This window comes from Salvelinus fontinalis, chromosome 1, assembly GCF_029448725.1.
Source record: "Salvelinus fontinalis isolate EN_2023a chromosome 1, ASM2944872v1, whole genome shotgun sequence".
NCBI lineage: Eukaryota > Metazoa > Chordata > Actinopteri > Salmoniformes > Salmonidae > Salvelinus > Salvelinus fontinalis.
This window is the reverse complement of record NC_074665.1, coordinates 56,246,997-56,319,085: the sequence shown is the minus strand read 5'-3', so window position 1 is coordinate 56,319,085 and position 72,089 is coordinate 56,246,997. Positions and strand designations below refer to the sequence as shown.

The window sequence follows — 72,089 nt, the reverse complement described above, 5'->3', positions numbered from 1 at the left end:
TCCAACCTGTATTTTTTAGCCAAGTTTAGGATTAGTTACTGATTAGATTAGGTGCCTCTCCCAAGATTTCTCCCGACATATTGTTGGCAGCTTGGCTACTTTTCTCATTGTATAACCACGATTTGTGCCGCTAAATATGCACATTTTCGAACAAACTCTATATGTATTGTGTAATATGATGTTATAGGACTGTCATCTGAAGAAGTTTGAGAAGGTTAGTGAAAAACTTAATATCTTTTGCTGGTTTATTCGTTATCGCTATTTTTGGCCTGAATCAATGCTGTTGTGTGGTTGGCTATTGTAGTAAGCTAATATAATACTATATTGTGTTTTCGCTGTAAAACACTTAAAAAATCTGAAATATTGGCTGGATTCACAAGATCTTTGTCTTTCATTTGCTGTACGCTGTGTATTTTTCATAAATGTTTTATGATGAGTATTTAGGTAATACACAATGGTCTCTGTAGTTATTCTAGTTGCTTTGGTGAGAGTTGTGATGGTGGCTGCAATGGTAAACTATGATTTATACCTGAAATATGCACATTTTTCTAACAAAACATATGTTACACAATAAATATGTTATCAGACTGTCATCTGATGAAGTTGTTTCTTGGTTAGTGGCTATTTATATCTTTATTTGGTTGAAATTGTGATAGCTACCTATGCAGGAAAAAAATGGTGGGAAAAAAAAGTTGTGTCTTTTGCTATCGTGGTTAGCTAATAGATTTACATATTGTGTCTTCCCTGTAAAACATTTTAAAAATCAGAAATGATGGCTGGATTCACAAGATGTGTATCTTTCATCTGGTGTCTTGGACTTGTGATTTAATGATATTTAGATGCTAGTATTTACTTGTGACGCTATGCTAGTCAGCTTTTTTACTGATGGGGGTGCTCCCGGATCCGGGATTGTGATGAAGTAGTTTGCTGAAAATAATTGCAGTTGACAGTGAGAGGATGTTTCTTTTTTTGCTGAGTTTGTATCACCCATTTTAGCATGGATATTACAATTGAGGGCTTCCACCATTTTAAAGTAGTCAATTGGGTGGGAATTCCTATGAGTTGGGTGCAATCAGCCAATGCAGAAGAATATTGAGATAGCCTCAATGGCGCTGCCCATGCTGTCACAGACGCTATAATGCACAGATACAAAGATGAGTCCTCTATTTATCTCAATGGCCTGTTGTTCACATGCGTATTTGCCCTCTCATTGTCTAGAATGGTCCCACCTGATTTCGCCTACTCCTGCCTGCCTTCCATTTTTGAGGACGTGTCTTTCCATTGTTAGAGCTGTCTCTTGACTATTTCGTCAATATAATAGGCCATCTCTGGAGGTAGCCAGAGGATATGATAGGGCTCCTAAAACATCAAGCCCAAAGTTAGGTAATGCCACCTTTTAGTCCCAAAGGAAATTATAACTGACACTGTAACCTCCCTCTGAAATCATGTCACTTGTATTCTAGTATGGTACAAAAGATAGACATCAATAATGATTTCTTTATATAGCCGTTCCAGGTCATTGAGAGTTAACAGTTAATTACAATAATGAGGTAAGAGAGCAGTCTTTAGAGAGAAATTTACCCGCCCACAGACGGATTACACAAATCCACTCGCTTGTTGCCTCTTTTGGAGATGTCAGGGCTTGGGATTTGACTTTGTGTTTGAGACTTTCTTTTACAGCGTTCAAGAGTCAAAGGTTCTCAAAAAAATAAACCAATCATTCAGAGGAAATAGAAACGTTACTGTAACAAAGTTTACTAAACTTTACAAGAAGCTGACAGGAAATACCTTCAGAATAACAAGCTCTACCAGGAACAACTTTCAGAAGGACAAACATCTTAAGGACGTAAGCAAATGTTGTTCAGATTTCAAAATGTTATAAAGACCATGTTGTTTCATATGTATGAAAACGATGAGGTTCTCAAACAATGCGGTTATATCCACACACACACACTACATGATCCAAGCCACAAACAATGCTCTAATCATGTGACCCAGTAAAAGGGAGATAGAGATAAACAGAGAGACAGTAAGAGAGAGAGAGAGAGAGAGAGAGAGAGAAACACAGAGAGAGAGAGAGAGAAAGAGAGAGAGAGACAGCATCCTGCTGTGACCTTAAACAGAAAAGGACACAAGCTGTTCACACAGGAGGAATAAGGCGCAAATTAAACAGGGATCTGCCAAGGTGAGAGATAATTATTGGCTATGTCAGACAACATCTGTTATTGCAGCATTCCAGAAGTCAGCTTCTCTGAGGACAAGCTGAAACCTCCTCCAGAGTTCATGACTGACAAAGGCCTCTGGCTGTTCCCACTGGAGATCACCCTCCTCAATTTCCATCATAATATAGAGCATCTGGCATGATACTGGAAGAGAGGAGAGATTAAGAGATGATACTCCACACATTTGTATTTGTGTGTGAGGGTGTATCAGACAGGTGTGTAGGGGTTCGTATAGGGCACGTGTCAAACTCATTCCACAGAGGGCTGAGTGTCTGCAGGTTTTCGCTCCACCCTTGTACTTGATTGATGAATTAAGGTCACTCATTAGTAAGGAACTCCCCTCACCTGGTTGTCTAGGTCTTAATTGAAAGGAAAAAAGAAAACCTGGAGACTCTCGGCCCTCCGTGGAATGAGTTCGACACCCCTGGTATAGCGGTTGGTATAGGGAGGACGGGCTCATAGTAAAGGCTGGAACAGCATCAATAGAATGGTATCAAGCACATCGAATGCATGGTTTCCATGTGTTTGATACCATTCCATTCACTCCATTCCAGACATTATTATTAGTTGTCCTCCCTTCCCCAGCCTCCTGTGGTGTGGTGTGTGTTAGCATATCTTATGCTCTTGTACATATTTGGAAGGAGTATATGTTGTTTACTTGTGAAATGGCGAAAGTTAATGAGCTACAGTTTTCAACATTTTCATGTTAGCAGTTTACCCATAAAGACTCACCCTGTAAACTTTTGGGATTTGTTGCTTACAGTCAGAGTGAACTCCCAGCCCTGAAGCATGGTAAAATGAGATAGGAAGCATGCATTTCATCGCCAAATAACTGCAAAAACTTGTTTCGTGGCAGCCTGTGCCTCAAGGTCAGGCAGAGTTCGTTGAAAAGTAAAAACAATCCAAGCTAAATCAACTATCTGAGGGTTACTGTTTTTGTTTCCTAAAGTTTTGCACATGGAGGACAAAATAAGAGCTGTGAACCCTCTTTGACAAAGCAGAAGCAGAGTGGGAGGATGAACTGCAAGAGCCCCCATGAACTTTCATATCCATCAGAGCAAATAAACACCTTGTGTCTCGGACGGGGATGTTTATGCTATGAAATCCTGTGTAGGGTTGATATACACTGTACTACCATGTGCCACATACCAGCAGAGGTTCAAAAGTTAATCTAAACCATGAACTCTGTCAGGGCACAGCAGGCAGTTCCACCCATGAGTCAAATAAAAGAGAGACAGAGAGGCTCGAAGCAGCATAAAACAACCCGGAAAGTGCTGCACGCCACATTCAAGGGCAATGACAGGTGAGAGGTGTCACAACTCCTGCCCCCTTCCTTCCTCCCTCCTGTCCTGTCCATCCCCCCTCATTGGTTCACTTTATGACCCTCTGACGCCCCTCATGCCCCCTTTAGGAGCAAAAATACAGTCACTGTGAATGAAACTCAAGCGTGGCTGTTTGATCAGTCCATTCAGTTGTGTGGCGTGTGTGTGCTTTAGGAGAAGAGGGTCTAGGACTACGCTATGGTGAGGGACACACATTCTTTCCTAGGTTGTGTTCATATGTGCGTCTGTGTGGTGTGTGTCTGTCTAGGATGGGCCAGGGAATCAAAACAGAGGGGTTATGACCCATATGTATTTGTTTAAAGATGAGATTTGTGTCACCTCCGGGCCCAAAACGCAGCCTAGCAGTGCAAACCAGCGGCAGGCATAACTGGTTCTGGAATGAAAACAAACCCTTTGCTGTTGTTACAGCTAATTTGCTAATGTTTATACCGGCTTATCAAAGAATACAGAGTGTTTAACTCGATCAGTGTACCCTACAGGTTTTCACATAACATGTTGTTCATTGCTGACCTCGTCCTATAACGTTTTAATAGGCCTTTTCATTTGCTTAAAATTGTTATGGTTTTTAAGAGGGTTTATGGTTTATTGCCTTTCACATAAGCTCTAGAGAGAGAGGAGGGGCCACATAAGTGAAGTTGTCTATTCTTAGTTCAGGCAGGGGTTACTTAAGCTTTGATCAACTTTTTACCAGAAGTCTTAGTCTACCAATTGTTTTTGTATATTTTGAAAGAAAACCCAGACTGCTTGCCTTTGAAAGCATTTAGTAGATACCACTGATGGTCTAAGTGCAATGACCTGAAACTGCCCCTGCATGTTCGCTGTTAGGATAAATATCCCTCTATTAGGAACAAGTGCCTTGAAAGCTGCATTGCTTTCTGGAGAGATCTCTACTCAGAGCTTTTAAGAAAAGGTGGTGTATTTGACTGGCAGGTAGACTCTTTAAGAAGCCTGCCTCATCCATCAGGTACACAGTATGATGGACAGTTATATTTAGCCGTTGTGGTATGTGAATCTGTGTCTATGAAGAGTGCTTCCAAAAACTCCTCTCTGTGAAAAGGTTCATTTGCTTTTCCTGGCAGGCGTAGGCAGCCTGATATAACAGCAAGAGGGGTATTTTAAACAGTCTGTTTCCCTCAGACAGCTGCCATGGTGGGAATTGAACTGCAGCACGCAGCAGCAGAGCTGCAAAGGGAGGGAGGATGACCAGGTCACACAGCGGGCACGGGGATACGCCTGGGACACTGCAGCGACGCTTCATTCACATACTGTAAATACAGACAGACAGTCTCTGGCACACATACACGTGTTAATGCACAGGGGGAAACCATGGACAGCCATGCACACATACGCTTTGTAGGGTTTGTTGTGGGCTGCTATGATAGATATAACGTACCTTAAATATTTCAATGATTTATAGGTCACTACGTGCAGTGTCTTTTTTATTCATACATTGACATTCCAAAAAGCTGGAGACTAAAAGCATTCACTCCAGTGGTTTGGTACATCCACTGCACTGTTTTCCAGCTTCTTCTGTTTCTCATTGCACCTAAATCTAGGTTAATACGCATCACCACAATCCATTAGAGGGAACCCCCATCTCCTCCAGATTCTGGCCACACATTCATCATCTGATTTCACTTGTTCCAAGGCCAAGCAGCAAGTCATCCATCATTGCCATGTGCTTGTTTCATTATCACCCATCTCTCCTTTTCACCCTCAGAAAACATCTAGCATGCTGTAAAGCTGAGAGAGAAAGAGAAACCAGCAGCTCAGTGAATAGTGAGCTACCTTCCATTATCATCTGTCAGAAAGGAGTAGCAGTACGTTCCAGACCCTTTTGAGGCTCTTGCCAAAAATCAGGAGAATGCACAATGTTGAACAGGTCATGTCACAGCAGGCATTGCACTTGGCTTTGGCCTTGTCGGTACAAATCTCATTTAGGTGTGAATCGACAGTCAGTGTCATACAGGTGTTTCTTATCTTTACTGAATCTGATAGATGAATTATACATTTAATGAGAAATGTTATCAGAAATGTCATGATGGCACAATATGTTTGCAAGCAGGGTGGTGTGAGCTGAAACTGGTGAAGTTGATTAATCACAAAAACAGAGCAAAGTCCAATAAGTTTCTCAGGGTCGAAATGAGAAGCAGGGGATGCATAACAGAAAAGAATCTTGGCAATACATTCCCAACACATAACAAAACTGAAAATATGGTATTTAAGAATATGAAAGAAGCCTTTTCTCACAGGTCAGACTTGACTTACTCTCATCATTGCTCTCTCCATCTGTGGAAAGTTCCCCAACCCCATTCCCTTCTTTCCAACCCCCACCTGCACATGTCCCTCCTTCCTTTCCTCCCCCTCTCTCAAGAGCGGAAAGGCCTCGGCCTCTGAGAGACTCACCGGCAGGATGCTCTATACACAGTGTAATTACAACCAGAAGCAGCGGCGAGTGTGAAAGCAGCAGATAACATCAGGTCACCCAGCGTGCAGGAGTTCACACAGAGCCCAGTGGAGTGGCAGCAGCTGAGTTATGGCTCCGTATTTTAACTGCTCCAGCCTGGTCCAGCCCTACGCTACATTCCCATTCACTGCCCACACCCACTGTGATGCAGCAGCAGGGAGCAGCATGGTGTAGGGTTAGAAACGTTAGTCACAGATTGCAATGTCATACATAGACAAAGAAAATGTTCAAGGATTTGGGGATAGAGATTTATGTTCATTGTAAGATAAGAACACAGCCGGACACGCACATACGCAACCACGCGCACATCCACACTGTCTAGTATAGTAGGTCTGTATCTATTTGCAGAACTCTGACAAATTCAAAATAACTTAAACTTGTCCTCTCTGGTAATGCTCAACCCCAATTGTCGTCTGTCCCCCTAGGTGGTTGGAGGTTGAAAAAGGTTGGGAGAAACGACGGCTATGGAGAGCAGTGACCCTGCACTGTTCCCTGTCAGACTTCTGGATTTATGGCCCATCACTGTGAAGGGGAACTGTTTGTTTAGACACCACAAATCCTTAAAATGTCCACTTCTGACACTTACTCACTGATGTCACAACAGTTATGAGTCAGAACTGTTATACACGTGTACCTGGGAATCTACTGTAATTATGTATTTGCCCTTTAACCTGTTGCCTGAGAAAAGATAGCAAGGAACCAGCAGAAAGTCCATACTGGATTATACTGGGTGCTAGATAGTTCAGTTGACCATAAAGCAAACAAAAAATCTGTGTGCTTCTAATAGCGTTTTACTTGAATAATTGTCTGAATAAGACTATTAATCTATTAACATAAATCAAACTTTTAACACTGTGATAAAATCTTAAGTAAACACATAAATCTGGACTGAGAGCACATTTACTGCTAGCAATCCACCCAATAGGCTACCACAAGTACAAATACACACACGTTCCCTGGCACACACTCTCACTCACGCACACTGCCCCAATCACGCACTCTCTCCTCTAGAGATGTGACAGAGTTGTTCCTTGAAAGTTCAGCAGTGGGTCAGTGTGGACATTACTCTCCTGGCCTCCCCCACACACTCACAGGCTCAGTGCTCACACACCCACTCAAACATAACCACACTCTCATTTCCCTCATGCCTCATCAACTTGACTGGAGGTAACTATAAATATCAAGATATCAGTGCCGTTGGAAAATGTTTTTTTGGGAGTGTTAAGTGAGGAATTGGAGGGTGGGGTTAGCTGGCCAGATCCTGAACTTTTGATTTGAGTGTGTATTGGAGGGTGTGTGAACAATATTCTGTGTTTCCCCGGTCTCCAGTGCCAGTCTTAATAAGCAAATGAGGTCACCTTGAGGCTTCAGACTTTCCTTTTTGTTATTTAGTTTATACAACCATTCAACTGAGTCATCTGACATGCCTTTCAATTGGCTTCTAATTAGACAGAGAATGGAAGTAACCTCACCCAGCCCCATGTTACACATCTTATCTACCTCAGGTGCATTGCCTTCAATCACCCATCCACAAAATATTCTGCAGCAAGAGCTTGTGTGACAAATCTACTGCATGCTGAAATATAATCTGGCAAGCTTGCTGTTCAGAGTGAAGAATTAGCAATTCCAGGACCTCAAATCAATGGTGGGTGAAAACCTACAGCTCAAAAATACAATACTGATGGTAGCAGACCACAAAATTTGATTTAAACTAGGCAAGTAAGTTATGACCAAATTCTTACTAACAATGACGGCCTACCGGGGAACAGTGAGTTAACTGCCTTGTTCATGGGCAGCACGTCATGTTTACCTCGTCAGCTTGGGGGTTCGATCGCTCTAACCACTAGACTACCTGCCGATAATTACTTTAAGTAGCATAAGCACTTCAGCTCGCATTAGGACGTAGAGTTACAAAATTGATGTGCATCCAAGCTATGTTTTGAGCTTGATATTAAGCTAACCCACATACTGTATAATTATACATACATTAATTCAAGACATTTTAATTTCAATTCAACACCTCATTTCCACAAACTTTTGTTGGAGATTGTTTATTTACTTCAACAGGGGATTTCTGTTCTGGCAAGCATAGTGTCAGAGGAATATAAATCAAAACAATGATTACGGTTAACTCACTCCAACTGTTTGTTGAACCGTTGGTACAGGCCAACTGCCATAATTATAAGTGATGGGGGAAAAAAACAACATTATGCGGTTACTTCTCAGTCTTTGATGAGAGCTTCTGGACGATATGGTTGATCTGGGCCTCTCCTGTCTGCGTCAATGGTGACAATCACCTCACTAGGGTAAAAGGCCAAACGTGACCTGAGTTAAGGCAGTGACCACTATAATTACTTATAACAGTATTAAGATATAAAACATTAAAATGTCGATGAACATTACAATGCACCCTGTTCTGGGGGGGGGGGGGAGACACACCAGACACCACTATTACCAAACATGACACGTGCAGTAATTCCATGTTCCACTGTCATTCTCATATTATACATCACAATATAATTATGCAAGCTACCATTCACAATTGGTGTTACTTGCCGTCATTAACTATTAATAACTCCAGAATCAACACAATATAAACCAATTACCTTGAATACTGTACAAATCGTCAACACTGTCCAATATAGATATTTATACATAATCTGTATTCACATTGTAACTAGCGTATGATCTGTCCAGCAGAACACATAGAAATTATATTTATATGGAAACTGAAACAAACCATTTAAACTTCAGGGACTTGATTTATAAACGTTGCGTACACACAAAATATGCATGCCCGTTTTCACACAAAAGTTGGTATTTATACAAACTGAACTTAACATGAGAAAGTGCTATCCTCCCGCAAACTTTAGACCATGCATACAGTTTCTAGTGGTTGAAGTCCTGCATTGCAAGAAAGCAAAAGTAGCCTAGTAGTAGCCTATGTGAAAATATGACGACACCTATTCATAACAAAAAACAGGTAGGCCTGGCTAAATAAGATTCTATCATTTTCCATTAGTGATAAAAGAAGAAAATATATATCAATGCATCATCACATTCTAAAATAATTTGAAATAAGGCATATATATTTTCTATTATTTATTTAATTTCCACAATCATTTCACCTTTGATGGTTTCGAAATAGCCTACAGGCCGACAAGTTAAGATGGGACGAATGGTAGTCTATCACTCATTTAAAATTGTACCCACTTCCCAGTAGTAAATAGATAAGCTATTTCAAGCTGCCTATTTTGCTCTATGCGATAAGAAGCGCAGTTTAACAGACGGTTCACAGGCTACGTCCGAGTACTGTAATGTGAAATGTGTAGTGTAGATATTTAATTTATAAAACATAATACATATCAACCATTGCAGAATAAATTCCTCACCTTCTCTGGCCATGATGAGTTTATATTCTTGCAGTAGACATACAACAAATTACCACACGCTTCTCTCATTTAACTGGGATTATTAGGTAGAGCAACATTTTAATAGCTTATGTATCCGACAGGGTGCGCGGTTTATAACATACAGTAGAATTTGACAGGTGAACAGACAGTTGATATTTTTGCGTTGACGTGTGTAAGCTGCCACTAAGGTCACTGTTTACATTTGACAGAGTAAACAATGTATCAGAATTCGCGGGCAGTGCAGGAAATTTAGGTTCGGGAAAAGGATAATTAAACGATCCGTTTACAGGTCCACAAAAACATGCAATTGTTTTTGTCTTTCAGAAAATGTCAAATACCCCAAATTTACTCCACCTGAAAAACACCCATCATTTACCTTTTAACGCCCTTGTCTGTATAGTTTGGAAGTATTGGAATTAGGCCAAGACGATATCTAAAAGAAATAGCAATACAAACATTTGGCCAATCCCTCCAAAGACATGTGATCAAGGTCACCATTACCAATTTGTAAGTCGCTCTGGATAAGAGCGTCTGCTAAATGACTTAAATGTAAATGTATTTCCTTTAGATATCGTCTTGGCCTAATTCCAATACTTCCAAACTATACAGAAAATAAGGGCGTTATTGTCCTCACAAAAGGTGAATGATGGGCGTTTTCAGGTGGAGAAAATGCTCGTTCAGTTTTATGACAGGTCTGATTTACAATGGGAAACCTGCATATGAATGGCGTGTGCCAAGTTAATAAACCTCAATATTTTTGTGCGTGCAGTTTTCAGAAATGGCGCATGCGGCTATTTAGTGTTAAATGTACGCAACAATTATAAATTAGGCCCCAATGACTACTTGGCAATGTAGAAGCTGAAAACTTTGGCAGTAATTGTAGTTCTCTTCCATTTGATACCACATGATTACTTGATCAATTCACTGCGGATAAACTGCGATTTTCACTGTAAAGTACAAAAAGTATCACACATACAAAGAGAGAAACAAAATAACACGAAAACATTGTAAACATATGCCGTTCCCTGTAGAAATGGACCACCATCCATCACGGCATGACCCGTCCTTGCTTCACCATGGAAACAGAGCACATCGGGTCCCTTGTGAGAAAGCACTTGTGTGTGGACAGGCTTCGAGAGTCTCTCCTGTCGGATTGCCTCTGACTTCTCTTGTTCAAAGAGTGAGTCACTGATTGTGGTTGGTTTTCGATTGGTCCTCTTCAAACAAGTGTGTCTGTATAACGGAACACAAACCAATCAACCCAAGATACAGAATGTAAAGCAGGAATTACATTTAAGATCATTGTAAACTTGCATTTGGATAGGGGGCGTAACTAGTCTCACCTGACCATCCTTCTCAATCCCGTCTCAACTATTGGAAGTCTGGAGAACATCAATACTGGATTTTCATTTGAATGGGAGCGCTGGCATTCAGAACTTGAATTTGCCCTCAGGAGAGACATTTCCTTGTTTTTCATTTATTTTAATTTTTTTATATTTTCCTACAGTGTCAGACATAGGCTTGCTAGCTTGTTTTAAAAATCAGTCACAAACTCCGTTTGGAGCACCACCGATGCAAAACATGTGATGGGTTGCCACAATCAAACCATTCACTAGTTATATTCCACCCCTTTATATTTTCTTCCTGAGGAGAACGTCACCAGGCTTTCGAACTACAGTACAAGTAAAATTTGACACACCCACTCATTCAAGGGTTTTTATTTTTAACATTTTCTACATTGTAGAATAATAGTGAAGACATGAAAACTATGAAACATGGAATCATGTAGTAACCAAAAAAAAGTATTAAATTAAAATACATTTTATATTTGAGATTCTTCAAAGTCCCCACCCAAATGTCAAGAACTTTTAAACGTTTCTTCAAGTGCAGTCGTAAAAAACGTCAAGCGCTATGATGAAACTGGCTCTCATAAGGACCGCCACAGGAAAGGAAGACCCCGAGTTACCTCTGTTGCAGAGGATAAGTTCATTAGTTACCAGCCTCAGAAATGGCTGCCCAAATAAATGATTCACAGAGTTGAAGTAACAGCAACTGTTCAGAGGAGACTGCATGAAATCAGGCCTTCCTGGTCAAATTGCTGCAAAGAAACCACTACTAAAAGGACACCAATAAGAGACTTGCTCGGGCCAAGAAACACGAGCAATGGACATTAGACCGGTGGAAATCTTTCCTTTGGTCTGATGAGTCCAAATTTTAGATTTTTGGTTCCAACCGCTGTATCTTTGTGAGACGCAGAGTAGGTAAACGGATGATCTCTGAATGGATAGTTCCCACCAGAGTGGAGGAAAAGCAGCCAACAAGCCCTCAGCATATGTGGGAACTCCTTCAAGACTGTTGGAAAAGCATTCCAGGTGAAGCTGATTGAGAGAATGCCAAGAGTGTGCAAAGCTGTCAAAGCAACGGGTGGCTCCCTGGAAGAATCTCAAATATATTTAGATATGTTTAACAATTTTGTTTGGTTACTACATGATTCCATGTGTTCTGCCATAGTTTTGATGTCTTCACTATTAGTCTACAATGTAGAAAATAGTCAAAGAAAAACCCTTGAATGAGTAGCTGTGTCCAAACTTTTGACTGGTACTGCATGTGAGAAGCTCGACGTCCGAAGCTAGGGGGTAACTTACCCAATATAATGAACCGAGTTATGATCCTACCTTGGTCTCTACAATGCGGTGGTAAGCAGGGCTGCTGAGCTCCTCTAGTGTCTCTGAGATGGGTTTGTTAAGCGTCTCAGGGAGAAGGAGACCCAGGCAGCCAGCAGAGATTCCACTGAGACAGAACACCAGGAAGGGCATAGAGGTGTGTAAGTCTCTCTGAAACACATAGCAAACAAAACACAGCTTAAGCTTGAGGGGTTCAAATGAATACCGTTCAACTGTACTGCCTGCGGCTATGGAACCCTGACCTGTTCACCGGAAGTGCTACCTGTCCCAACCCTGCTGTTTTCAACTCTCTAGAGACCGCAGGAGCAGTAGAGATACTCTTAATGATTGGCTATGAAAATCCAACTGACATTTACTCCTGAGGTGCTAACTTGCTGCACCCTCGACAACTACTGTGATCATTATTATTTGACCATGCTTGTCATTTATGAACATTTGACTATCTTGGCCATGTTCTGTTATAATCTCCACCTGGCAGCCAGAAGAGGACTGGCCACCCCTCATAGCCTGGTTCCTCTAGGTTTCTTCCTAGGTTTTGGCCTTTCCTAGCCACTGTGCTTCTACACCTGCATTGCTTGCTGTTTGGGGTTTTAGGCTGGGTTTCTGTACAGCACTTTGAGATATCAGCTGATGTAAGAAGGGCTATATAACTACATTTGATTTGATTACAATTGTGACAACAAAAAAAGACTGATGAATTTTATCCCTCGTCATATTAATGATATTCTGCTGACGTACCATAGAGGGCACAAAAGGGGCCAGGATCCCTCCGACTCTGCAAGACATTGAGCAGACCCCAAGACCAGCGTTCCTGACATCAAGACAAAGCACTTAACATTATTTAAACACCTCTCCAACATACCGTACAAAACCATATTGCATTGTGAGAATTGACACTCAAAAATGGGAGAACGGCACCCTCTACTGTACTTTATAGAAGTAATTTAGTGGGATCTGTTTGCACTGCACTCACCTTACAACAGTGGGGTACAGTTCAGTAGTGTAGACATACACTATGTTGAAAGCCGCACTGACCAACAGCTTTCCTAACAAAGCTAAAGAAGTAGCATTGAACACCGGCCCTAAATAATAAACAAATAGATTAATAAGCAAAATAATGAATCAAATCTATCTAATATACTGTAGATGGAATGCTCTTACCAGCAGTTACTGGGACCAGCATGGTGCATAGACATGACAAGCCAGCTAAACCCAGAAAGCTGGCCATGGTTTTCCTTCTCCCAGCCCTAACAAACAGGCACAAATTCCAACTGTTTAGCGCAGCTGAGGAGAATATATGGTCTTGTGAAACTATTACGATTCAACTTCTGAATTTTTAACCATAAATCAAGACATTTATTCAGTGCACCACTGACACTTTAATTCATAGAATATCATCACAGGTGGTGAGAATCTTACCACTGCTTGTTTATGAAATAGATACAGAGAGGGTAGGCCGGGAGCTCCACTAGTCCATACATGGCAACACTGAAGTAGCGGTTCCCACTTTCCTCACTGGCATTCATGGTCAGCCCATAGTACACCAGGCTGCAGGAATACCTAAAGCACATCCACAGACAGTGTCAATCTAAGGTTGGTTATGTTTAAAGTCTTCAGTGTGAAAGGTCTTTAAAACAACATATACTGAACATAAGCATCATTGTGAGCTGTTGATACTATCTGTGCACTATTAATGACCTTGCAAAAAGCGAGTCCCTCTGATTTCCCAGTGGTTCAGCTCATGAGGTGCTAACTCACCAGACATACATGAGCACCACGGTTCTCCAGCGGAGCACTGTGTGGGTGAACAGGTCGAGGAAGCCAGGGCTATTGTTGCCCTGGTTACCAGTCTTGACAGAGCCAGGACACATTCGGAGCTTTACTTTGGCTGCAGCATTGCTGTTCCCATTCCGCACAGCTATGTACTGCAAAACCTCCTCCGCCTTCTCCGTGTAACCACGGGAATACAGCCAGCGTGGAGACTCCGGGAGAGTCCTGCCTCAGCCAGAAAAACAAGAACAAGAAATTTAAACAGGAGACGAAAAGGTCAACTTGCTATTTGTTTCATCAGCAAACTACAGTCTCACACATGCGGTAAAATGTATTGGGAAAGGTGTCAGTAAAGGTTCTAATGCAATTGCTTTCTTGGAATAATCATCCTAAAAAAAGTTACTTACACACAAAGTAGAAAAAACAGGACACCAGGAGAATTAGCTGCTGTTGCCAGGGTACGCCATGGTCTGATATAGTAGCCAAGGGCACCAAACAGGGCAATACCCACAGCAAAGGTCATATTAGTCAAGGTCCCTGAAAAACAAACACCAGAGACAACTTTTAAATCATTTAGAAAAATCACTTTCCAATAGTGTCAGACCACTTTCTTATGTCGACAGACTGACTACAATTGACCCTTTGTCCAATCCTTGTCCCACCTTCCTTAGTTACTGTAGCTGGTAAACATTTGTCATAATGATTATTTGTACCTGTCATGGCCCAGTAGGCCTTGCCCACATACTCCTGGGTGAGCACAAAACAGACGAGGGACATACCCCCATTCATCAGACCCACCAGCAGGCGCGACAACGCAAACACCTCATAGCTGGGAGCAAAGGCTGTGGCATAGCCAAACACCACCTCAAAGAACAGAGCTGAGAGAGAGAGAAACAGAGAGCAAAAAAGTTGGTTTGTCAAAGAGAAAGTTGATAAAAGAGCATGTTATCAATGATGTAGCAGTCCACAAGCAAAATGTTTTTTTTTTAAATTATGAATGATGAGGCCTAACCATAGCTCTCAGATGTTTACCAGTGACACTATTAGCTGGGCTGAAAAGTAGCCTGCAAGGAAGCAGGTCAGAACAACATTTCCTAATGGCTGCTATATCATATCAGCCAGTCAAATATTTGAGGATATGGATTAAGATCAAAATATGAAAAGTTGTGAACCTCATTTGTCACCTGTTAGGAAGACTGGTTTCCTTCCAATCTTGTCAGAGAGGGGTCCAAAAAACACATTTCCAATCAAGACCCCAGCGAAGAACAAAGAGCCTGCCAAGCTGACCTTGTAAGCCTGTTGCTTTAGAAGGAACCACTAAGAGAAAAGGAAGGAAAGAGACAGGAAGATGGCATTCATATATTATCATTGTGTAGATTATTTTTAAATGTGTTAAATTCCTTACACAGGTGTAAATGACGCTACATTCTCAAACACGGCACATTTTTGCTCCTATTGAATCATGAACGGTAACCGCTCACCTCCGTCACGATGGAGTTGACATCCTCTGTAAATGTAACGTGTTTGATGAGCTCCTCATAGTTGGAGTGGTCACCTTGTTCAATGTGGTATTCTGGTATAGCGCCAATGAGCACAATGAGCATGGACTGGCATGCCATATACACCTGGAAAACAAAACCAAGCTGAGTGCCAAGCAAGTAATAAAGACCTAGCTACCCAAGTGATCTATCCATCAATGGTATTTAATTAGCTATCTCCTTTCACACATTCTGCAATTGAACAGCCTGACCTGCTCAAATCCTCTGAAATTCCGGAGATTGGCATGGCAGAGCTGGGGAGCTCGGAGGTACAGGAACGCATAAAAAATAACCCACCTTTATAATAAAGCATTGAATGTATATCAACACATTTTCCGAGTGACATAGGGCAGAAGAGTAGAGCCACTTACAAATGTTACACACATGGGGAAATTTTTTGGGGGGCCTTTATAGGCGCATTTCATGCAATTCTTCGTCATTTTACATGACAATCTTTTTTTAATGCCGTGTTCAAAACTGGGAACACGGAGCTGGAAAATCTCCGACTTCAGTACGTTTAAGTCAACTGGGAAATAGGGAAAAACAAGCTCCGACTGGGAAAATTTGTTTGGGACGTTTATCTAACTCGGAATTCTAAGTGGGGAACAACCTGAAGATGGATCACTGACGTCATGATTCGACCTCGTTTCCTCCCCCTGAGTTACCAGTTTTCTTGAAAGAACCATTATACCGCACAAATGATCGAAATGACAAGATACTTTGACACCGAAACTGAGATCAGTGAAAACGACCTTGTCTTGAATCCATCAATTTCCTAGGCCTAGATTTATGGAGACAATGAGGAAAATATATTTCAAAAAATGCTTTAGTTTCACCCAATGATATGCAGCTCACTCGCTGGTGATGGCATATTAGTGATCGCGTTAATTAGAATTTTTACATTGCAAAAAGTTACAATTATCGTTTATGCCACTAGAGGTAAAGTATTCAACCAAATAGGTTCCGGAACGACACCCACAGGTGTCAGATCCTGTTCCGGCAGTCATTTAGCAAATGCTCTTATCCAAAGCGACTTACAGGAGCAATTAGGGTTAAGTGCCTTGCTCAAGGGCAGAGACATTTTCCAACTAGCCGGCTCAGAGATTCGAACCAGCAACCTTTCGGTTATTGGCCCAACGGTCTTAACCGCTAACTTACCAGTTGTGAAGGAAGTTGTCATGGTAAGTGAATTTGTGTTTATACAAGTCCTTCCGCTCTCACCTACCGTCCACCAATCATGTCAATGCAGAGCTACATGAGACCTCATTTTTACAAAATTTGAGATGCGCATGGCGATGCGGTGCTCAATTTGTCCTCTGCGTGCCTCCAGAGACTTGGCAATTGCGTCACACACCCATACAGCGCCTCCGAAAACATTTTCGGATCAAGCATAAATTGGCTCTTAGATATTGGGTTATAGGATAAACCATTTGTCATATTTCATTTATAAGTTATATTCTTCAAGAACTGAGTAAAATTAATTAAAATGGCCATTAAACAGCAGGAAATATTGCAGACTGTGGCTTTAATGGGTATGCAAATGACGGTAGAGATAGCTAGCTAGGATTCAACAAGCTACTTCAAAGCTTCTGTGATTTCATTATCTAGCCAAATAACGTTAGCTAAGTAGTTTAGCTATGGCTGGATAACAATAACAGCGAGACTACTAGCTGGCTTACCCCACACTAAGTTTGACGACATACTATAATGCATTCAGAAAATATAGTAAATGTATTAGATTGCTAGCTAATACAGCTAACTAGCTGTGGGTGGCATACGTTTTCCACGGAAAAAAGGAAAGTTAATAAAAACAAACCTGTAGCAACACAAGAACCAACACCATCTGCTTCTGATATGATCCGAATTCTCCGACTAGTTGAAATGCCTCTTCTAAATCCATTCCAAGAGGAAACAATATTCAAGCACATCACACCAATTTGACAGACTACGCAAACATCATTTCGCAGACGTGGATTACTATCACATGTTATCATATAGGGAAGCGGATTGGTCAACAGAATACGGCGCATGCGCAGCAGTAACCAATTGGGCGAATTCGTTCTGAACGTATCCGGCGGATGGAATGGATAAACTGTGATCAATTGGAGGCTAAAGAAAAGAGCGTATAGAACTCTGAGATAGCCTCCAGGCAGTGGCGACCCATCATTCAGGGCAGGTTTTGAGCCCCACATTTTTAGCATGTTATTTTGGCATTTATACGTGTCACATATCAGTTTGCAATAAATGTAAAAAAAAAAAAAAAAACAAGTTAATAAAGCTGCATACAAACTTGGTCCCTTTTTTATTCCTTGAGTAAGCCACCTCAAAATGCTGGTGTTTTAGCCTAGCTCTGTGCTTTCAAATCAAATTTTATTGGCCACATACACATGTTTAGCAGATGTTATTGCGGGTTTAGCAAAATGCTTGTAATGCTTTTTCCGAGTTCTGTGGTGATGGGGCAGCCAGCGGAAAATATGGAGCGTAGGGGTTGGTAATGTTCTCTAGTTGCGCCGTGATTGGCTCAGTGTTCTGTCACTCATGGGGACACTACGACACCGCAAAATCTAAGGGTAGAGCTAAAAAATTCATGCCCCTTCGGTGCTGCCATAGAATTACATTAGAAGTGCCCATCAAAGAAGGCTCAAGGTCAATGGCCACAGATAAAATTACTCAAATCACATTATACAGTGGCAAGCAAAATTATGTGAACCCTTTGGAATTACCTGGAATTATGCATAAATTGGTCATAAAATTTGATCTGAGTCAAATCAAATCAAATAGTATTGGTCACATACACATGGTTAGCAAATGTTAATGCGAGTGTAGTGAAATGCTTGTGCTTCTAGTTCTGACAGTGCAGTAATATCGAACAAGTAATCTAACAATTTCACAACAACTACCTTATACACACAAGTGTAAAGGGATGAATAAGAATATGTACATAAATATATGGATGAGCGATGGCCGAACGGCATAGGCAAGATGCAGTAGATGGTATAGAGTACAGTATATACATATGAGATGAGTAATGTAGGGTATGTAAACATTACATAAACTGGCATTCTTTAAAGTGACTAGTGATACATTTATTACATCTAATTATTAAAGTGGCTAGAGATTTGAGTCTGTATGTTGGCAGCAGCCACTCAATGTTAGTGATGGCTGTTTAACAATCTGATGGCCTTGAGACAGAAGCTGTTTTTCAGTCTCTCGGTCCCAGCTTTGATGCACCTGTACTGACCTCGCCTTCTGGATGATAGCGGGGTGAACAGGCAGTGGCTAGGGTGGTTGTTGTCCTTGATGATCTTTTTGGCCTTCCTGTGACATCGGGTGGTGTAGGCGTCCTGGAGGGCAGGTAGTTTGCCCCTGGTGATGCGTTGTGCAGACCGCACTACCCTCTGTAGAGCCTTACGGTTGTGGGCGGAGCAGTTGCCGTACCAGGCTGTGATACAGCCCGACAGAATGCCCTCGGTTGTGCATCTGTAAAGGTTTGTGAATGTTTTTGGTGACAAGCCAAATTTCTTCAGCCTCTTGAGGTTGAAGAGGCGCTACTGCGCCTTCTTCACTACGCTGTCTGTGTGGGTGGACCATTTCAGTTTGTCCGTGATGTGTACGCTGAGGAACTTAAAACCTTCCACCTTCTCCAATACTGTCCCGTCGATGTGGATAGGGGGGTGCTCTCTCTGCTGTTTCCTGAAGTCCACGATCATCTCCTTTGTTTTGTTGACGTTGAGTGTGAGGTTATTTTCCTGACATCACACTCCGAGGGCCCTCACTTCCTCCCTGTAGGCCGTCTCGTCGTTGTTGGTAATCAAGCCTACCACTGTAGTGTCGTCTGCAAACTTTATGATTGAGTTGGAAGCGTGCATGGCCACGCAGTCATGGGTGAACAGGGAGTACAGGAGAGGGCTGAGAATGCACCCTTGTGGGGCCCCACAACAACAGACAAACACAGTTTGCTTAAACTAGTAACACAAACAATTATACGTTTTCATGTCTCTATTGAACACTATGTAAACATTCACAGTGCAGGGTGGGAAAAGTACGTGATCCCTTAGATTTATTAACTGGTTGACCCTCTTTTGGCAGCAATAACCTCAACCAAACGTTTTCTGTAGTTGTGGATCAGACCTGCACAACAGTCAGGAGGAATTTTGGACCATTCCTCTTTACAAAACTGTTTCACATCATCAATATTCTTGGGATGTCTGGTGTGAACCTCTCTCGAGGTCATGCCACAGCATCTCAATTGAGTTGAGGACAAGACTCTGACTGGGCCACTGCAGAAGGCATATTTTCTTCTGTTGAAGCCATTCTGTTGTTGATTTAATTCTGTGTTTTGGGTTGTTGTCCTGTTGCATCACCCAACTTATGTTGAGCTTCAATTAGCGGACAGATATCCTTACATTCTCCTGCAAAATGTCTTGATAAACTTGGAAATTCATTTTTCCGTCGATGATAGCAAACATTTCCAGGCCCTGAGACAGCAAAGCAGCCCCAAGCCATGATGCTCCCTCCACCATACTGTACAGTTGGGATGAGGTTTTGATGTTGGAGTGCTGCGCCTTTTTTTATCTACACATAGTGTTGTGTGTTCCTTCCAAATAACTGAACTTTAGTTTCATTTTTTGCCAGTAGCACTGCTGAACATCCAGGTGCTCTTTTGCGAACTTCAGACGTGCAGAAATGTTTTCTTTTGGACAGCAGTGGCATCTTCCGTAGTGTTCTCCCATGAACACCATTCTTGTTTAGTGTTTCACGTATCGTGTTCCAGAGATTTCTGTAAGTCTTTAGCTGACACTCTAGGATTCTTCTTAACCTCATTGAGCATTCTGCGCTGTGCTCTGGCAGTCATCTTTGCAGGACAGCCCCTCATAGGGAGAGTAGCAACAGTGCTGAACTTTCTCTATTTATATACAATTTGTCTTACAGTGGACTAATGAACATCAAGGCTTTTGGAGATACTTTTATAAGTCTTTCCAGCTTTATGCAAGTCAAAACAACTGGAAAGTCGGAACTAGGAAATCTGACTTCAGTGAGTTCAAGACAACTGAGGACTCGGGAAAAAACGAGCTCCAACTAGGAAAATTCGTTTTGAACGGTCATCCAACTCGGAATTGCAAGTCGGGAACTCTGGCCTCTTTCTAGAGCTCTGACCTGAAGATCACTGATGTCATCATGATTCAACCTTGTTTTTCCAGAGTTCCCAGTTGTCTTGAAAGCACTATAAATCCAGAGAATGCCAGACTTTGATGACAAAGTGTCAACACAAGATTTCCCCACGAAGGACTGCTGCGCTGTTCAAGTGAGCACAGCACAACAAGGTGAGTCCAAAAATGTCTTGTATGCTGCTGCATAAATGATGTAATATCCCAGGGGTATACTATCTGTAGCTAAGAAAATAATACTAAGTGTATGTTGTGTAGTAAGCTGTTATTAACCCATGTGCCTCACCCTAATAATTTGGTCACTTTTCCCCTCATAATTTAGCCTACTGTTCTGACTTGGTGGTGCACATGTAGCCTATAGCCTATTTTAGAGAAATGTAATCTTCGATTATTGTAAGAGCTTTCATTGTCTGCTTATATGCCCCATTTATTTATCCAACGGTTCTGACTTGCTGTACAGGGAGAATACTGTAAGAACGGCCCATGTTCTGAATTATGTCGCTGTACATTTCAAAAGTGCTGAGCAAATAGTTATATTGACTATGTCCGTCCTAGCTCGCTCATTAATGTCTTAATTGAAATTACAAATTACCTCTTATCCGCTCGTCGTGACCTTATGCCATAGTTTGTACATTAAATTATTCATAGAAACCACATTTGTTTAAGCAAGTCAGCCATATCAGCTGTTTTTTTTTAAAAAAGGCAGTAACTGAGGCTGAATGAACTGTTTTACTGTCAGACGAGCCTCAGCTGATAACCAGGTGTAGCAGTGGTAAGGTGTTGGGACTGCTGTTGGGACAGTTTTATTTAGACCCAAACAGTTTGTGGGCACCGTTTGAATGCAATTAATGTCTTGTTTATTGTTGTGTAGTGGCTTTGCTGGCATGCATCCACCCATTTTTGGGGGGTAGTTTGCCCCACCAAGATTTACATGCTAAAATCAGCGCTGGATCCAGGCACATGCTCATTGCTCACATTGAGCACTCAAAACTATATATATTTTTTTAAATCTTACAAAACTCGTAATGGTTATGTAATAAACCAAAACGTGTTTCTTACAAGTGTAGCAGGTTGTTAACTCCGCAAACAACGTTTCCAGTCCGAGAATGAGAATGGTAAATGACGAATTAATACATGCATTAACAGAAATCAATGTAACCAAATAACGGGGGATTAACAGTACATTTCCTAGGACTATTAGTGGCATATGTAATGGGGAATTGATCAAAAACAAAAAAATCAAAGCGTAAACATTTCACACAATGAAACATGAATGCACAAGAATTGGCGGGAGACAGCTGAGTGCATTCCGGAGAGAGACTCACCATATCTTAGCCACACACCCCTGACAGTCACAACTCAATCAGTTAGACCTATTGCCACACTCACTACCCAAATTGCGGTCTTCCCAAGTAGGCATAGGCCAACACGTTTGTGATTTGAATCAATTCACAGCAAAACATTTTTAAAGAAGCTAATGATCATCTGTAGCTAAGTAATGCTCCCTGGTGAAGTATTTTGAATGATTTTATTTAAACAGGAGTAATTATAGCCTATACTTTTGGCGAAATACCAATTCTCTTTAGGGGAATCCAGCTACTAACAGTGCACTGTGCACCCGCCAATTTTCCTTTCCAATTCGCAAGAGGCTGAAACCAGAGATCTGTATATAATGACGAAATGCTCATATATCCGCAATGGGAGTCTTTGTTCCAAAGGCGGGAATGCAGCAGTGTTGCCAATTTAGCGACTTTGTCGCTATATTTAGTGAGGATTCAGACTCCTCTAGCGACACATTTTTAAAAAATCGACTAGCGACAAATCTAGCGACTTTTTCTGGTGTTATTGGAGACTCTGACGTGAAAGCACGTATCGTTCTTCCTCTTCTCAACAAGCAGCCCCGTCCCAAAGCACTCACAGGCGGCCCAGTCCCTCACGGGTCCAGTCAGAGCAGAAGATGTTCACCCCTCCGCGTCCAGACTACAAATGAATCGTGCAGCGGGAAGCAGCCTCTGCTGATCCCGCCCTGGTTTACATAAAAAAAAACGTTGTTTTTTTTTACCTGAATTAGTGCCAGACTAGTTACCATAATTTTCTCACATTGCCATTGACAGTTTTTTCTATTGTCTCGTTTTGGTCCATTTAGACGGAATACAAAAAAATAAAATAAATAAATGTTATGGTTAAAATGTTCATGTTTGACTGTGACTTGTTGTGGACTCCTAAGTGGACCATAAGGTTAAAAACCAAACTAAACTAAAATACAAAACCCCCAAAAATTAAATAAAATAAAAAACTAAGTAACTCCGCCAGTGTCTCTTTTGGGTCACTTTTGCCGGTCCCAAGCTAGGATAAAGGAGGAGGGTTGGAATTGTGACATAAAAAAAACAAGAATCGACAGAATAAAGTTCATTTGTAGTTCTAAACATATTTAGGGTGTTTTTTACTCACTTTTTGTCTCTCCCACGACGTTATTCCTTTCTCCTACAGCGTCCATCACAAATACATGCACATGGTCAATTATGCAAATTAGGCGATGACATCATATAGCGACTTCTAGCGACTTTTAGGACAGCCAATAGCTACTTTCCTTACTGAGGAGTTGGCAACACTGGAAGGCAGGCGACAAGCTTAGGTCTGCATATTATGCACATGGAAAAGCGTTGGGCTTATTCTGGACACATTTTGGCGAGTGAGTTCTCTCGTTTCGCCTCTTCCTATCTGCCGAAACGACACTATATTACCAAAAGTATGTGGACACCTGCTCGTCGAACAACTTATTCCAAAATCAAGGGCATTAATATGGAGTTGGTCCCTCTTTTGCTGCTATAACAGCCTCCACTCTTCTGGGAAGGCTTTCCACTAGATGTTGTAACATTGCTGTGGGGACTTGCTTCCATTCAGCCACAAGATAATTAGTGAGGTCGGGCACTGATGTTGGGCGATTAGGCCTGGCTCGCTGTCGGAGTTCCAATTCCTCCCAAAGGTGTTTTATGGGGTCGAGGTCAGGGCTCTGTGCAGGTCAGTCAAATTGTTCCACACCGATCTCTACAAACCATTTCTGTATGGACCTCGCTTTGTGCACGGGGGCATTATCATGCTGAAACAGGAAAGGACCATTATACAGTTCAAGTCGGAAGTTTACATACACCTCAGCCAAATACATTTAAACTCAGTTTTTCCACAATTCCTGACATTTAATCCCTGTAAAAAATTCCTCATCTTAGGTCAGTTAGGATCACCACTTTATTTTAAGAATGTGAATGTCAGAATAATAGTAGAGAATGATTTATTTCAACTTTTATTTATTTCATCACATTCCCAGTGGGTCAGAAGTTTACATACATACTCAATTAGTATTTGGTAGCATTGCCTTTAAATTGTTTAACTTGGGTAAAATGTTTCAGGTAGCCTTCCACAAGCTTCCCACAATAAGTTGGGTGAATTTTGGCCCATTTCTCCTGACAGAGCTGGTGTAACTGAGTCAGGTTTGTAGGCCTCCTTGCTCGCACAAGCTTTTTCAATTCTGCCCACACATTTTCTATGGGATTGAGGTCTGGGCTTTGTGATGGCCACCAATACCTTGACTTTGTTGTCCTTAAGGCATTTTGCCACAACTTTGGAAGTATGCTTGGGGTCATTGTCCATTTGGAAGACCCATTTGTGACCAAGCTTTAACTTCCTGACGGATGTCTTGAGATGTTGCTTCAATATATCCACATCATTTTCCTCCCTCATGATGCCATCTATTTTGTGACGTGCACCAGTCCCTCCTGCAGCAAAGCACCCCCACAACATGATGCTGCCACCCCCGTGCTTCACGGTTGGGATGGTGTTCTTCGGATTGCAAGCCTCCCCCTTTTTCCTCCAAACATAATGATTGTCATTATGGCCAAACAGTTCTATTTTTGTTTAATCAGACCAGAGGCAGGAAACTGACTTGTTGGAAAGGTGCCATCCTATGGCGGTGCCACGTTGTAAGTCACTTAGCTCTTAAGTAAGGCCATTCTACTGCCAATGTTTGTCTATGGAGATCACATGGCTGTGTGCTCGATTTAATACACCTGTCACTAACGGGTGTGGCTGAAATAGTCTAATCCACTAATTGGAAGGGGTGTCCCAATAATTTTGTATATGCAGTGCATTCGGAAATTATTCAGACTGATTGCCTTTTTCCACATTTTGTTACGATACAGTCTTACTCTAAAATTGAAATTGTTTTCCTCAGCAATCTATTCACAATAGCCCATAATGACGAAAACGACAATTTTTTGGGGCTAATTTATTAAAAATTAAAAACAGAAATACCTTACACAAGTATTCAGACCCTTTGCTATGAAACTCAAAATTGAGCTAAGGTGCATCCTGTTTCCATTGATTATCCTTGATATGTTTCTATAACGTGATAAGAATCCACCTGTGGTAAATTTAATTGATTGGACATGATTTGGAAAGGCACACACCTGTCTATATAAAGGTTCCACCGTTGACAGTGCATGTCAGAGTAAAAACCAAGCTATGAGGTTGAAGGAATAATCCGTAGAGCTCCGAGACAGGATTGTGTTGAGGCACAGATCTGGGGAAGGGTACCAAAATATTTCTGCAGCATTGAAGGTCCCTAAGAACACAGTCGCCTCCATCATTCTTAAATGGAAGAGGTTTGGAACCACCAAGACTCCTTCTAGAACTGGCCAAACTGAGCAATCAGGGGAGAACGGCCTTGGTCAGGGAGGTGACCAAGAACCCGATGGTTACTCTGACAGAGCTCCAGAGTTCTTCTGTGGAGATGGGAGAACCTTCCAGAAGGACAACGATCTCTGCAGCACTCCACCAATCAGGCCTTTATGGTAGAGTGGCCAGATGGAAGCCACTCCTCAGTAAAAGGCACATGGCAGCCCGCTTGGAGTTTGCCAAAAGGCACCTAAAAGATTCTCAGACCATGAGAAACAAGATTCTCTGGTCTGATGAAACCAAGATTGAACTGTCTGGAGGAAACCTGGCACCATCCCTACGGTGAAAAATGGTGGTGGCAACATAATCATGCTGTGGGGATGTTTTTCAGTGGCAGGGACTGGGAGACTAGTCAGGATTGAGGGAAAGATGAACGGAGCAAAGTACAGAGAAATCCTTGATGAAAACCTGCTCCAGAGCGTTCAGGACCTCAGACTGAGGCAAAGGTTCACCTTCCAACAAGACAACAACCCTAAGCACACAGCCAAGACAAGGCAGCAGTGGCTTTGGGACAAGTCTCTGAATGTCCTTGAGTGGCACAGCCAGAGACCCGACTTGAACCCGATTGTACATCTCTGCAAAGACCTGAAAAACAGGAAACAGCAGAGTACACGCCTATCCACATCGACAGGACCGCAGTTGAGAAGGTGAAAAGCTTTTAAGTTCCTCGGCGTACACGTCACCGACGATCTGAAATGGTCCACCCACACAGATAGTGTGGTGAAGAAGGCGCAACAGCATCTCTTCAACCTCAGGTTGCTCACAAACGTTTACAGATGCACAATTGAGAGCATCCTGTCGGCTCTATCACCGCCTGGTACGGCAACTGCACTGCCCGCAACCGCAGGGTTCTCCAGAGGGTGGTGCGGTCTGCCCAACGCATCACCGGGGGCACACTGCCTGCACTCCAGGACACCTACAGAACCAGATGTCACAGGGAGACCAAAAAGATCAAGGACATCAACCACCCGAGCCACAGCCTGTTCACCCCGCTACCATCCAGAAGCGAAGGTCAGTACAGCTACATCAAAGCTGGGACTGCGAGACTAAAAAACTGCTTTTATCTCAAGGCCATCAGACTGTTAAATAGCCATCACTAGCCGGCCACCACCCAGTTACTCAACCCTGTACCTGTGAGGCTGCTGCCCTATACACATTGATATGGAATCACTGGTCACTTTAATAATGGAACTAGTCACTTTAATAATGTTTACGTACAGCTTTACTCATTTCATAGGTATATACTGTATTCTATTCTACTGTATTTTGGTCAATGCCTCTCCGACATTGCTTGTCCTAATATTCATATTTCTTAATTGCATTCTTTTACTTTAGATTTGTGTATTGTAGTGAATTGTTAGATATTACTGCACTGTTGGAGCTAGGAACACAAGCATTTCACTACACCCGCAATAACATCAGCTAAATATGTGATACTTTGCAAAAAATTCAACAAAAAAGTTTTTGCTTTGTCATTATGGGGTCTTGTGTGTAGATTGAGGGGAAAAAACAATTTCACCAATTTTAGAATAAGGCTAACGTAACAAAATGTGGAAAAAGTCAAGTGGTCGGAATACTTTCCCAATGCACTGTAGTGCGTCACCCAAGAAAGAGAAACAGAGCCCCACTATAGCCCATTTATCTGATGGAGTCTGTCCAGAAATTTTTTGAACAAAAATATAAAACACAAGTAAAGTTTTGGTCCCATGTTTCATGAGCCGAAATAAAAAACTACAGAAATGTTCAATACGCACAATTGTATTTAGTAGTCAATAATATTACTGTAGATATTGCCTCCTAATATTGTACAATCGGTGTGTCGCTTCACTGGCCTGGGATATTGTTAGAATTCAAGACCAGATTGATCTCAATTTGTCAGTGTCAAAGTTACCACTCATTTCAGTCATGTGTGTGGGTTTAAAAAAGATTCAGCTAAGGTCTATCATGTCAATGATGTGGAAACAAAATATGCCTACAAAGAAATGCTAGTTTGTTAACACCACCTGCTTTAAGTCGCAAGCGTAACAGTTACTCAAGATTCAAATGCATATTCCCATTCAAATTATTGGCATGCAGTTTGACATTTCAACAGTAAAACGTGAAGAATTATCGAGACATGGTGTGGGCATATAGGTAGACGTTGCAATTGGAGGATGCATTTTAAGCACCTAGTCTAGAATTAAGCAATTAGGCACAAGGGGTGTGTGGTATATGGCTAATATTTTTTCTTCCAAGGTGGCTTAGCAGTTCAGACGTCTTTTTCTGTTCCGTATTGTCGTGTCCTGTATATATATATATTTACACCTTTCTTCGCATATCTTTTATTTATTTTATTATCCAAGAACTCAACTACAAAAGCTTTCCTGCAAAAGCTTTCCTGCAACCCGCTTCACCAATTACAAAAGTATTATTTACCTCAATCTGAAAATCCATCGTGGAAGCTAGCCAGGGGCTAATTCAGAAGCTAGCCTGAAAGCTAACCAGAAGCTACTCCGATAGCTAGCCAGAAGCTAATCTGTAGCTGCCACGAAATTAGCCGGTTTGCTGGCTAGCGTTGGTGTTTCAGCTGCCCACGTTTAGTGGTCATCAGCTATTCCTTTAGCTCGATAATCTACCGGCACTTTTGTGCAACGCGACTCGGACCGGAGCATTCCGGGACTCTTTTTCTCTCAGTTTCCCCGGATTCCAGCCGCAGGCTCTGGACACTTGCACCTCGATTTCGCAGCTAGCTAGCTGCAAACCGTGTGACTATTGGCTTACGTCGACCCCGGAGCAAACTCAAATCATTCTGGAGCTAGCCAGCTGAGGAGTTCCATCACCATCCGGACCCGTTTCTTTTGTTGCTGCTGCAGATACGGAACCCCACCGGGCCTTCACGACTGACTGCCGACGTTATCTGCCCGAGGGATTTATCCAACTGGCACCTCCGTCCCGACGTTACCTGAACGCTCATCTGAGGCCCGCTAATCGTTAGCTGTCTTATCGGCTGCTATTTGAACAAGTATATCGGACAACTATTATTATTATTATTATTATTATTTTTTTTTTCCTTGGGTCACTATATCTATTTTGCCAATTTGGATTGTTCCCCTCTACCACACGGAACCCCACTACACGGAACCCCACTAACCTACCGACGGAAACGCACAAGGTATCTACAAACAGACCTCCATCCTATGCTGCTACCGATAGCCATATACCCGGCCAGCTGTCTGGATCGCCACGACCCCAACCAACCTCTACTCACTGGACCCTCATTGATCACTCGATTAGCATGCCTCTCCTTAATGTAAATATGCCTTGTCCGTTGCTGTTCTGGTTAGTGTTTATTGGCTTATTTCACTGTAGAGATTCTAGCCCTGCTCTCTATACCATATCCAACCTCTCAGTTCCACCACCCACATATGCGATGACATCACCTGGTTTCAATGATGTTTCTAGAGACAATATCTCTCTCATCATCACTCAATACCTAGGTTTACCTCCACTGTATTCACATCCTACCATACCTTTGTCTGTACATTATTCCTTTAACCTATTTTATCGCCCCCAGAAACCTCCTTTTACTCTCTGCTCTAGTAGCTCTAGGCGACCAATTCTCATAGCTTTTAGCCGTACCCTTATCCTACTCCTCCTCTGTTCCTCTGGTGATGTAGAGGTGAATCCAGGCCCTGCAGTACCTGGCTCCACTCCTATTCCCCAGGCGCTCTCTTTTGATGACTTCTGTAACCGTAATAGCCTTGGCTTCATGCATGTTAACATTAGAAGCCTCCTCCCTAAGTTTGTTTTGTTCACTGCTTTAGCACACTCTGCCAACCCGGATGTTTTAGCCGTGTCTGAATCCTGGCTTAGAAAGACCACCAAAAATTCAGACATTTTCATCCCCAATTACAAGATTTTCAGACAAGATAGAACGGCCAAAGGGGGCGGTGTTGCAATCTACTGCAAAGACTGCCTGCAGAGTTCTGTTATACTATCCAGGTCTGTTCCCAAACAATTTGAACTTCTACTTTTAAAAATCCACCTCTCTAAAAACAAGTCTCTCACCGTTGCCGCCTGCTATAGACCACCCTCTGCCCCCAGCTGTGCTCTGGACACTATATGTGAACTGATTGCCCCCCATCTATCTTCAGAGCTCGTGCTGCTAGGCGACCTAAATTTGAACATGCTCAACACCCCAGCCACCCTACAATCTAAGCTTGATGCCCTCAATCTCACACAAATTATCAATGAACCTACCAGGTACCACCCCAATTCCGTAAACACGGGTACCCTCATAGATATCATCCTAACAAACTTGCCCTCCAAATACACCTCTGCTGTTTTCAACCAAGATCTCAGCGATCACTGCCTCATTGCCTGCATCCGTAATGGGTCAGCGGTCAAACGACCTCCACTCATCACTGTCAAACGCTCCCTGAAACACTTCAGCGAGCAGGCCTTTCTAATCGACCTGGCCGGGGTATCCTGGAAGGATATTGATCTCATCCCGTCAGTAGAGGATGCCTGGTCATTTTTTTAAAATGCCTTCCTCACCATCTTGAATAAGCATGCCCCATTCAAGAAATTTAGAACCAGGAACAGATATAGCCCTTGGTTCTCTCCTGACCTGACTGCCCTTAACCAACAGAAAAACATCCTATGGCGTTCTGCATTAGCATCGAACAGCCCCCGTGATATGCAACTTTTCAGGGAAGCCAGAAACCAATATACACAGGCAGTTAGAACAGCCAAGGCTAGCTTTTTCAAGCAGAAATTTGCTTCCTGCAACACAAATTCAAAAAAGTTCTGGGACACCGTAAAGTCCATGGAGAATAAGAACACCTCCTCCCAGCTTCCAACCGCTCTGAAGATAGGAAACACTGTCACCACCGACAAATCCACTATAATTGAGAATATCAATAAGCATTTTTCTACGGCTGGCCATGCTTTCCACCTGGCTACCCCTACCCCGGTCAACAGCACTGCCCTCCCCTCTGCTACTCGCCCAAGCCTTCCCCATTTCTCTTTCTCCCAAATACAGTCAGCTGATGTTCTAAATGAGCTGCAAAATCTGGACCCTTACAAATCAGCCGGGCTAGATAATCTGGACCCTTTCTTTCTAAAACTATCTGCTGAAATTGTTGCCACCCCTATTACTAGCCTCTTCAACCTCTCTTTCGTGTCGTCTGAGATCCCCAAAGATTGGAAAGCAGCTGCGGTTATCCCCCTCTTCAAAGGGGGGGACACCCTTGACCCTAACTGCTACAGACCTATATCTATCCTACCCTGCCTTTCTAAGGTCTTCGAAAGCCAAGTCAACAAACAGATTACCGACCATTTCGAATCCCACCACACCTTCTCCGCTATGCAATCTGGTTTCAGAGCTGGTCATGGGTGCACCTCAGCCACGCTCAAGGTCATAAACGATATCGTAACCGCCATCGATAGGAAACAATACTGTGCAGCCGTATTCATTGACCTGGCCAAGGCCTTTGACTCTGTCAATCACCACATCCTCATTGGCAGACTCGACAGCCTTGGTTTCTCTAATGATTGCCTCGCCTGGTTCACCAACTACTTCTCTGATCGAGTTCAGTGTGTCAAATCGGAGGGTCTGTTGTCCGGGCCTCTGGCAGTCTCTATGGGGGTGCCACAGGGTTCAATTCTTGGACCGACTCTCTTCTCTGTTTACATCAATGATGTCGCTCTTGCTGCTGGTGATTCTCTGATCCACCTCTACGCAGACGACACTATTCTGTATACTTCTGGCCCTTCTTTTGACACTGTGTTAACAACCCTCCAGGCGAGCTTCAATGCCATACAACTCTCCTTCCGTGGCCTCCAACTGCTCTTAAATACAAGTAAAACCAAATGCATGCTCTTCAACCGATCGCTGCCTGCTCCTGCCCGCCTGTCCAACATCACTACTTTGGACGGCTCTGACTTAGAATATGTGGACAACTACAAATACCTAGGTGTCTGGTTAGACTGTAAACTCTCCTTCCAGACTCACATCAAACATCTCCAATCCAAAGTCAAATCTAGAATTGGCTTCCTATTCCGCAACAAAGCATCCTTTACTCATGCTGCCAAACATACCCTTGTAAAACTGACCATCCTACCAATCCTCGACTTCGGTGATGTCATTTACAAAATAGCCTCCAAAACCCTACTCAATAAATTGGATGCAGTCTATCACAGTGCCATCCGTTTTGTCACCAAAGCCCCATATACTACCCACCACTGCGACCTGTACACTCTCGTTGGCTGGCCCTCGCTTCATACTCGTCGCCAAACCCACTGGTTCCAGGTCATCTACAAGACCCTGCTAGGTAAAGTCCCCCCTTATCTCAGCTCGCTGGTCACCATAGCAGCACCTACCTGTAGCACGCGCTCCAGCAGGTATATCTCTCTAGTCACCCCCAAAACCAATTCTTCCTTTGGACGCCTCTCCTTCCAGTTCTCTGCTGCCAATGACTGGAACGAACTACAAAAATCTCTGAAACTGGAAACACCTATCTCCCTCACTAGCTTTAAGCACCAGCTGTCAGAGCAGCTCATAGATTACTGCACCTGTACATAACCCATCTACAATTTAGCCCAAACAACTACCTCTTTACCTACTGTATTTATTTATTAATTTATTTTGCTCCTTTGCACCCCATTATTTCTGTCTCTACTTTGCACTTTCTTCCACTGCAAACCAACCATTCCAGTGTTTTTTTTTTTGTTTTTATTTGACTTGCTGTGTTGTACTCACTTCGCCTCCATGGCCTTTTATATTTTTATTTATACATATATTTGTTTGCCTTCACCTCCCATCTCACCTCACTTGCTCACATTGTATATAGACTTATTTTTTTTCCACTGTATTATTGACTATATGTTTGTTTTACTCCATGTGTAACTATGTGCTGTTGTATGTGTCGAACTGCTTTGCTTTATCTTGGCCAGGTCGCAATTGTAAATGAGAACGTGTTCTCAATTTGCCTACCTGGTTAAATAAAGGTTAAAAAAATAAAAATAAAAAAAATAAACCACAGCTAAGGGCTGTTCTAAAGCACGACCCAACACGGTGTGCCTGGATACAGCCCTTAGCCGTGGTATATTGGCAATTATACCACAAACCCCTGAGGTGCCTTATTGCTATTATAAACTGGTTACCAACTTAGAGCAGTAAAAATAAATGTGTTGTCATACCAGTGGTATACTTTGATATACCAAGGCTGTCAGCCAATCAGCATTCAGGGCTCGAACCACCCAGTTTATAATAATATTCAAAACAGATAAATGTTATTCATTACATTTCTCGCACTCGCTCACCTAAATATGTAATAAATAAATAAAAATAGCACTACCTGACAGTATGATAAATTACATTAGAAAACTGGCTGGTTCGAGCCATGAATGCTGATTGGCTGACAGCTGTTGTATATGAGACCGTATACCACAGGTATGACAAAACATGTATTTTTATTGCCCTAATTACATTTGTAACCAGTTTATAATAGCAATAAGGCACCTCGGGTTTGTAGTATAATGTCAATATACCACGGCTAAGGGGTGTGTCCAGGCACTTCGTACTTATGAACAGTCCTTAGCCGTGGTATATTGGCCATATACCACACCTCCTCTGGCCTTATTGCTTAATTATAGAAATGTTACATTTATTCTTCCAATTATGGGCTTGTGGTGCAGTTCACTAAGTGAAGGTAATAAAGTGGTGTATATTTCAATCAGAGGACACTTACATCTTTAAAAATATGTTTAATACAGACAAAAGAACATTAGTTAAAAAATGTTCTAGCTCATTCATGTCAGTCAATCCTTTTAAGACTGCATAATAGGGGAAAAAAACATTACCAACAGAACAGATTAAGAGAATAGTAAAAACAGACTCAAGACAGGTAAAATATTAAATAGTTAAGAAATGTAAAAGTCACATTCTACTAGTTCTGACACCTTAGTGGTAATTTGGACCTGAGTGGGGTATCGTGAGTTTCATTTTCTGCCATCTTGGATCGATTGAGGGGTTTGTTTTCCTTCTTGCCTGCCTTCTTTTGCTGAAAGGAGAAACAATACATTCAAACAAAGCCATAGCTGGGGCTAGGAGCGAGAGATGAAACAGTACATTAACAAAGAAACACTGGGGTAATCTTACCTTGAAGAACGGCACTCTTCCATTCTCATAGCACATGAGGTTTTCGTCGATGTAAGATGGCTCAGTGACATAGCTGTCGTTGTAGCCGCTCAACTCGTCCTCCAGAGAGTCCTATGGTAACAGATGTCATAACATCTATTCTGTACACTGAACTTCACCCTTTCCAATGTCATTATTGCCTGTTACATGCTGAATAGTCAAGATCAGTCAGCATTCATAGTCGGTGTATACAGTAGAGGTTGACCAATTAATCGGAATGACCGATTTAATTAGGGCCGATTTCAAGTTTTCATAGCAATCGGTAATCTGCATTTTTGGACTCAGATTATATTGCAATCCACAAGGAGACTGCGTGTTACGTGAGTGCAGGCAGCAAGGAGCCATGGTAAGTTGCTTGCTAGCATTAAACTTAATCTTACATAAAAAAAATAAAGCTTAACATAATCACTAGTTAACTACACATGGTTGATGATATTACCAGTTTAACTAGCTTGTCCTGCGTTGCATATAATCAACGCGGTGCCTGTAATTGTGTCACTTCTCTTGCGTTCAGTGTAAGCAGAGTCAGGGTATATGTAGCAGGTTGGGTTGTCTGGCTCGTTACGAACTGTGTGAAGACCATTTCTTCCTAACAAAGACCGTAATTAATTGGCCAGAATTTTACATAATTATGACATAACATTAAATGTTGCTGTTACATTGCACAACCTTCAGACTTAGGGTTGCCACCCGTTCGATAAAATAGGGAACGGTTCCGTATTTCACTGAAAGAATCAATTTTGTTTTCGAAATTATAGTTTCCGGATTTGACCATATTAATGACCTAAGCCTCATATGTGTGTTTATTATACACTGCTCAAAAAAATAAAGGGAACACTTAAACACAATGTAACTGATTTCACAGAAGTGTGATTGACTTAAACTGTCCACTTAGGAAGCAACACTGATTGACAATACATTTCACATGCTGTTGTGCAAATGGAATAGACAAAAGGTGGAAATTATAGGCAATTAGCAAGACACCCCCAAAAAAGGAGTGATTCTGCAGGTGGTGACCACAGACCACTTCTCAGTTCCTATGCTTCCTGGCTGATGTTTTGGTCACTTTTGAATGCTGGCGGTGCTCTCACTCTAGTGGTAGCATGAGACGGAGTCTACAACCCACACAAGTGGCTCAGGTAGTGCAGTTCATCCAGGATGGCACATCAATGCGAGCTGTGGCAAAAAGGTTTGCTGTGTCTGTCAGCGTAGTGTCCAGAGCATGGAGGCACTACCAGGAGACAGGCCAGTACATCAGGAGACGTGGAGGAGGCCGTATGAGGGCAACAACCCAGCAGCAGGACCGCTACCTCCGCCTTTGTGCAATGAGGAGCACTGCCAGAGCCCTGCAAAATGACCTCCAGCAGGCCACAAATGTGCACGTGTCTGCTCAAACGGTCAGAAACAGACTCCATGAGGGTGGTATGAGGGCCCGACGTCCACAGGTGGGGGTTGTGCTTACAGCCCAACACCGTGCAGGACGTTTGGCATTTGCCAGAGTACACCAAGATTGGCAAATTTGCCACTGGCGCCCTGTGCTCTTCACAGATGAAAGCAGGTTCACACTGAGCACATGTGACAGACGTGACAGAGTCTGGAGACGCCGTGGAGAACGTTCTGCTGCCTGCAACATCCTCCAGCATGACCGGTTTGGCGGTGGGTCAGTCATGGTGTGGGGTGGCATTTCTTTGTGGGGCCGCACAGCCCTCCATGTGCTCGCCAGAGGTAGCCTGACTGCCATTAGGTACCGAGATGAGATCCTCAGACCCCTTGTGAGACCATATGCTGACACATGCACATTTGTGGCCTGCTGGAGGTCATTTTGCAGGGCTCTGGCAGTGCTCCTCATTGCACAAAGGCGGAGGTAGCGGTCCTCCTGCTGGGTTGTTGCCCTCCTACGGCCTCCTCCACGTCTCCTGATGTACTGGCCTGTCTCCTGGTAGCGCCTCCATGCTCTGGACACTACGCTGACAGACACAGCAAACCTTTTTGCCACAGCTCGCATTGATGTGCCATCCTGGATGAACTGCACTACCTGAGCCACTTGTGTGGGTTGTAGACTCCGTCTCATGCTACCCCTAGAGTGAGAGCACCGCCAGCATTCAAAAGTGACCATAACATCAGCCAGGAAGCATAGGAACTGAGAAGTGGTCTGTGGTCACCACCTGCAGAATCACTCCCTTATTGGGGGTGTCTTGCTAATTGCCTATAATTTCCACCTGTTGTCTATTCCATTTGCACAACAGCATGTGAAATTTATTGTCAATCAGTGTTGCTTCCTAAGTGGACAGTTTGATTTCACAGAAGTGTGATTGACTTGGAGTTACATTGTGTTGTTTAAGTGTTCCCTTTATTTTTTTGAGCAGTGTATTATAATTAAGTCTATGATTTGATAAGGCAGTCTGAGTGGTGGTAGGCAGCAGCAGGCTCGTAAAGCATTCATTCAAACAGCACTTTCCTGCGTTTGCCAGCAGCGCTTCGCAATACTTGAAGCGCAGCGATGTTATTGACATCAAGCCCATCAACTCCTGAGATTAGGCTGGCAATACTATAGTGCCTATAAGAACATCCAATAGTCAAAGGTCTATGAAATACAAATGGTATAGAGAGAAATAGTCCTATAATAACTACAACCTAAAACTTCTTAACTGGGAAAATTGAAGACTCATGTTAAAAAGGAACCACCAGCTTTCATATGTTCTCATGTTCAGAGCAAGGAACTTAAACGTTAGCTTTTTTACATGGCACATATTGCAATTTTACTCTTTTCCAACACTGTGTTTTTGCATTAAACCAAATTGAACATGTTTCATTATTTATGTATGTATTATATTAAGTTCAAATAAAAAAAAGTGTTCATTGAGTATTGTTGTAATTGTCATTATTACAAATATATATAAAAAGAAAATCAGACTTTTTTTGGTACTCGAATAAAATTCGTATTGGTGTTAAAATCATAAATCGGTCGACCTCTAGTATACAGTTCCCTTAATGTAATCATGACACTAATCTGCCCCAAACCGACATGACCCAACCGGGTAAAATTGGGATCTAATGTGTACCTGATCGACCTGCTTCTCCTCCTCTACTGTGTCACACTGGAACAGGGCTGCCTGCAGCTCCTCCTGCTGGTGGCGGAAGCTGTCCAGCAGTTCAGCTCTGCTCTTCGACTTGGCCAGGAGACATGGGTACACAAACTCTCTCCTCTGAGGAGTTGTACCTGCCAGAACAAATAGAACGAAACAAGAGGTCAATGACTCAGACTATACACGTAGAAGAAAAAAGCCAATTTAACATTTTAGATGGCATTACATCCACGTCAGGCTCACCAGTTGGAACATCCTGTTTGAGCTGCTCGCTGAGAAAACTGTGGACACTGACCACGCCATCCTCCATGTGGGCCTTGAGTTCTACGTGGTGGTGTTCCAGAGTGTTCTGGTCCAGTGACGTCTGCTCTTTCAAGGCCCCCAGACCCTCCTCCACCAGCCCTTGCTGCTGCTTTAGTTGACCACTCACCTCCTGGACCCTCTCCTCACAGCTCTGCTCCACCCTCTGATTCACACCAGAGAAACACCGGTCAGGACTTCAGTTATGATGAATATCGACATGTAATGAGCTGCTCAGGGATTTCAAAGCTAACCATGTTTGTAAAACTGAACAGTGTAGTACCAGACTACTAATATTTTCCGGCATTGAGCAAATTTCAGGTCTGCTGAGTGCAAACTTGAACCATGTGAAATTTCTGTGCAACTTCCAGCACATGTTTACTGTGAACACAGAGGTTGTACCCACTTTACTCTTTCAGTGGCCAAATAGCCTACTGATTATTTGATAATAAAATGTACACCTACCAGAGTGGCTTACCATTAAAAAAAAAAATGTTTGTTTGAAAATTCACCATGTGAAATTAACATGGAAATTGGTTATATCATTCAGCCTACAGTACAGTAGCAGCCAATGTGTGATGTTTAATGTAGGCCTACATTCCATGAGACTTTTCCTTCAGACAAGGTGGTGACTGAACATTGTTGTGTTTGATACAAGAAACCAAAATAAAAAAGGCATAGTTATTCCCATATCATTATTAAAGAGAATCAAACAAGTTTTGCTACTCTGTGCCTATTGGCTACTTAGCTTATTCAGACTCGTCTCAAAATACAACACTGCCCCTTAAGACAAAGAAAAGCTCCCTACCTGGCACGCTTTTCAAAGATGGCTAGAAAAAGTACGCGTTTTGTGATCTTGTAGGAAGCAAGAATTTGCTCTAACTGGGCTAATAATTCACTATCTAGCAAATAATATGAACAAAATGTGCACACGTCGCTACATGCGATTGTTTTGAGATCAAAGCATCAGCTGCATAATAAAGCACAACCACTCATGCTGTAAAACAGTCCAGTTCAAAGTGAATGGCACAAATTCATATATGGCAATGTCTATTTGCACATAGGTCTACTGCAGTTCTGATTGGTTATGCCGCACTGGTCTGTGTAAAGGAATACAATAGAATCCTACTCTGATGCGCTCAAATGTTGGTTGACCGAGAATCATCCGTTCGTTCTTCCAGTCTGAAAAAAAAGGTACTTTTCCATATATAGATACCCTACGCGCCGAGCTGGTCTGATGCTTTAAGTGCACTCTTAGATAAAATAACTCTTAACGGGCGAATGTTTACTGGTTGCTCAGGAGGGAAAGTCAGATCTGTGGAAGACATCTACTGGACCCAAAGAGGGTATAGGAGCAAGCAATGCGTGAGTATTGTGTACCAAACAGGTGTGGTTAGAATACAATATTATTTTTTCTTACCATTTGGAAAAGTGCAAACACTAATTAAGTGTACCAGAGTGTCAAGGAAAAAAACAAGCCCTTAAAATAGCAAAGACAAAGACCGTTGCATGCATTTGTGATTTGCAGTTTATTTATTGCTTAGGAAAATTATTCAAAGCTCCCTTTCTTATTCCATTTTTGAACTAAAAATGTTTGATTGCATTTCAAAGCATGAATGACTCGTATGCTGTGTCATGACATGAAGGACTGACATACAGTAGCCTACAGTGCCTTTGGAAAGTTTAGACCCCTTGACTTTCCACATTTTGTTAGCCTTATTCTAAAATATATATTTTTTTAAGAATCCTCAGCAATCTACACACAATACCCCATAATGACAAAGCAAAAAACAGTTTAGAAATTTGAGCAAATGTATTAAAAATAAAAAAAATACTTTTACATAAGTATTCAGACCCTTTGCGATGAGACTCGAAATTGAGCTAAGGTGCATCCTGTTTCATTGATCATCCTTGAGATGTTTCTACAACTTGGACTCCCCCTGTGGTAAATGCAATTGATTGGCCATGATTTGGAAAGGCACACACACCTGTCTATATAAAGGTCCCACAGTTGACAGTGCATATCATAGCAAAAACCAAGCAATGAGGTCGAAGGAATTGTCCGTAGAGCTCCAAGACAGGATTGTGTCGAGGCACAGATCTGGGGAAGGGTACCAAAAATATTCTGCAGCATTGAAGGTCCAAGAACACAGTGGCCTCCATCATTCTTAAATGGAATTAGTTTGGAACCACCAAGACTCTTCCTAGAGCTGGCCGCACAGCCAAACTGGGCAATCAGGGGAGAGAGGCCTTGGTCAGAGAGGTGACCAAGAACCCAATGGTCACTGACAGAGCTCTATAGGTCCTCTGTGGAAATGGGAGAAACTTCCAGAAGGATAACCATCTCTGCAACACTCCAATCAGGCCTTTATGGTAGAGTGACCAGACAGAAGCCACTCCTCAGTAAAAGGCACACGACAGCCCGCTTGGAATTTGCCAAAAGTCAAACACTCAGACCATAAAAACAAGATTCTCTGGTCTGATGAAACCAAGATCGAATGCCAAGCTCCATATCTGTAGGAAACCTGGCACCATCTACAGTGAAGCATGGTGGTGGCAGCATCATGCCGTGTAGAAGTTTTTCAGCTGTAGGGTCTGGTCTGAGAGACTAGTCAGAATCGAGGCAAAGATGAACGGAGCAAAGTACAGAGAGATCGTTGATGAAGTCCTGAGCGCTCTGGAGCAGGTTCTCAGACTGGGGCGAAGGTTCACCTTCCAACAGGACAATGACCCTAGACACATAGCCAAGAACGCAGGAGTGGCTTTGGGACAAGTCTATGAATGTCCTTGAGTGGCCCAGCCAGAGACCGGACATGAACAGCTCTGGAGAGACCTGAAAATAGCTGTGAAGCAACACTTCCCATCCAACCTGAGAGCTTCAGAGGATCTACAGAGAAGAATGGGATAAACTCCCCAAATACAGGTGTGCCAAGCTTGTAGCATCACACCCAAGAAGATGCGAGGCTGTAATCGCTGCCGAAGGTGCTTCAAAGTACTGAGTAAAGGGTCTGAACACTTGTGTAAATGTAATATTGCAGTTGTTTTTTTTGCTTTGTCATTATGGAGTATTGTGTAGATTGATGAGTAATAAAACAATTTAAATCAATTTTAGAATAAGGCTGTTACGTATCAAAACATGGAAAAAGTCAAGGGGTGTGAATACTTTCCGAATGCACTGTATGCATGTAAACAAGCACGTAATGATACATGCACACACAGTACAGGTCAAACGTAGACACCTACTCATTCCAGGGTTTATTTTTTCCTATATTGTAGAATAGCGAAGACATTAAATCTAAGAAACATACAGAATCATGTAGTAACCAAAAGTATTAAATCAAAGTAACTGATTCTTCAAAGTAGCCACCCGTTGCTCACTCTTGGCATTCTTTCAACCAGTTTCATGAGGTAGTCACCTGGAATGCATTTCAATTCACAGGTGTGCCTTGCTAAAAGTTAATGTGGAATTTCTTAACATCTTAATGCGTTTGAGCCAATTAGTTGTGACAAGGTAGAGGTGGTATGCAGAAGGAAGCCCTATTTGGTAAAAGACCAAGTTCATATTATGTGAAGAACAGCTCAAATAAGCAAAGAGAAACGACAGGCCATCATTACTTTAAGACATGAAGGTCAGTCAATCCAGGACATTTCAAGTAATTTGAAAGTTGCTTCAAGTGCAGTCGCAAAAACCATCAAGCGCTATGATGAAACTGGCTCTCATGAGGACCGCCACAGGAAAGGAAGACCCAGAGTTACCTCTGCTGCAGAGGATCAGTTCAACTGAGTTAACTGCACCTCAGATTGCAGCCAAAATAAATGCTTCAGAGTTTAACAGACACATCTCAACATCAACTGTTCAGAGGAGACTATGTAAAATCAGGCCTTCATGGTCAAATTGCTGCAAAGAAACTACTACTAAAAGGACACCAATAAGAAAAGAGACTTATTTGGGCCAAGAAACACGCCCAATGGACATTAGACCGGTGGAAATGTGTCCTTTTGTCTGATGAGCCCAAATTTTTGGTTCCAACCGCTGTGTCTTTGTGAGACGCAGAGTAGGTGAACGGATGATCTCTGCATGCATGGTTCCCACCGTGAAGCATGGAGGAAGAGGTGTGATGGTGCTTTGCTGGTGACATGGTCAGTGATTTATTTAGAATTCAAGTCACACTTGAGCAGGATAGCTAACAGCATTCGGAAGCGATACGCCATCCCATCTGGTTTGCGCTTAGTGGCACTACCATTTGTTTTTCAACAGGACAATGACCCAACACACCTCCAGGCTGTGTAAGGGCTATTTGACCAATAAAGAGTGATGAGTGCTGTTTCAGATGACCTGGCCTGCACAATCACCAAGCTCAACCCAATTGAGATGGTTTGGGATGAGTTGGACCACAAAGTGAAAGAAAAGCAGCCAACAAGCTCTCAGCATATGTGGGAACTCCTTCAAGACCGTTGGAAAAGCATTCCAGGTGGAGCTGCTTGAGAGAATGCCAAGAGTGTGCAAAGCTGTCAACAAGACAAAGGGTGGCTATTTTGAAGAATCTAAAATATATATAGATTTGTTTAACACTTTTGTTACTACATGATTCCATGTGTTATTTCATAGTTGATGTCTTCACTATTATTCTACAATGTAGAAAATAGTAAAAATAAAGAAAAGTCCTTTTAATGAGTAGGTGACCAAACTTCTGAATGGTACTAATATAAAATTCAATCGCCTACATTTTCTTAGACAATTAAAAGGCAAGAACTGTTTCCTCACTCCGCTGCTGCCTCCGCCACATTGTTCTCAACACCAATACGCTGGTTAACTTTGCTATTATGTATTTAGGAACATAGGGAAAGGCGCCAATTCAACGGCACACTGAAGATTGTCCGCGGTTCTGAAACAGCGACCGCTATCCAACACGGGAGAATGCGCATGTTACAAAATATTATTTATTAGTGGTGCATAATTATTTTCACATAATATAACCATATACAATTTCAGGTTTCACATGTTTTAGAGTGAAGACTGTGCCATCCCCGTGGCCTCCGCAATTGTTTTGTCTACCGAAACAGGGGTGAATCAGACAGCTCGTGCACCATGAATTAACGATTTGCGATTGCTCGACTAAGAAAATCTTGATCGACCAACAGCCTATCGACCAGTCAACTAAATGGGGTCAGCCCTTAATCAGGTCTGATAAAACGGTCTGATCCTGTTGGTATCCAACATGCCATCAGACTGCTAAACACTTGAACTGGACTGCAGACTCTACAAACCTTAGAGCACACATACAGTACATTCATGACACACACATATATATTACTAATGATTGCTAAATACTGCACAATATAAAACACTCCCACCCCCCCAATCCCTGCCTTCCCCAAAACCCATGAAAATATTGGACTATAAATTGTGCCTTCCTGTATTATACTAAAACGTTTATTCTATTCTAATAAGCAATTTACTTTGTTTGTATTCTTATCTTTTATCATTTCATACAACTGAAACTTCCAGGCCAAGAAAAATTGGCAAAATAGCAAAAATACATTTTAGTACTCCATTTCATAAAGTACCACCAAGTACCTGTTTGAGGTAAAACTGCACAATATTCTGTCTGAGTGTATAGTTTACCTGAAGCAGGGTCTGAGCAGAGGCGGTGTTCTCTCTCATCAGGGTGAGCTGAGCCTGGGAGTCAGTGCTGTCCTTGGTGGAGGCACACCATTGCAGACTCCTCTCACACAGTTGGGTCAGAGAGCTGTGTAGGTGGCTACAGTAGACGGAGCACTCCTCCACCGTATGCTGGGCCTCCTGGGCAGTCTGCTGGACCTCAGAGATAAGGCAGGCGGTGGTGGACTCTAGACACTCCTTTTGGGTTGCGGTCTGGTTCTCAGCTGCACTGCATCTCCTAGAAGACGGAATCAAATGAATTAGAGGCTATGCACTGGCAAACAAGTGAAAAGAGTAATATGCAGATTCAATGGACAGAGTCAACGACATGGTAGGGCGGACTCCAATTAGTCAACCGGTCGATTGTTTGGTCGTTAGGCCGTTGGTCGACCAAGATTGTGTGTTACTGCTCGACTAAAACACACGCCCAACTCCGAGAACTAATCCATTGGAGGCCAAGACTAAAAGCCAATTCATGTTTGATCCGAAAATGTGGTTTGAGGCTCCATATGGAGAGATTGACGCAATTGCGGAGCCTCCAGAGGCATAGAGGCGAAATCAAGCTCTGCATCGCCATGCGCCTCCCAAATGTTGTAACAATGAGAAGGGATCTGTACAGCTCTGCATTGACATGATTGGTTGACGGTAGGTGGGGGCGGTACATCCTGTATACACACAAACTCACTTCTTTGAGAACAGCTGTGCATTGTGCCGTTAAGCGCAAGAAGTATGAATGCCTTGACATCTGATGAGACCATATCACTGTAAATCCTGCATGGCCAATGCAGATGTCGGATTGAGGACGCACAATGTACTTCTCTCTCCAGAATGCGCGCTCTCCCGCAGATTTTTGCACATTCATAACTTCAATGTGTGAATTGTTTGCATATATCAATACCCCATTACATATATCACCAGTAGTATATTTAAGCAATAAGGCCCGAGGAGGTGTGGTATATGTCCAATATACCACGGCTAAGGGCTGTTCGTATGCGCAACACGGAGTGCCTGGACACAGCCCTTAGCCGCGGTATAATGGCCATATATCACGGACACATTGTTCGCTGAGTGCACAACCTATGCTACAGTTTTGGTTTATTTCATTCCATTTTACAAATTGTCAATTTTGTAGTCTTTTGTTTGGAGCTCTGCGGTCGATGTTGATTAAGGACACGCACACATAGAAGTAGGCCTATAAGCTACAGTGAAAATGTAGGCACATGATAAAACATTTTTTGGGGGGGGTATGATAGTATTTCTGATTGGCTTAACACACCATCACTAATGACCTGTAAAAAGTAATGTTTTCACCTCAAACAGCAGCTGTTTATACATCCATTGAGAATTACAATAGTTAGACGACTTTTGGTCAACCACACACACAAAAAAAATGAGTCGGGACAGCCCTACGCCATGGACAGATATATCGCATCACATTAGGCCAATGGCCCAGTTAAGACAGCCCAGTTGCACTTACGTTTGCAGGGTCTGCTGAAGGGACTGGACAGGGACCTGCAAGGCGTCGGAGGCACTCATCAGGCCAGCGTAGTTATTCTGGGTCTCCATGGCCAGGAGATTGAGCTGGTTCTGCAGACACTGGATCACTTGGGTCATGCCCTGTAGGGGAGGTGATGTCACAAGGTCAGATCAAAAAGCACACGTGTTGACCAAACATCCTCGATAGCGAGAAGAGTTATTTTTTTTGTGTCAACATCCAGATGTCTAACAGGGACTGGACCAACGGAATAAAAGCAGAGTAGACATTGCCGAGCAACCCTATTGTGCATCACTTTGACATCTTGTTTTTTTCAGATGATTGCAGAGGGTGATAAGAGAAGACACTTTATAGACCACTCCAAGTCGATCCCAGGCCGTACCGTCCGATGCTCCTTGTCTGCTCTGCTGATCTGTTCCTTCAGGTTGTTGTGCTCAATCTTTAGGGAGCCGAGACCTGCTGTGGCAGTCTCCCTCAGGGCAGCCAGGTCCTGGGCATGGCCACTGAAGAACGACGTCATCTCCACCTTCATGGACGCCATCTGGGAAAAAGGAAAGCATTCATTAAATTGTCTAACACATGCATACGCAAAGTATTTAGAGTATTTATATTCAATGCATTATTTCAGCCAGCTTCCCTTACCTTAGCTGCCAGGGCATGGTGGCTCCCCAGTGTCTTCTTCAGGCTGTCATTCATGGCCATGATGGCACTGAAACCAGGCAACATCTGGGCCACCAGGACCTCCTCAAGCTCCAGCTTATGCTCCTCCTGATCAAACAGGATCATATTTATCAAGAAATATCTCACAAATCTCTTTATACAGATGTGTACAAAAACAGAAGAGACAGAAAAAAGAGAAAAAAAACACCGGACTAGAACAGACATGGCTTTAATTCTATCCTTACCAAAACCTGGTGCAGAGTGTTTTTGGCCTCCACACACAGAGTCTCCTGCTCCATCAACTTAGCCTGACACTTGGTCATGCCATCAGTAAACAGGTTATTGATGCCGCAGAAGGACGTGGCTACAGTAGCCATGGCACCTTTGAACACTTTGTCGTTGACTGTAAGAAGAGCCTCTGAGGGAGCAAAAGACATTCAATCAGATATTAATTCCTATGATGCGCTCATATCACTCTTGTAAACTACCGGTCCATTTCAAGCTGCTCACCAACTGAGGTTTTGTAGGAGTCCAGCATGCTCTGGTGCTTGTTGCGCTGGTCTTCCACAGAGTTCTGCATCTGGCTGAACATAGCATCCATGTGGTCGGTAAAACTAATCTGGATTTCAGAGTTCTGCTCCTCAACTTTCTTCTTCCTCTCTAGCTTAGCATGCAGGTCAGATACGTCTTTGGTGCTCACATCAACAGTTGTCAGCAACTGGAGAAAAAAAGAAAAAGAGGTTAAATCGTGAAAACAGACAGTCATTTTAATATACAGTACATTCTCAAATTACATTTTAGTCATTTAGACAAAACTGTTTACCTGAGCGAATTACAGCAGTGAGTGTATACATTTTCGTACTGGCCGTAACATCGTCAGACTAACCTTGTCTGCAGCGGTATACAGTTTCTCCTCGGTGGTGGCCAGCTCAGACACTATAAATGCCTCCTCAGTGAGCTTCTGCTTGGTCTCCTGCAGGTCCTTGTGAGTCACCTCCAGTTTATGGTTCTTCTCCTCCAGATCATTGATGCACTGGTCCAGCTTATCCTTGCTATCCTCAAACAGCTCAAAGACCTGGGAAGGAGGGACGGTTACAATATTTTTGGATTAGTCATGTGGAGCCGGTAGCCATTGCTCAGCTCATCCAAAAACAGGAAGTAAAATGACATTTTTAAATATGCTTACTCTCTTCAGCTCCTCCTCCACTGATGCAATCTTCTCAGTGTATTCTGTTATATGCTCCTCTTGGGAAGATATCGCGCCTGCCATGCACCTGTGGGGCGATAAATTAAAATGTTAAACTCCTGTACTTTCTCATTTTGAAGTGATTACATTCCAATACAGATTTTAGTAAAAACATTTGGTTCATGAACAAAATATGTGTGTTGTACAATGGGCAATTACTCATAGTTCTCAGACGACAAATACACTCCATTCTTGTCACGAGTGGCAGCCAAATCCCGTTTTAGACGCTCAATTTCTTCTGTGTATTCCTGATAAAATACAATATTTTAGTCCAGACATTTTACCAAATAAGATATTCTTAAAAACATACATAAAGTAAACAGAGAATTCTCCAAATTTCAATTTAGAGTTTCAGTTCTTATATTTACCTTGATAAGAGTTCTCTTTGTCAACTTCTGGTTCACCTCAGGCTTGTTCATGATGTTCTTGGCCCTGTTGGCATATTCCAGCGTGCTCAGAGTTTCCTTGGGATTTCATGAAATGAAAAGTTAAGAGTATTGAGGCATTGATAAAAACTAGGCATCAATCTGGACACACGTGCCAAGAGACAATAAGACAGCCAGACACACCTCCAGGTTGATAGAGGCTGGGGAAACGGTGGCGATGATGGAGGTCTTGGTGCGGCCTCCCAGTGAGTCCTGGAGGATACGGGTGAGTTTGGACTCCCTGTAGGGCACGTGAGGCCTCTTCTCCACCAGTGCAGTGATCACCCTGCCCAGTGTCAGCAGAGACTGGTTGATGTTGCCAGCCTCGCGCGCCCGCTTGTCCACAGCCCCCGATCGGCCGATGTTCTCACTGCCAGCAAGGTCCACCTACAAGGTGAGGTCACGTTAGCGAGAATTCCTGATGGGCATCACAAGCAGGTGCACATACAGGACAAATATGTGATCTTTCTTTGTAAGTCACTGGTAGAGGATACGTGACAATGATATTTGTAGGTAATACCAGTTAACCGTACCAAATTCAGTTTTCCAATCTTGACCAGTTCCTCTCCTTCAATGGTGATCTCCTTCATATGAATCGTGACAGAGAACACCGAGTGAGAGCGGCTGAAAAACAAAAAGGGCTAGATCAATATTAAACTATTCAAACACTACAACGCCTTGCGATGAGAAGTTTAGCTGGTTAGACATGCAGGTTTACCTGGAGTAGGCATTCATAAGAGTGGAGGCAGTTTTTCTCTTGGCAGATCCACGCTCCAGAATCTGGTAAACCTCATTTTTGTTGTGTACCGTGATTTCCTCCAGGCCCTTGATGATGACACCCCTCTGATGGACATAAAGTACATTTAAATCTCATAACTAGGTTATTAAGAACACCACCCTATTGGTGGAATAGCAGGTTGTCTATGGAAACAGCAGTGACGTGTTGACACTTGTGGAATTCAACTAATTAGGAACGTACATAAATGTGAGTGTGAGTACTACCTTATTACGTGGATCATCAAACAATTGAAGGCGTTCAGTGACATCGGGACAAGGACTCAGCAGGTCAAACAGCTCTTCATTGTAAATCTCCAGCAAGGAAACCTTGACAGAAAACTCTGTCCCATTCTCAGACAGCTTCTCAAATATCTGATGAAGTGTCCGTGGAATGATACCAGCAAGAGGGTCCTGAAAGAGTAGATTCAAATCACACATTAGTACAGAGGACAATAACAAAAACAGTCAACTGAAAAATCTGACACAATTATGTTATACCTCTTCCCATGTAAATTCTTCATTTGGAGATCTTTCTCCTTCCATTGTGAAGGTCTTTCCTGTTCCAGTTTGGCCATATCTACATGACAAAAACCATTCAATCAAAAATCTTTTATAAAACACAGACAGACAAGTCTTCAGTGGCCAATGTCAGCTTCCTTTTTTTTGGGGGGGGGGGGCACTCGGTGTTTGGTCACTGATCATGTTTTTGTTTGTTAATTTGTGGATTGCGCTGTACTCTGCCACTAAATGTTGTATATTGCCTGCTAGTGAAGGGGAATATATATATTTTAGAATAAGGCTGTAACATAAATGTGTGGAGTCGGTGTCTATATACTTTCCGAATGCACTGTAACTGCCTTAATGTTGCTGGATTCTGCAAAGAGCCTTAATAAATATAAACATATTGCTCACCATGTCTGCTGCAGAGGGACAAGAGCCATGAGAAAACGAGTTGCCGTTTGGACACTGACGAAATCTTATTCTTGCACCAGTTCTCATTACTTTTATTTCCATGACTCATCAAAACTTGTTTTCTCATGGCTCTTGTTCCTCTGCAGCAGACATGGTGAGCAATATGTTTATATTTATTATTATTAAGGCTCTTCGCAGAGTCCAGCAACATTAAGGCAGTTATGGTGCATTCGGAAAGTATACAGACACCTCGAATCCCCACATTTTGTTACGTTACAGCCATACTCTAAAATGGATTCAATATTATTTTTCTCAATCTACAAACAATACCCCAGAATGACAAAGCAAAATCAGGTTTAGAAATGTTTGCAAATGTATTAAAAATAAAACTGAAAAACCTTATTTACATACAGTTGAAGTCGGAAGTTAACATACTTAGGTTGGAGTAATTAACTCGATTTTCAACCACTCCACAAATTTCATGTTAACAAACTATAGTTTTGGCAAGTCGGTTAGGAGATCTACTTTGTGCATGACAAGTCAATTTTTCAACAACTGTGTAAAGACAGATTATTTCACTTCTAATTCACTGTATAACAATTCCAATGGGTAAGAAGTTTACATACACTAAATTGACTGTGCCTTTAAACAGCTTGGAATATTCCAGAAAATGTCGTGGCTTTAGAAGCTTCTGATAAATGGTGTCAATTAGCCTGAGTCAATTGGAGGTGTACCTGTGGACATATTTCAAGGACTACCGCCAAACTCAGTGCCTCTGCTTGACACCAGGGGGGAAAAAAATCTTTCAAAAATCAGCCAAGACATCAGGAAAAAATTGTGGACCTCCACAAGTCTGGTTTATCCTTAGGAGCAATTTCCAAACGCCTGAAGGTACCACCTTCATCTGTACAAACAATAGTACGCAAGTAGAAACACCATGGGACCACGCAGCCGTCATACCACTCAGGAAGGAGACGTGTTCTGTCTCCTAGAGATGAACGTACTTTGGTGCGAAAAGTGCAAATCAACCCCAGAACAACAGCAAAGGACCTTGTGAAGATGCTGGAGGAAACAGGTACAAAAGTATCTATATCCAGAGTAAAATTAGTCCTATATCGACATAACCTGAAAGGCCGCTCATCAAGGAGGAAGCCACTGCTCCAAAACCACCATAAAAAAGCCAGACTACTGGTTTGCAACTGCACATGGGGACAAAGATCGTACTTTTTGGAGAAATGTCCTCTGGTCTAATGAAACAAGAATAGAACTGTTTGGCCATAATGACCATTGTTATGTTTGGAGGAAAAAGGGGGAGGCTTGCAAGCCGAAGAACACCATCCCAACTGTGAAGCACGGGGTGGCAGTATCATGTTGTGGGGGGTGCCTTGCTGCAGGAGGGACTGGTGCACTTCACAAAATAGATGGCATCATAAGGGAGGAAAATTATGTGGATATATTGAAGCAACATCTCAAGACGTCAGTCAGGAAGTGAAAGCTTGGTCGCAAATGGGTCTTCCAAATGGACAATGACCCCAAGCATACTTCCAAAGTTGTGGCAAAATGGCTTACGGACAACAAAGTCAAGGTATTGGAGTGGCAATCAAAGCCCTAACCTCAATCCTATAGAAAATTTGTGGGCAGAACTGAAAAACCATGTGTGAGCAAGGAGACCTACAAACCTGACTCAGTTACACCAGCTCTGTCAGGAGGAATGGGTCAAAATTCACCCAACTTATTGTGGGAAGCTTGTGGAAGGCTACCTGAAACGTTTGACCCAAGTTACACTATTTAAAGGCAATGCTACCAAATACTAATTGAGTGCATGTAAACTTCTGACCCACTTGGAATGTGATGAAAGAAATAAAAGCTGAAATAAAATAATTCTCTATCATTCTGACATTTCACATTCTTAAAATGAAATAAAGTGGTGATCGTAACTGACCTGAGTCAGGGAATTTTTACTAGGATTAAATGTCAGGAATTGTGAAAAACTGAGTTTAAATGTAGTTGGCATAGGTGTATGAAAACTTCTGAATTCAACTGTAAGTATTCAGACCCTATTTCCATTGATCATCCTTGAGATGTTTATACAACTTGGGAGTCCACCTGTGGTAAACTCAATTGGACATGATTTGGAAAGGCACACACCTGCCTATATACAAAAACCAAGCCATGAGGTCAAAGGAATTGTCCATAGAGCTCAGAGACAGGATTGTGTCGAGGCACAGATCTGGAGAAGGGTTTCATGTAGCCATGGCTCTGTTGTACTGCCTTATTCCGGGCAAACTGTAATTTGTGGCACCTGACCACACGACTGGACAGTAGTCCAGGTGCGACAAAACTAGGGCCTGTAGGACCTGCCTTGATAGTGTTGAGGCAGAGCAGCGTTTTATTATAAAAACAGACTTCTCGCCATCTTAGCTACTGTTGCATCAACATGTTTTGACCATGACAGTTCATAATCCAGGTTTACTCTTTGCAGTTTAGTCATCTCAAATTGCTCAATTTCCATATACATTACAAGATTTGCTTGAGGTTTAGTGAATGATTTGTACCCAACACAATGCTTTTAGTTTGAAAGATTTAGGACTAACTTATTTCCAAACATTCTGAAACAGACTGCAGCTCTTTGATAAGTGTTGAAGTAATTTCACTTGCTGAAGTAGCTGAAGTGCACAGTTTTGAGTCATCCGCATACATAGACACACTGGCTTTACTGAAAGCCAGTGGCATGTCATTAGTAAAGAAAGAAAAAAGTAAAGGGCCTAGACAGCTGCCCTGGGGAATTCCTGATTCTACCTGGCTACGTTGGAAAGGCTTCCATTAAAGAACACCCTCTGCTATAGTGTGGATAAAGAGTCGCTTGTTGTTAGACAACATTAGATAGTATCATGAGGTCCGTGGCCATTCCCAGTTCTATGGCTTGCAGTACCATATCAGCAAGTAAAATTCAGAATATGAGTAAATGTACTTGTCAAATAAAGGCGATTTTGATGTCAGTTATTACCTAGTACTTACGCAAAAACTGTACAGTTGTATCCACTTATCACCTCATCCAAAATGGGACAGACAACACTCTTGTAGACGTCGATTTGCTTTGCAGCTGGACCGAAAACCTGAGGGTTTGATAACATGTAACTTAAATGTGCAACCTTAAGAACAGATGGCCTTCCAACCCAAGTAGATATTAGTGTTACTCCATTTTAGACAACATTAGCTACATTAGTTACCATATCAAAAGTGTACATTTTCCTAGCTGCCTTGTCGCCAATCCCTCCCGTTCGCACATTGATCTCTTTTCTGTTTTCAACCGTATCAATGACCCCATGGGAGGCAGACTTGCGTTCCGCGTTGTTGAAGGGTCTGAAAAAGCAAGGGCAGAGAAGTTAGCGAGACATTAGTTAAGCCTAGATACAGTGCATTCTTAAAGTATTCAGACCCCTTGACTTTTCCTACATTTTATTACGTTACAGCCCCCCCCCTCAATCAAACACCCCATAATGACAAAGCAAAAAAGTTCAGACATTTTTGCAAATGTTTATATATATATTTTTTACTGAAATATCACTTACATAAGTATTCAGACCCTTTACTCAGTATTTTGTTGAAGGACCTTTGGCAGTGATTACAGCCTCGAGTCTTCTTGGGTATGACACTTACAAGCTTGGCACAACTGTATTTGGGTAGTTTCTCCCATTCTTCTCTGCAGATCCTCTCTAGCTCTGTCAGGTTGGATGGGGAGCGTCGCTGCACAGCTATTTCAGGTCTCTCCAGAGATGTTTGATCGGCTTCAAGTCCGGCTCTGGCTGGGCCACTCAAGGACATTGAGACCTGTCCTGAAGCCAATCCTGAGTTGTCTTGGCTGTGTGCTTAGGGTCGATGTCCTGTTGGAAGGTGAACCTTAAACCCAGTCTGAGGTCCGGAGAGCACTGGAACAAGTTTTCATCAACGATCTCTGTACTTTGCTCCATTCATCTTTCCTCAATCCTGACTATTCTCCCTGCAGCTGAAGAATATCCCCACAAAATGATGTTGCCACCACCATATTTCACCGTAGGGATGGTGCCAGGTTTCCTCCAGACATGACGCTTGGCATTCAGGCCAGAGTTCAATAATGGTTTCATCAGACCAGAGAATCTGGTTTCTCATGGTCTAAGATTCCATTAGGTTCCTTTTTGCAAACTCCAAGCGGGCTGTCATGTGCCTTTTACTGAGGAGTGGTTTCCATCTGGCCACTCTACCATAAAAGGCCTGATTGGTGGAGTGCTGCTGAGATTGTTGTCCTTCTGGAAGGTTCTTCCATCTCCACAGACGAACCCAGACCATAACCCGATGGTCACGCTGACAAAGGCTGTTCTCCCCCAATTGCGCCGTTTGGCCGTGCAGCCAGCTCTAGGATGAGTTCTTGGTGGTTCCAAACTTCTTCCAAGTAAGAATCATGGATGCCACTTCTTGGGGACCTTCAATGCTGCAGACATTGAAAGTGCCTCGACATAATCCTGTCTTGGAGCTCTAAGGACAATTCCTTTGACCTCATAGCTTGGTTTTCCTCTGACATGTACTGTCAACTGTGGCACCTTACATAGACTGGTGTGTGCCTTTTCAAATCATGTCCAATCAATTTACCACAGGTGGACTCAAATCCAGTTGTAGAAAAATCTCAAGGATGATCAATGGAAACAGGAAACACCTGAGCTCAAGTTCGAGCCTCAAAGGGTCTGAATACTTCCGTAAATAAGGTATGTATTTTTTTATTATACATTTGCAAAAATGTATAAAACCCATGTTTTTGCTTTGTCATTATGGGGTATTGTGTGTAGAATTATGTTTTTATTTAAGCAATTTTAGAATAACGCGCAAGGTGTGTGAATACTTGAATACCAAATGTTTGTATTTAAGTCCCAACTGGTTTCATACAAGTCACGTTTAGCTTACCTGCATCTCACAACGACTTGAATATTTCTCCCCTTCTCATCCTTTTTGGCAACATTGAACAAGTTGTTCGAAGCCATGTTTGCAGAACACTCAAAATCCTGCCAACGTCAACTGTAACAAATATCGTTACCGTTTTTCAATTGAAAAACGCAAATGTTGTATTAGTTAGTTAACATAAGCATAACATAAATTACTGTTATTCTAACTAGGCAGCTAGGCTACCGTTAATTAGCTAGCTATCTACTGTTGATAACTAGCGATTATCACTTCAATATATTTGCTAACGTTAGCTAGCTATGTTACATAGGCAACCAATCCAAAATTGTCATTACCAAATCTTTGCTCTCGAATTTCTCTCGAACAATTATCTTGTAGATGGCTAGCTAATTTTAACAAAAACAATTTGATTGCTGGCGCTCTTTCGTGCGGACTGTGTAGTATTTCAAACTTTAAATATTTTCATCCGAGTTCAGCCAATCGCTAAATCGGAATGTCTCAAACGCGATTTTATTGGCAGTCTGTGGTCACATGAAAAATGGAGGAGTGATGCATCATGGGAACTAAACTATAAATTAGGACATGCTAAAATACACTACATTTGCTAACAGCTTATTCCAAAAATCATGGGCATTAATATGGAGTTGGTTCCCCCTTTGCTGCTTTATAACCCTCCACTCTTCTGAGAAGACGTCCCACTAGATGTTGGAACATTGCTTCGGGGACTTGCTTCCATTCAGCCACAAACATTAGTGAAGTCGGGCACCTTTGGGCGATTAGGCCTTGCTCGCAGTCGGTGTTCGATGGGGTAGAGGTGAGGGCTCTGTGCAGGCCACTCTCATGCCATATTCCTATTTAACGTTATAGTTATTGCTATTCCATTACTTCAGTTCAATTTCTATAGTTTCTGTAGTCTGGTGGCCAGTTAGTATATGAAAAGAAGATGAAGATTTCCATTCTTCTCATCGCGGACTGGTAGAGTTGGGACACCAGGAGGGTGCAATAATGATCAAGTAGAACAGAGAAACGACAGTTATCACAATCTCCATACACGGACCTCTGCTGTCCTCTTTAAGTTCCACGAGAACAAAATTACTAGCTGATAACAATTCATGTATGTATTTACATCATAATGTAGTGCTTAGTAGAAAGTATATTTATTGTTAAATTGTAACTAGGTTTTCCCCAATTTTCCCTCTAGCTAGCAAGTGATTGTGAAAATCAAGTCGTCTGCTGTAAAACTCGTTGCTGTGTAAAACGCAAAATATCTTTGTAGTGAACGGGAATATGACGTACCTTACAAAATCTGTATCCCTTCTAGCCATGACATTTTTTGGTGGGAGGAATTATCCTATTTTGGTTGTCATTGTGACTCAGGCACAGAGTTTCTAAACTCAGAGATGCAACATCGCGAAATTTACGGGAAAGCTTGCTGGACAGACCAAGCAGACCAGGCTGGGATTTGGGGTTTACAAAATCAGCGACAAAAAAAAACTTTATTCCTTAGTTAATTTTCTCGAAATCTGAAGGCACAACGTAGATTCGAGCCAATGTCTTAAGTACTGAACATGTTATTACTCGAACCTCTTGAAAGTGACAAACTGACACGTTTTAATTGACGTCAAAACAACTTTATATCGAAGGAGTAACTTTGATTTGACGGCCGGAACATGCGCAGTTTGGCTTGAGACTATTATTTGTTTTAGTTATTTTTTATTAACAACAAATCAATACAGAAAGTACATAAGGGAACACAAGTATATATAGATTATATATAATGGACAATCGAGCTAGGGGGTACAATATCACATTACAATTACACAAGGACCTTTAAGGGACATACATACACTTACAATTCTAACAGCTTTTCTGTTAGTAGAGTATTTAACTATCTTAAAATACAGTTAAATTTCTTTTTGTAGGGTAAGAAAATGTGTTTTTTTGTTAGTAAATGTACATTTGTGTATATGAGATTTGGCCAAAAGAATAATGAAATTAATTACATAAAAATGTTTCAGCTTATTTTTATCGTATGTAAAGAATCCAAGCAGTACATCTCCACAATAGTGTAAAATCTTCATAAATGTGTTCAATTATAAATCTACTGATGTCTTGCCACAGTTTTCTTACATGTATACAATGCCAAAAAATATGCAACACTGTTTCTGGGTGGTCATTACAAAAGTAGCAATTTGAGTTGATGTTTTCCTTAAACTTCTTCATATAGTGGTTGGCAGGATAATATTTATGAATAATTTTAAAGGAAACTTCCTTAATTTTGTTAACAAGTAGGTATGTGTGTGGCAACATCCAAACTTTTTCCCAACAGATATTATCAATAAATCCATTCCATTAAGGCATGACATAAGGTATAGATACAACATCCTGCTGAAACAAGGTCTGTATCGGTCTGTTGTTGAATGGACCAGAAGAGAAACAAATCTTTCCTACTGATGAGTCAACAGGGTCAATAGAAGGTAGGCTCTGAGGGGCAGGTCTTGACACGTTCCTGAATAACAGAGCAACACCTGAGGGAATGGCGTCTAAAACAATTGCAAAATCTTTAGGTGTTACAGGGACCTTGTAAAGTGATAAGAATTCCTTATAACTGAGTAAAAGACCCTCTGCATTTACCAGTTGGCTTATTTATATTCTAAAAACAAAGAAGTATTTTTATACAATGTATCCCGATTATTCCATATATAATATCTGTGTGGAGAAAAATTGTGTTTATAAATTAAGGACCATGACAAGAAAACCTGCCGATGAATTAGCAGTTGGCTTGAGACTTATCATTAGACCCGATTATGTATTTCTACGCATGAACTTAGCTAGCCAACTTCGTCATGACATCGCCTACAAGTGTGATCAGGGATTTATTTTGGAGAAGCAGTTTCTGCCTATCTTTATACTGTACTGTCTTTGATTCAAGGCAAATAACATTTACATGACAAACATTGCACGGGAAGTTAATGTCATTTTTTTCTCCCCACATTTTGTAAAATTTGCCAATTTGTTTAAAAAACAGTTGTTTGAAACAAACTGTGGTCAGTACAGATCCATCAGTTGTCAATTCAACCATAGTAAGTGTCTCAATTATTGATTTAAAAAATGTAGGTGGAAGTTGCAATGTGTTGTAAATAAAGGTATGGACCTTATCATAGAAAGTGAGAGACACACTTTAAAATAACTCATAGATATTACCCGTTCAACGAAATTATTTGTTAATACACTATAATGCCGCCATAGGATATCACCTTTCCAACAAGTCAATTTGTCAAATTTCTGTCCTGCTAGAGCTGCCCCAGTCAACTGTAAGTGCTGTTATTGTGAAGTGGAAATATCTAGGAGCAACAACGGCTTAGCCGCAAAGTGGAAAGCCACAGGAGCTCACAGAACGGGACCACCGAGTGCTGTCCTCGGTTGCAACACTCACTACCGAGTTCCAAACTGCCTCTAGAAGCAACATCAGCACAATAACTGTTAGTCCGTAGTTTCATGAAATGGGTTTCCATGGCACACAAGCCTAAGATCACCATGTACAATGCCAAGCATAAGCTGGAGTGGTGTAAAGCTCACTGCCATTGGACTCTGGATCAGTGGAAGCACATTTTTTGGAGTGGTGAACGTTTCACCACCTGGCAGTTCGTAGGGAAATCTGGGTTTGGTGGATGCCAGGAGAACGCTACCTGCGTAAATTCATATTGCCAACTGTATGGTGTGCATACAGAAATGGTTTGTCGAGATCGGTGTGGAAGAACTTGAGTGGCCTGCACAGAGCCCTCACCTCAACCCCATCGAACACCTTTGGGATGAATTGGAATGCTGACTGCGAGCCAGGCCTAATCACCCAACATCAGTTTCCGACCTCACCAATGTTCTTGTGGCTGAATGGAAGCAAGTCCCCGCAGCAATGATCCAACATCTAGTGGAACGCCTTCCCAGAAGGGTGGATGCTGGTATGACAGCAAAAGGGGGAACAACTCCATATTAATGCCCATGATTTTGGAATGAGATGTTATACGAACAGGTGTCCGCATACTTTTGGTCATGTAGTGTATATTTGAAATGTTCATGAGAAATGTACATTTTGTTGATCTGTTTATGTGACTATGTTCTGGGTGGATCTTCGGCTAGACTTGCGTTAAAAAAGATTTGTTAGGGACATCGATCTGCAAGCTTGATGTTCTTTTTATTTTTGATAGTCCAAGATTCTCCACTAAGGAAAAGTATGTGAGTGATTTGATCATTATTCTTGCTTAATTTTACATCCATAAAATTATTTTTAAAATAAAAAAATAATCCTATTCAGGTAGATTTAAATAATTACTTTGCCACATACTATGCGCTATAAGAATAAGAAGGTAATGAAATCAGTACTCTTAACCTTTTCACATTTATTTGAATATAAAAACCCTGTATGCGTTTCTGTTTTTGTTTTGATGTTTACATTATCTATTCATCAGTTATGTCACCCCACAGACTTGAAGCTGACCAAATAGCTCAGAACATAATTTCTGTTATCTCAGTGGCCACTAAGCTACTTGACTGACTGGTGGGGGGAATCTGTGTAAAACTATCATGCCATTTTGACACTCAACTCATTATCACATTCTTTTTTTGCCCTTATAAACCAGGTTTCATTACAGGCCTGATGGAAACGGGTGAATGACATCCACACATTAATACATACCATACGTAATACCATAAAATACTAAATGGATTGTGTCATATTTAGGAGCAGAATAATACGAAATGCTCTGAGACCAGATTGCAGCCCAACAGCCAGCTATTTCATTTGTAGCCAAATTAAACTGCATGGTTTCCATAATCGCAGTGGGAGGACCACACACCATATCATAGTGTGAGTACAAGTTTTACTTTAATATGCTGGTTACTAAATCGATATTTGTGCACTGCCATTTCTCACATAATTAATTTAATTGACACAAAAAGATCTTTTTGTGTCGATTAAATTGATAAATATTCTGGCTCTTAGCCATAATCTCATCATGTAGACTAGCCTACACGCACTATCTGTTAGCTGTTGGGTAGAGCGCATGTGCCAAGACCATTTGGAATTCACTATCTAACCCAACAGTTTTTGTGACAAAACTATTGGTAGAGTTGAAAAATGTGATTAAAGATTAAATCTGTTATAGGCAAGTGCACTGGACTGGTGAAGTGTACTGGTGAATACAAGAGCCTAGTCTCTGTGCTTAATTCATGTGATAAACCTCAGCAAGAAAATAACCCGTCCTTCTGTGCTTGCTCAATAATTTGCTTTCAACTGAGTTTTTTTCTTGTTTGTTATGTCTGACTGTTGAAATACAACATGATTATGAATAATAGAGAAAATAGATTGGATATTCCAAATTAAAGAACAAGGGACAAGATGTATTGGTACAATGTTTGATAGAATTGTTTTCAATAATTAATTGTTCTAGTATTTGATCATGTTTCCCAACAATAAGTTAAAGTAACTAGCTGTGAGTCAATTCAGTTCTGCCCTACACATCTATCAACAGATTATTTTTTTTACTTGCCAAGTGAAACCTCTCCCTGTAATCTTTGTCTCATATTTTATGACATAATACCAACCATCAACCTTGCAGAGCAGTCATCCATCTCCTGGGGGGCATCCACCCACTCATCCTAGTAGGGGGGGGGGGGGGGGGGGGGGGTATTCCCTCATTTGCTTCTCTCTCACACACACACACACGCAATTGTCCTATCCCGGTGTGATTATTCAGCAATTAAGCACTTTCTTAAATAATCTGAGCCTGTGTTTATAAACGGTGGCAGATAAGGGCAACTCATCTCAGTCCTCAATGGTCACACAGTCCACTGATTTACTCGCTTTTAGTACAATAATAAACACATCATCTAGGTAATCAAAAGGGGGAAAACTAATAAAAGCACATTGCATGCATCTTCTGTTTTTCCTATCCAAAATCATATGGGCAGCTGGTGGAGGATATGAAGAGAATGAGGGTATATCATGAACACATGAACACATACCCCAATTATAATGTAGCTCATCCAAGATGGAGGAATCTAAAACTGTGTTGTTTGGTTATGAATCCTGCATAGATGGTTGCTGGGTCTCTGAGATGAGCCTCTCCTGGAGTTTCATCGTCATGAGAGCAGCTGTCCCCCAGGCCACGCCCCAGGCATGGGGTTTGAGTGACCCAAACACCTCCGGTTCCTCCGAATCAAAGAGACCTTTTCTTTTACAATCTGCTGGGTCTAACAAATCCACTTCATTATCATAACAATTTTAACTGCGAGGGTGGAAGCAAAGTGAAGTGGGAACAATCCTATTGTTTCTTTTTCCATCAGTCAGAAGAGTAAGAATCTAGTCGGTAACTTTGGTTGATCAGACGTTAGGGGACTGCCACAGCAGAAGCATCTCTCTCTCCATCTATCTGAGGCCCTGCTATCACTGTCTCGGGGGCTATTACAGGTAAGCAATTGAGGGGCTGTTTCAGCTGTTTTTTGTTTTTTTTGTCTCCTGTTTTCTTGAACATGCAGAAATCTTAGGGAGACATAGATGAAATGTAGTCCTGGACTAAAATGCTATGGAGATTCTCAATCTGTGTCCAGGAAACTGGACCATAGTAACAGTATCGTTGTTTTAGGCTTGTATTTTTTTTTAGAATAGATAACTTTTAAAATACACATGTAATCAACACCTTTACAATATATACTCTATATGTAAACTGTTAGGTATGAAATTAAGGTAGTATCATTAGGATCTATTACAAATACAACTTACTCTTGACGAAGCACATTATGTCACTGTACACATACTACTTATCACAAGTGCCACTATGTATTGGTAGGCTGCATGGTAATAGACTATCATTTGGATGTTGTAGTTTATTGATGCTCAAAATACTTGACAAACAATCGGGCCTCAATTTCACAATAGAGGGTTCTGAAAGTAAATGTAAATGTCAGTGATGTACAATAACAATACTGTACTATAAAATATTCAAGTCATGGGTGATTCAAACACATCAAGACATACATTCCTCCCATTTGCAATACATGCATTTATGAATGGATATTCTCTGGTCTGTTTTTAATATATAAGAAAGCTTACTGCAAACCTCAAACATATCTTCAAATCAAATTTGTCACACATGTAATACCTATTTTACAAAAACACAACACAATAACAAAGCAAAGCCTCCTATATCAGCCTAGTGTTATAAAACAAAGATTCATAATAACAAAAACCACACATGACATTTGATTAATCGTCATGCAGGGGTCTCCAGACCCCTTCGGAGACACAGGCATAGGCAACACAAAACGCCCCCCTCTAAATCCCACTCAATGTGTCGGGGTGTGGGCGTTGGGTGCAGGGAGGGCACCATTCCCCACAGAGGCACGCTGTGCAGCCTAACGGCCGGACACTGGACCTGGAAAAACTCCCATCTGCCTGAGGGAAGAGGCATTCACCCAATACACTAACATTTTTGTAACTGTGGGCGTTAAAAAGGGAACTTTTGGATTCCTTTCCCCCACTGCAAGGGGAAAGGGGAGTTAGGTGGGGAAGACAGTTCCTAAACTATTCACTAGTCATTGGGATGTCTTATTTAAGTAGGTCTATCATTTTTAGGTGGACAAGGGTTCAAGTGTTATAGGCAATATGAAAAAGTCTATGGACAATTGTTTTTGTGTTTCCTACATAGTCATATGTGGTATAACAAATTACATACACTTGCCTATTGTGGCATATGTTGAAGGTTTCACAAATAGGAATACACCTAGAGAGTATGATGTCATTAGGAACATGTCAGACACATTTTGTATAAGAAAGACTAAAGATCATCACCATTATAAGGAGACTGTGTCCCCTGTGACAGAATAGCAAATCAAATCAAATTTTATTGATCACATTCACATTTAGCAGATGCTATTGCGGGTGTAGCGAAATTCTTGTGTTCCTAGCTCCAACAGTGCAGTAGTTTCTAACAATTCAAAACAATACACACAAATCTAAAAGTAAAAGAATGGAATTAAGAAATAAATATTAGATCGAGCAATGTCGGAGTGGCATTGACTAAAATACCGTAGAATAGAATACAGTATTTACATATGAGATGAGTAAAGCAGTATGTAAACATTATTTAAACATTAAAGTGGCCAGTGATTCCAAGTCTATGTATATAGGGCAGCAGCCTCTAAGGTGCAGGGTTGCGTAACCAGGTGGAAACCGGCTAGTGATGGCTATCTGATTGTCTTGAGATAGAATCTGTTTTTCAGTCTCTCGGGCCCAGCTTGATGCACCTGTACTGACCTTGCCTTCTGGATGATATCGGGGTGAACAGGCCGTGGCTCGGGTGGTTGATGTCCTTGATGGTATTTTTGGCCTTCCTGTGACATCTGGTACTGTAGGTGTCCTGGAGGGCAGGTATTTTGCCCCCGGTAATGCGTTGGGTAGACCTCACCACCCTCTGGAGAGCTCTGCGGTTGTGGGCGGTGCAGTTGCAGTAACAGGTGGTGATACAGCCTGACAGGATGTTCTCAATTGTGCATCTGTAAAAGTTTGAGGGTTTTGGGGACCAAGGCAAATTTCTTCAGCCTCCTGAGGTTGAAGAGACGCTGTTGAGCCTTCTTTTTTTTTCTTTTTTTTTTTTTTACCTTTATTTAACTAGGCAAGTCAGTTAAGAACAAATTCTTATTTTCAATGACGGCCTAGGAACAGTGGGTTAACTGCCTGTTCAGGGGCAGAACGACAGATTTGTACCTTGTCAGCTCGGGGATTTGAACTTGCAACCTTCCGGTTACTAGTCCAACGCTCTAACCACTAGGCTACGCTGCCGCCCCAAATGGGCCACCACACTGTCTGTGTGGGTGGCCCATTTCAGATCGTCAGTGATGTGTACTGAGGAACTTGAAGCTTTCCACTTTCTCCACTTCAGTCCCGTCAATGTCGATAGGGGCATGCTCCTTTGTTTTGTTGACGTTGAGTGAGAGGATATTTTCCTGGCACCACTCTCCCAGGGTCCTCAACTCCTCCCTGTAGGCTGTCTCGTCATTGTTGGTAATCAGGCCTACTACTGTTGTGTCGTCTGCAAACTTGATAATTGAGTTGGAGGAGTGCGTGGCCACGTAGTCATGGGTGAACAGGGAGTACAGGAGGGGGCTGAGCACGCACTCTTGTGGGGCCCCTGTGTTGAGGTTTAGCGAAGTGGAGGTGTTGTTTCCTACCTTCACCACCTGGGGGCAGCCCGTCAGGAAGTCCAGGACCCAGTTGCACAGGGTGGGGTTGAGACCCAGGGCCCCGAGTTTAATGATGAGCTTGGAGGGTACTATGTTGTTGAATGCTGAGCTATAGTGAATGAACAGCATTCTTACATAGGTATTCCTCTTGTCCAGATGGGATAGGGCAGTGTGCAGTGTGATGGAGATTGCATCGTCTGTGGATCTATTTGGGGCAATTAAGCAAATTGAAGTGGGTCTAGGATGTCAGGTAAAGTAGTGCTGATATGATCCTTAACTAGACTCTCAAAGCACTTCATGATGACAGAAGTGAGTGCTATGGGGCGATAGTCATTTAGTTCAGTTACCTTTGCTTTCTTGGGTACAGGAACGGTGGACATCTTGAAGCAAGAGGGGACAGCAGACTGGGATAGGGAGAGATTGAATATGTCTGTAAACACTCCAGCCAGCTGGTCTGCACATGCTCTGAGGACGTGGCTATGGATGTCGTCTGGGCCAGCAGCCTTGCGAGGGTTAACACGTTTCAATGTCTTACTCACGCCGGCTACGAACGAGAGCCCACAGTCCTAGGTAGCGGGCTGCGTCGGTGGCACTGTGTTATCCTCAAAGTGGGCGAAGAAGGTGTTTAGCTTGTCAGGGAGCAAGACATCGGTGTCTGCGACATGGTTGGTTTTCCCTTTGTAGTCCGTGATTGTCTATAGACCCTGCCACATATGTCTTGTGTCTGAGCCGTTGAGTTGTGACTCCACTTTCTCTGTACTGATGTTTTTCCTGTTTGATTGCCTTACGGAGGCAATAACTACACTGTTTGTATTCGGCCATATTCCCAGTCACCTTGCCATGGTTAAAATCGGTGGTTCGTGCTTTAAGTTTTGCGAGGATGCTGCCATTTATCCACGGTTTCTGGTTTGGGTAGGTTTTGATAGTCACAGTGGATACAACATCTCCTACACACTTCCTGATGAACTCAGTCACCGTATCCGTGTATACGTCAATGTTATTCTCAGAGGCTACCTGGAACATATCCCAGTCCGCGTGATCAAAACAATCTTGAAGTATGGATTCTGATTGGTCAGACCAGCGTTGAATAGACTTTAGCACGGGTCCTTCCTGTTTAGGTTTCTGCCTATAGGAAGGAGAAGAAAAATGGAGTCATGATCAGATTTGCCGAAGGGAGGGCGGGGGAGGGCTTTGTAGGCATTTCGAAAAGTTGAGTAGCCGTGGTCCAATGTTTTTCCAGCACAAGTACTACAGTCAATATGTTGGTAGATCTTTGGTAGCGTTTTCCTCAAATTTTCTTAGTTAAAATCCCCAGTTACAATAAATGCGGCTTCAGGATTATCTCTACTTGTGTAAGGAGAAGTCTCATTATCTGTGTGTCATAGTGGACGTGCAGGCATTGAGACAGTGTTTAAAGGGCCTCCCTTGCTTTATTACTAACTGCCACAGCCCTTGGATCAACAACCTTGTCACATGCACAGTATGCCTACAGGCATCAGCCATATGTCATTTACACTGAATGAGGGCAGCTTGATGAGAAGAGAGGAAGGGGTCCCAAGATGATACCTTCAATAGTGTGGGATGTAGAGTAGGTGCAGCTATGTCATTCATACTTTCAGTCCATACAGGTTGGCAACCCATAACTCAAGAACGATTAATAGTCTATCTAATGACCATCCTGTTCACTGGGTACAAATGTTCTAACTTTATGGGGTGATATGAAGCATATGCCTTATAAAGCATTCTAAAGTATATACCTTCATACATTTTTTGTTTATCCTACACTGATTTTTCCGCCATAAATGTTTTAGGTAGCTATAGAACTTTGACCAATTCAAGTTTCAATTGTTGCACATGAAATCGCTCTTCTCATATGCCTATGTGTGTGCTTCTTCCTTCCCACGACTCGATATTTCATGTATGCAATTTACCGGATGTATTTGATATCAATAGAAAGTGGGTGTCATCTATTACACCAGTTGAATCCATTTTTGGTGAAGTGTTACCAGAGTTCCTGTAAGCTTTTGTCAGCATGCCGATTATTATATAGACAATAAAATGGGAAATAAACTTTACATGGTAATATTTACTCAACTGAACCAGGATAACAAACACCATGCAAAAAGAAAAGTAATTTGTCACGCATTTTTTTTATTAATTGACAAGTGTTCTTTGATGTCGTAATCAAGCTTGAGGCCTAATCCTAGCCCGGCTTTTTCCCCGTTTTAATCACCAAGTCCTTGTATGGCCAGTGACGTTAAGGGACATTAAGAGACTCCCTTCAAATTCACACTACAATATTGAATCCCCATAATACAACGATATTATATTTGTCATGCGTAGGCGACACTATAGGCTATGGCAGAGAATACATCACTGGATTTGAAGGTTATATATTGAGTGCGTAAAGGCACGTAAACGCTTGAAGCCATACTCTTGATCAAATAAATTACAGCTAAAACTATGGATAAAGGTTGGGTACCAATCTGTGTTTTTTTTACACGACATTCACGAGGGAATCTACTCAAAGGAAGAGGATATATCCGTATCACTGCCAGAAACGGAACTGGGTTAAAAGTTGAGTCATTGTAGAAACAGCACAGCCAATTAGATAAAGCTTATTTAGAAAATATTAATTTCTATTTCGCTGCTATAGCCAATAGAAGGGAAGCCAGGTGTTCTCATCAACCTTCCTGAAGTGTCAGTATTCAAATGCATTATTAGTAATTTGAGATGATCGTAAATTGAGGAGAATAATCCAAATTATTGGTCAATATTAATTCAATAGATTCATTGTCTGCTATAGTAAGCCAATGTATTTTTTAGAAAGCACTATGTGACATGAAACCTAATTCGTACCCATTACAAAACCACAAATTGGTGCTCAACCGCACGCAAAACCCATGCATAAAATGAAAAACCTGTGCGTAAAAGTCATAATAAACGTTTTTTTGGCCACATATCTAACAGTACTTTTTCTTTGCTCCGCAGGTGATCGTTCGAGTGAAGGGACAATTTCGAGTTGTCTTTCCAGAGCAACTTTACGCAGCCCCCGCGCACTCAGCTTGTTCCATACAAGGACACCGGAATCCCAGGGGCTTCATTAAGTAGTTAGTGATTTAACGACAGCAGCTTCCTCCCCGGTGTCTGCCTCGCCTGAACCACAGAACCTTTACGCATGAACCGTGAGCTGCACCATGGCGCAGAGTCAACACGATATAAACCACATGTATGCTCCATCATCTTACTCTTGTAGCAGGGAGATGTACCAGGACCAATCAACCTACCTGTCAACCTCGACCTGCCCCATGTCCTACCCACAGCCGTCCCACTCCTACACGTCACCAAAGTCGACAGTGGACAGTGCGCTCTTAACCATCATGCCTGACTACAGCGGGTTCTACCAGCCAAATTGCCAACGAGACATCCAGGCTTTTCCTGACAGGAAAGGGTTACCATATTCACTGGACTCGCTGAGGCTTCCACCACCTCTGACACCTCTGAACACAATAAGGAATTTTACACTTGTGGGACCTGCGACAGAGGGCCCTTGTCAACCAAATCCCTACAACACTCCAAATTTACCCCTGAGGCCAATACCGAGGCCGAGAAAGTATCCAAACCGCTCGAGCAAAACGCCTGTACATGAGCGACCATACCCTTGCCCGGCAGAGAGCTGCGACAGGAGGTTCTCTCGTTCGGACGAGCTGAGCAGACACATCAGAATCCACACAGGGCACAAACCCTTCCCATGTCGGGTCTGCATGCGCAGTTTCAGTCGCAGCGACCACCTCACTACGCACATCCGCACACACACTGGAGAAAAACCATTTTCTTGTGACCACTGTGGAAGAAAGTTCGCCAGGAGTGATGAAAGAAGGAGACACACGAAAATCCACTTAAGACAGAAAGAGAAAAAGTAATCATAATCACCCCGGCAGAATTGGTTTGAACATTTAGCCACAATGTTTCCATGCAGTCCAAAAATAATTTTATAACATCCAAATCACATTCACACTGAATTTAGCAGACATAGTTAACTAGGACGACTACTGAATGTGGATATAAGGTGCTGAATGAATAACATCATAAATGGACAGGGCTATCACATGTATATTATTGAAGTTAGGCATAGACCCAGTTAGTCATAACTGTAAATGTGCACAAACACTAGTGCTCAAGATATAAAGTGTTTCAATAGAGCAGGTTAGAAAACAGTCACAGACATGCTGAATAGCAGGCAAGGAGTAAAATTAAACGCCGATACTAAAGGGTATCAGCCGGCAAGTAGCTTCTCTTTTGCCAGTGTTTAAAGAACAACTGAAAAAAAGATGATACCACAATAGATGGGTGTAACAGGTGTGTGATGGGTGTAACAGTATAACTTTAGTACGTCCCCTCGCCCCGACCTCGGGCGCGAACCAGGGACCCTCTGCACACATCAACAACTGACACCCACGAATCGTCGTTACCCATCGCTCCACAAAAGCCGCGGCCCTTGCAGAGCAAGGGGCAACACTACTTCTAGGTTTCAGAGCAAGTGACGTAACTGATTGAAATGCTAGTAGCGCGTACCCGCTAACTAGCTAGCCATTTCACATCTGTTACATGGGCATCCCTGCATTTTAGCTGGAAAGGAGTGCAATGAGCAATATCACAGAGCCTAGAGGTCTGTTCTGTTCTGCTGAATATCATCCCAGTTCTGAGAGTGGGGGCTTGACTCCCATGTGTGCAAAAACTGGAAGCTTTGTACAGTGTCTGTCAAGAGAGACAATTAACTGAATTAATTAACCTGCTGTTTGATAACTTTTTTAAATCTCCTGTTACTTGTTGGATAAAGATGACAGAGTAACAAACAATTGATGCCACTTAGCCTCTCAGCTGTAAAATCATTACAGAAGGAAACAAAGTAGAACAATGTTGATACTTTCATTGTATGTGTTTCTTACACACTGAGTATTGATATTTAACTGACTTGATGCTTCTTACAATAATGTGTTGTAGAATATGTATTTTTGTCTTATTTTGGTTCTTTGAAAGTAGGCTATAGGCTATTGAATATAAACTCAGCAAAAAACAACAACATCCTTTCACTGTCAAATGCGTTTATTTTCAGCAAACTTAACATGTGTAAATATTTGTATGAATATAAACAAGATTCAAAAACTGAGACATAAACTGAACAAGTTCCACAGACATGTGACTAACAGAAATGGAAAAATGTGTCCCTGAACAAAGGGGGGGTCACAAAGGGGGGGTCACAAAGGGGGGATAACAGTCAGTATCTGGTGTGGCCACCAGCTGCATTAAGTACTGCAGGGCATCTCCTCATGGACTGCACCAGATTTGCCAGTTCTTGCTGTGAGATGTTACCCCGCTCCTCCACCAAGGCGCCTGCAAGTTCCCGGACATTTCTGGGGGGCCCTAGCACTCACCCTTCGATCCAACAGGTCCAAGACGTGCTCAATGAGATTGAGATCCGGGCTCTTCGCTGGCCATGGCAGAACACTGACATTCCTGTCTTGCAGGAAATCACGCACAGAATGAGCAGTATGGCTGGTGGCATTGTCATGCTGGAGGGTCATGTCAGGATGAGCCTGCAGGAAGGGTACCACATGAGGGAGGAGGATGTCATTGCAGCGTTGAGATAGCTCGTTGTCATTGCAGGCAGTCCGATGATGCTGTGACACACTGCCCCAGACCATGACGGACGCTCCACCTCCAAATCGATCCCGCTCCAGACTACGCTCATTCCTTCAACGATAAACGCGAATCTGACCATCACCCCTGGTGAGACAAAACCGCGACTCGTCAAATAGCACTTTTTGCCAGTCCTGTCTGGTCCAGCGACGGTGGGTTTGTTCCCATAGGTGACGTTGTTGCCGGTGATGTCTGGTGAGGACCTGCCTTACAACAGGCCTACAAGCCCTTAGTCCAGCCTCTCTCAGCCTATTGCGGACAGTCTGAGCACTGATGGAGGGATTGTGCGTTCCTGGTGTAACTCGGGCAGTTGTTGTTGCCATCCTGTACCTGTCCCGCAGGTGTGATGTTCGGATGTACCAATCCAGTGCAGGTGTTGTTACACGTGGTCTGCCACTGCGAGGACGATCAGCTGTCCGTCCTGTCTCCCTGTAGCGCTATCTTAGGCGTCTCACAGTACGGACATTGCAATTTATTGCCCTGGCCACATCTGCAGTCCTCATGCCTCCTTGCAGCATGCCTAAGGCACGTTAACACGGATGAGCAGGGATCCTGGGCATCTTTCTATTGGTGTTTTTCCGAACCAGTAGAAAGGTCTTTTTAGTGTCCTAAGTTTTCATAAATGTGACCTTAATGGCCTACCGTATGTAAGCTGTTAGTGTCTTAATGACCATTCCACAGGTGCATGTTCATTAATTGTTTATGGTTCATTGAACAAGCATGGGAAACAGTGTTAAACCCTTTACATGAAGATCTGTGAAGTTATTTCGATTTTAAGAATTATCTTTGAAAGACAGGGTCCTGAAATAGGGACGTTTCTTTTTTTGTTTAGGTCAAGGGAGTTTAGGTCAAGGGAGCCCTATGCTGTATACAGTATTCTACTAGTCACATTGTCCTTCTCAGGTAATACTCAGTATGTCCACAAGAGGCCCCTAAGCCGCAAGCAATGAACTCAATAGCGCTCTGCCAAATATGAGCTAAATTCCAAATTGATGAAGCAAGCAAAGTTATTATGGAGATTAAGTTTAATTTGTGAAGCTCGATTAACTAAGCAATGTTTAAGATAATTATTCAGTAACCCATGACCCATGGGACTATCTCAAAGAATGTAGTTTGATCCAATCAAAACATACCTATAGTAAATGATGACTTTTGTCATTTGTAAAGTCTGATTCTATCAGGCTGTAATACACAATTGGTATATACCACCTGAAAGTAATGCCTTCAAAATCATGTAAATGTTCCATACAAGCCAGAATGTTTAATAAAATTACATTTAAACTTACTCCACCGCTTGTCTGTTAGGTTTGTCTTTCAGTTGCTTAACCAATCTTTTTAGAGAGCCAGTTGGTATATGGTTCGGTTTGGCATAGAGGTAAAGTTAGGCAATGAAAATGGTATATTATGAATCAGGGGAGGATGGAGGACATTGCACACTATATTTTTGTTGTTGCTGAAGGCTTGAAATCTAAATATAAATAAATACAAATCTCACAAAGGTGTGGAAATTCTCCATCCTCCCGATTCAGAATATAATTTTCATTATCATGGCATGCTTGGTTCAACAGCTATTGACTAAATAAAATGGAAAATCCAATATAAACTATTTTTATCTCAGTGCCTGGAACTGAACAATATACTTTCCAGCTCTTTAACAAGTTGGGTAAACATTGGATATTTTGTCTCAAATTTAGAGCAGCCGAATCATAAACCGCACAGACAACTGGTAGAGTAATTTTAAATTTTATTTGATTCAACATTCTGGCTTGTAAGGAACACTTACACAATTCTTCAGGCATTAGTTTCAGGCTGTATATACCAATTAATTGTGTATTACAGCCAACCCCATTTAGTGAATTCTTGAATCCCTCACGATTTTCTTCTTAGAAATGTTATGTTTTATGTATAGTTTCAGTTAATTTCAAGACATGATAAGCTTGGTGTCATTTCAAATACATTAGAGATGATGTACAAAGATCACAATTTGTCAACTGAGAAACTACTTTCATTACAGGCTAAATGCATAGTGACTGGCCAACCCCCAAACTGAAGAGACGATTGTGAGCATTTGTCCAACTTTAGTATAAGTGCTTTTAGTTCACACAACATGTTCTCCCATTACACACCACAGTGACAGTGATATCCATTCCATAATAATCCATCATTGTAGGAATTATGACCATCATACATTTATACCATGTTGTGACACAGCCCTGAGAATCAATGGTTCACATCAATTCAACGTTCATAGTGCGCTTCAGATGTTGACTTCAGGGCCGGGGTAAGGTTCACCACCACACCAAAAATCAGAAGGTTGCGGTACTTCCATGAGCCAAACTTCTTTTTGCCCCTGAGCCTCAGCCTTTTTGTCCTCCGAGTCAGACTCCAGAACTTTGTAATAATGACAGTCTCTACCGTCATTTGGATCATATGGTGGTGCCAGAATATCAAGGAAAGCAGTGGGTCCATCGACTGCGTCGATTTGATGAAGGTTGTCTCGGTCAGGGGTCAAAATACACGGGCCACTCTCTTCTGTAAACTCCCCGACCGACCGGAGTATTGACATCCTCAGCGCATCTCTCTGGAAAGGTAGCAGGGGAGGCTTGAATTGCGTGTCACTGGCCACGTTAGTTGATTTGTCCAACCTGTCAAAACAGGTGATCCTGACCTTGCCATACATAACTTTTAACATGCCGTACATTCCCGGGTGGTCGTGCAAGGGGATGGAAGCACCGCTCTTCAGCAGAAACACCCCCATGCTGAATTGGTCTGTCTCGCATATGTGCATGTATGTGACCGGGGGGTTGTGTGGCAGTGGTGTAGACGCGCAGTCAACTTTCCTTGGAGCAATCTTCAGATCCGCAGCTCTGATTTCGGTCATGAGGGTTTGGAGTTTACCTTGATTATCCAAAAACGCTTTATCACCTACTAAAGATGGGTTTCTAAAAGTTACAAGCGCCTGTCTACCAATTTTCTGAACGAGGGAGGTCATGTTGTCGCGAGGCATCATAAAGCCCGTGAAGTACTGTCCTGTAATTCCACACTAGTCTCGCGCTTGCTAGCTAGCGTTTAGCAGGCTGGGCTCCAAGCACAGCTGCCGTTGATCCTGCCTGTCCCTCTCTCGGTGAGAATGATTGATTACACCCGGTGAAATATATATTCCAACTTCACAAAAAAATAGAAAGTCGAATACAATTTTAAGTGAGGGATACTCTGTATGACAGAACAGCAAATTTCTCTCCAACTCCCCATTTACGGATATCTTTCACACACGTCCGCAAAGGATAACGCTTCAGTTCGTGCCGCGGGGCATTGTGGGAAATGTGGTTTAATAATGTACTATTGGTATTTATCTTCACCCAAACACATCGTTATTAGATAAAAAATATAATGCATATGAAATGTGAATGATATTTGTTATGATACTATGTTCAAATACAAGTCTTACATTTCATATCATTGTGAGAGATGATAAACGTATTTACTTATGTACTACAATAACCAAAATACCATTCCTCACCTCCTTAAAGGGGAACAGCAGTGAGGTTGTTGACCTTTTCATACTTGAGTCTACTGATTCTGGACAATACAGAGCGCAGCAGTGTAGTATGAGTAGCCTACCAATATAAGACTAAACTCGTTTATTATTCTATCAATTGAAAAAGCAGAGCAGCATTAGGTTTGAAATAATGGCAGGACTTTGAAAGAATGGTAGAATTTTCTCTGAAACATAAGAGGGTCTGTCAATCTCACCGAGCAGCAAGCCCAATGCACATTTTAATTTGAGTAATTTAGCAGACACTGTTATCCAGAGCAACAAGAGTTAAGTGCCTTGCTCATGGGCACAACTACAGATTTTTCACTGAGTCAGCTCAATGATTGGAACCAGCAACCTTTTGGTTACGCTCTAAACGCACTTAACCACTAGGCTACCTGCCATCTCAATGTATGTTACGGCAGCCTAATTTCCTTTAACAATTTGGCCACCAAAAAATAATTAATGAATCATGTGTGACCTGTCATATGGAAGCTATTTAGCATGTTATCTAAAAAGAGTGACAGATGGTTCCACATTTGGTAATCATTCCTCATCAGGTTGTTTTTCTGTTCTTTTTTCCCCACAATTCTCCATCATCACA

The 72,089-nt window shown here is 42.2% G+C and overlaps 4 protein-coding genes across 8 annotated transcripts; 1 reads left to right on the top strand and 3 right to left on the bottom strand.

The window, feature by feature from the left end:
- Nucleotides 1-9,121: 9,121 nt before the first annotated feature.
- slc22a15 (solute carrier family 22 member 15) lies at nt 9,122-23,107 on the bottom strand. 4 transcript variants are annotated; one of them, XM_055927389.1, is made up of 13 exons: nt 17,254-17,438; nt 15,381-15,524; nt 15,084-15,216; nt 14,613-14,777; nt 14,307-14,436; nt 13,888-14,124; nt 13,549-13,689; nt 13,291-13,376; nt 13,103-13,211; nt 12,868-12,940; nt 12,121-12,279; nt 10,789-10,827; nt 9,122-10,678 (listed from the first exon to the last, which is right to left on the bottom strand). In XM_055927389.1, the coding sequence occupies exons 1-12, from the start codon at nt 17,335-17,337 to the stop codon at nt 10,813-10,815; spliced, it is 1,476 nt and encodes a 491-aa protein (XP_055783364.1). In that variant the 5' UTR covers nt 17,338-17,438; the 3' UTR covers nt 9,122-10,678; nt 10,789-10,812. The 4 variants fall into 4 exon arrangements, with proteins under 4 accessions (XP_055783364.1, XP_055783372.1, XP_055783358.1 ...); XM_055927397.1 differs by lacking the exons at nt 10,789-10,827; nt 17,254-17,438 and adding an exon at nt 23,057-23,107; XM_055927383.1 differs by having other exon boundaries at nt 9,122-10,827.
- Nucleotides 23,108-33,065: 9,958 nt separating this feature from the next.
- LOC129858249 (kinesin-like protein KIF11) lies at nt 33,066-54,552 on the bottom strand. Of its 2 annotated transcripts, none has more exons than XM_055927361.1 (23): nt 54,310-54,552; nt 53,017-53,127; nt 51,312-51,444; nt 51,100-51,197; nt 47,668-47,746; nt 47,395-47,580; nt 47,111-47,235; nt 46,926-47,016; nt 46,537-46,779; nt 46,336-46,431; nt 46,127-46,215; nt 45,908-45,995; nt 45,608-45,796; nt 45,232-45,439; nt 44,967-45,139; nt 44,704-44,829; nt 44,444-44,602; nt 44,044-44,183; nt 42,531-42,804; nt 36,848-37,070; nt 36,581-36,738; nt 33,480-33,590; nt 33,066-33,381 (listed from the first exon to the last, which is right to left on the bottom strand). In XM_055927361.1, exons 2-23 carry the CDS (start codon nt 53,091-53,093, stop codon nt 33,268-33,270), a joined length of 3,180 nt encoding a protein of 1,059 aa, XP_055783336.1. In that variant the 5' UTR covers nt 53,094-53,127; nt 54,310-54,552; the 3' UTR covers nt 33,066-33,267. The 2 variants fall into 2 exon arrangements, with proteins under 2 accessions (XP_055783336.1, XP_055783326.1); XM_055927351.1 differs by lacking the exon at nt 54,310-54,552 and adding an exon at nt 53,349-53,536.
- Nucleotides 54,553-65,251: 10,699 nt separating this feature from the next.
- LOC129858245 (early growth response protein 2b-like) lies at nt 65,252-69,200 on the top strand. The gene has a single exon (XM_055927335.1). The coding sequence runs from the start codon at nt 65,448-65,450 to the stop codon at nt 66,171-66,173; it is 726 nt and encodes a 241-aa protein (XP_055783310.1). The 5' UTR covers nt 65,252-65,447; the 3' UTR covers nt 66,174-69,200.
- A 477-nt stretch (nt 69,201-69,677) lies between these two features.
- Nucleotides 69,678-71,251, bottom strand: LOC129858242 (2-aminoethanethiol dioxygenase-like). Its single transcript, XM_055927322.1, has one exon. It carries the CDS (start codon nt 70,958-70,960, stop codon nt 70,208-70,210), a length of 753 nt encoding a protein of 250 aa, XP_055783297.1. The 5' UTR covers nt 70,961-71,251; the 3' UTR covers nt 69,678-70,207.
- Nucleotides 71,252-72,089: the final 838 nt, after the last annotated feature.

Coding starts and splice junctions, on each gene's coding strand:
- LOC129858242 (XM_055927322.1), bottom strand. CDS start 70,960: ATGATGCCTCGCGACAACATGACCTCCCTCGTTCAGAAAATTGGTAGA.
- slc22a15 (XM_055927375.1), bottom strand. CDS start 17,337: ATGGATTTAGAAGAGGCATTTCAACTAGTCGGAGAATTCGGATCATAT. Junction 14,437..14,612: donor GGCCTACTGGGCCATGACAG/GTACAAATAATC, acceptor TTTGTTTTTCAG/GGACCTTGACTAATATGACC. Junction 13,377..13,548: donor TATTTCATAAACAAGCAGTG/GTAAGATTCTCA, acceptor CCTGTTTGTTAG/GGCTGGGAGAAGGAAAACCA.
- LOC129858245 (XM_055927335.1), top strand. CDS start 65,448: ATGGCGCAGAGTCAACACGATATAAACCACATGTATGCTCCATCATCT.
- LOC129858249 (XM_055927361.1), bottom strand. CDS start 53,093: ATGGCTTCGAACAACTTGTTCAATGTTGCCAAAAAGGATGAGAAGGGG. Junction 51,445..53,016: donor CAAGTCGTTGTGAGATGCAG/GTAAGCTAAACG, acceptor TTGCTTTTTCAG/ACCCTTCAACAACGCGGAAC. Junction 33,382..33,479: donor GAAGAGTGCCGTTCTTCAAG/GTAAGATTACCC, acceptor TTCTCCTTTCAG/CAAAAGAAGGCAGGCAAGAA.